Source organism: Panicum virgatum, chromosome 5N (genome assembly GCF_016808335.1).
Source record: "Panicum virgatum strain AP13 chromosome 5N, P.virgatum_v5, whole genome shotgun sequence".
Lineage (NCBI taxonomy): Eukaryota > Viridiplantae > Streptophyta > Magnoliopsida > Poales > Poaceae > Panicum > Panicum virgatum.
This window is the reverse complement of record NC_053149.1, coordinates 66,977,040-67,041,704: the sequence shown is the minus strand read 5'-3', so window position 1 is coordinate 67,041,704 and position 64,665 is coordinate 66,977,040. Positions and strand designations below refer to the sequence as shown.

Sequence of the window (64,665 nt, the reverse complement as noted above, 5' to 3'; positions counted from 1 at the left end):
AAACAATGGTTAAGATGGTTGAAATATTCGGTCTTTGCTTCTCTGTTCTGGCTGTTTTCAGCAGGCCGGGCGATAGTGTTTTGTCTATAGTTTGGAGTATACTAGCTTCATGGATTTGAACATTTGTGAGAACCTAGATCATGAAATTTGTGACCACTTGGTTATTCAACTCATAGCCAAGAAGAGTCATATACAAGGGTGAAAATTTCAGCAATATCCCGTAGGATACAGATTGGACAAAGAGATTTCAATTGTACCGGAAGCAAGTTTAGAGTTTCGTCACTCTAAATTGAGGGGTCCAATTTTTTTTTTTTTTGAAATTTTACTAGGGCATTCCTAATATCATTGTGCACAACTTTTATAGTCAAGGCTAGGTCTAATTAAAACTTTATGATGGTCTTTTCCTTAAAAGTTTTCCTCACTGGATGTCCAAGAAATTCAGCAAATAGAGGGCTAGTCTTTTCTTCACCAAGGACAATATACTTGGTCAAAAATTCTCAAAATTTTACAGAAGATGCCCAAGGTAGTGTGGAACATTTCATCTAGTCAACACTAAGGCCAGTTCAGAACCTAACAAGGTGACATGCTCAAGGTTTGGAAGTGATGTCAAACCAGAAAACAGCTTGTCCAGAGAGTGAGTAAATTGACCATATCTCCCAAACCATTAGGCAAAGATAATTCAAAATTTTACAGTGAGTTCTATATTAAGTTACCTAAAACTTTTGTGTTGAACTATTTTTCAGATAAGCATCTTAAGGTGGTCGAAAAATTCAGTTTAGGCAGACTGTTCCAACTTGACAGATTTGCATAGGGTTACTATAAATTCGAAAACACTATGGTAGAGAACTTCAAAAATTCTCATATTTTTACAGAAGCTTGGAATTTTGCGTAGATACATTTCATCTTACAGAACAAACTCATTTTGAGGTAATTTTCATATTTTCAAAATTCGAGGAAACCAGAATTTTAGATTTTTACAGATTACCTAGATGATCCTTAATGATGGATTTGTAACCTTTTTGATTGGGATTTCTTTTAAACATTTCTTTGCTAAAGGTTTAGGGATGAATGCAGAACATATTCGTCCTCACCAAGGAAAATAATTGCCAAGTAACCTTGGTCTTACGCAAATGACTTTGGTGGCATACATATTACGTCTCTCGCTATATAGCTACTCGATATAGATATCTAGCTTAGGATTCGATTTCGAGTTAGCGTACCTGCAGAAGATTGACAGTATATAAAATGAACCTTTCGTGCCAGCACTCACGAAAGCGTTCCCATCCATTACCGATCACTATAGAACCGGCATCCATACAATTACCGCCATATGGACAACGTTAAGCATACGTCATCGAAATAACGTATTGACTGTGTACCGTCTTTGACGGGGAATTGAATTCCAATTTCGAACCATTACTCCCCATATAATCAACCGAAGTTGGTATATGGGCAGCAGCTCAAGTAGGCCACTGCTTGAGCTCCAGCGTTCGGCTCGCATCACCGACGGGAAGGTCAGACTCCCTCAGCTGACTGAGTAAGCATACCTCCGCGGCGACGTGTAGTTGCAGAATTTAAATTACAGAATTTAAATACTAAAAAGTAATGTGCTGGAAGTTAGCCATACAAAATAAGCCACCTGATTATACCCATAAGATTCCCTAGGGCTTTACGTCCTAGACTTGTCCTTGGAGATCCTAAACTCTTTCAAAAACTTTAGTAGTTTTGAAGTCAAGTTTTAAGTTGTTGTTGTGAGAACCGAGGTTGCCATCTCTGGTAGGCTGTCTGCGAGCTCTGATGCCAGCTGTGGCGGAACCACCCAAACTAACTGGGCCCGGGTGCACTGATCTTTGTTGCTAGGCAACTCTGACCCAAATCGGCACGCACCGGTAGTTCCTCGAGTGAAGCCTCGATTAAAGCCACGCTATTCCAGGATCAGCAGACAACACTCACACGAAGGTGAGCCCAGAGATTACAACACAGAACACTTCATACATCTCAGAGTGATTGCAGCGGAAAAGAAATTTATTACAAACCATGATCAGAGTAGCGAAAGTACTACAGAGTTCCTTCTACTCAAATTATTCAAGTCTCATTGTTCAGCGGAAGCAGTAAAAGATAACTAACGAAATAACATGACGCATCGATAAAGCCCGTACGAAAGCGTCACTCAGCGGGAGGGTGGTCAGCACCAGCTGAAGGACCATCCCACTCAAAAGACCAGCCCGGATGCAAGGTACACGGCCAAGCAAGACTTGCAAACAGGTCTTCGAAGTTAGTACCTGAAAAACAGTGCCACAAGCAAGGCTGAGTATACTAATACTCAGCAAGACTGACCCGTCTCCGGATATATCATAGTCCGATAACTAGACATGCAAGGCTTTTTGGTTGGTGGGGTTTGTTTTGCCAAAAATGCCACTAAATGTTGATCCTTATTTTCAGATTTTATTTAGCCATCTTCCAGTTGGATTAACCATTCTAAGTTTGCATCCAACTCTACACAAACATGGTAGAGCAATCATTTAATCAACCAGCAGTATTATCATCATCATGTTCCACTTGTTACTCTGTGTGACCGAAAACATTAAGCAGTCTCATGCCGTGAGAGGCGGACGATTCTGAATCGGATTTCAACCTGGCCAGGGGAACCTAGACCACACGTATGGGAACCAAGTCACCCACACAACATTTCCCCTTTCTTTCCAGTCCGTGGATCCGGCACACCCTCCCCGACTACAGAGCCCGACGTCTCTGCACCCGTACGTCCGGACAAAAATAAAACCTACTTCTACCAAGAGGGTGCGAGATCGTTCCACTCGCTGGTCCAATCAGGTACTTCAGCTTACCGATTACCATATTTCTCGGTATGTGGCTAGTACTTTCAAACGCTTAATGAAATGAGCCACACACCGCGACCTTAACCATTTTTGACTATACCAGCGGGGTATCACAACTACACAACCCCGCCCGTTGTCCTTATATTTCAGCAGGAAATAAAGTCAGTAAAATTCCTATATGCTCGCGAGAGGCAGGAAACCCCTCGACTTCTACCGTACCTAATTAGCAGGGCAACTAGTCGAGAAAAAGATCCGGATAACAAACATAGGTACCTAGGGATAATGCACCTAAGGTTTTCGATCAACTCCTAGAAAACGTAAATGCACAATAAAATAATAAAAAAAATTATTACAACATATACAAATAGTGAGATGAAGATAATGTGTAAAATAATGGGATTATGCACCGGGGCTTGCCTTCTTGGGCACTGTTCAAAGGTAGCCTTGGGCTCTTCCGAACATTAGTTCGGGTCTTGATTCAAGTCAGTATAATTAAGAGAGACACCCTCCAGAGTGGTATTATTCGCGGCACCAACTCGTAATCTCCGTCCGCGAGATTAACCGTTTCTATATGCAATGCAAGATTATGAGTTACTCATGGATAATGATTTCTTTCCTTTACGATAAAGTTGAAATCAGCAAAAGTTACTTTAATGACGATTTCAACATTTCAGTTTCATGGGCAGTCATTTATAGAGTAGTAAACATAACTACATTTCTTCATGAATGAGTGGGGGTTTTGGTTTTCATTTTCAATTTCAACACATAGCATGCTTTCATTATTTCATAACAACAAAACTACTAATGAGCTAGTGATGAAACACTAAAGTAACTCAGATCCAAACTTGAACATTCATGGTATAAATTTCAGCATCTACCATAGAGCAAAAACTATAACTATTCATGCAAATGGATTACTCTAGTTGCTTCACCTTTTTGTACAGAATGTTTGACATAGGTTTTGGTGCTACAAATTTTATGGGAGCATCTACAAAGCATATACTCAGCACTAAAATTTTTCCAGATTTTATACACTTATACAGCAGAGGTGACAAAATGAACAAATTTAGCAAACCATTAACTAAGATTACTTCCACAGAGAGTCATACTAGGAATATGGTTCTCAAATTTTTACCAGAGCCTAAAAATGGACTAAGCATGCTTCAGTAAAATTTTCAGGCATTATTTTTAGAAGATGAATTACTCATGCATTAAACTAGATATGAACATGCATATTCATTTGGACTTTAACATGACTAGTACTGCATATGAAACTTTTACCATAGCTACTTATCATTATAACTAGTAACATGTCCAAAGTTGAAGGCCAAAAATGACATATTTCTTCCAGAACAAAAATAGCAAAACTAAACATGATATCTCAAGCATGGATTATAACTGTAATACTATTCAGTAAATGGTGCTCAAACTTTGTAGGAATGTTTATATGACTAAACCAAGGTTTCAGAAATAAACCTAGATTTTTCTAAGCACAGAAACTATATATCACAAATAAAGCCTACTTATCAAGCATTAACTCAAATATATAGTTAATTAGTTCAATAATTTCTCAAACTTGCACAACAGTAATTATTTAGTAACATTCATACACAGAAAAAGTTTCATACATAGATCACTAACATTTCTACCAGAATTAATATATGAGCAATACTAGTAGATTTAGGAATCTTGATCATTTGAGCAAGCAAACAACTTCAAAAAGAGCCCATATTTTTACCAGGTTCTTCTAACAGTACTAAGTTCAACCTATCCAAAAATCAAGCATAGTTGCTGAACCAAACTCCTAGAACATTTAAGTGCCATTTACTTTAATCTTTTTCATAGATTAAAATGTGAGCAAAATATGAACATGTGACTGTAACAAAAGTTGTAGTTCTTGTTCTAAGGATTCCATAACAGTTGAGTTTGCATTTTTACGATTTTTCTACGATTTTCTAGGAATTTTTGAAGTTTGCTGTTTGGAGGTTCATGTATATTTTGCAGTTGGACCCCTGAAAGTTTTGGTTCTTCTCAAACAAGGTCCCTGGCGGAAGTTCACAGAACAGGGGAGGTTTGGCGCGGCGTTTCCCGGCGAGGGGATGGCCGGCGGCGAGGGCCAGGTGGGGGAGGAGTGAGAGGAGGTTGTTCTCTACCGATTTGAGGGTCTTGGTGGCGACGAGGATGACCGGAGGGGAGGGCTCCGCGGTGGGGGCGGCCGGCGGTGCTTCTGCTCCGGCGCGGCGGCGCTCTGCTGGCCGTAGGGCTGGGCGGCCGGGTCGTAGAGCTTCGGTAGAGGTCTGGGAGGGTGGTGGCGTTGCCGGTTTAGGCAATGTGTGGCTGGGGCGGCCGGTCCGCGACGAGCTCAGCTCGCCGGCACAAATGGCCGCGGTGGATGGGGTCTGGTGCGCGAGGGAGCTTGAGGTCGTTTTATAGGTGGTGAAGGAGAGGGAGGGTGCTCCTGGGAGTGCAGTGCGCCATCCAGGGGAGGTTGAACTGGGACGCAGTGGCCTGGGGGATGCCTGGCTCAGGAGCTCGGCGATGGCCGTCGCCGTGGCGAGCGCACAGATGGCGGGGGCGCGTGGCGAGCTCAGATGGTGCCAAGAGGGGGTGGTTTTGGGAAGACCAGGGGCGCACGAGGTGGTTTGGGCCTGGGGCTCGGCACCTGTCCGCCCAGGTGGCCGGCGCCGGCGTACGGCGTCGCCAGTGGACAGGGTGCAGGGAGGCGGGAGGTTGAAGAAACGGTCAGTGGCAATCTCGTAAATAAACCGAAGTTCCAAAACTCAGTTCTGTAATCTCAATTTTTCTCCATCTTCTTGGCCTCAAATGAAAAAGTGTTGAATACCACTTTTGCTCAGTTTTTCGATATCTACAACTTTCGTGTTATGCACTTTTTCATTTGAGCAATGGTTTGAGAGTTATTTAATTATTTCAAAAACTTCTATTTAAAGTACTTATCATTTCATGTAAATTTTGGCACTTTTACTCCTAGGCTTCAACTAGGTTTTTGTTGAACATGACATGGTGAATATGTAGATTCATTTTCCTATGCATAAGTGCATTGGTTTGAAAGTTATTTTTAACTTCCTTATTTCTAGAAATTGAACTCTTGTTTATTTAATTTGTTTGAATTAGTAGCTCTTCACAAATCCAAGAATGGTTCCAAGAATCATTTCATGTGATGGTTTTCCAGTTTGAATTTGATTTGCATAGAAAGTTTATAGATCATTATGAAAGGTGTATTTTATTACCTTATTACCACACATGTCAAGTCAAGTTTAAAAGGGTACCAATTATTGTTTTTCAAACACATTGCACTCAAACACATGCACACATACATTCACACACAAGTTTGCAAGAAGACATAGGGTTCTTATTTAAGTTTTCTTAGCTCATTTGTGTGTGGAGTTATGTTAATTGCCTGGCTTTGGTTAAACTGACACCAGAGGTGTCACAGCTTGGTCCTCAGAAAAGCTGTCAGCTTGTCATTCATGGTCTGCTCTCGTGGCCGCTTGTTGACGAGGGCATGGGCCAGTGTCTCCAGTATGAGAGTCTGGTTGTGTATTATCTGTGCCAGGTCCCCGAGGGGTGGTGGTGGTGGCAGTGGGACTTCTCCTTGATTTCCTCCTCCGTTCTGGCTCACTTCCTGTTCTTCCTGAAGAGGGTTCTGTCCATTAGGCTGTCCTCCCGCGCCAGCGGCTATAGGGGTCTGGTTGCGGGAGGCCCTCGTACCGCTTCGGGAAGCCATCTGTAGATTGGGTAGAGTTTTTGTGAGATCGGGATTAGGATTAAGTGATGTTTATGTTGTTTAATTCGTATTTTTGAAAAGGCGGAATCTACCTTCCGCCGGAAGGCACGCAAACTAACAACAAGCACACAAACATAGCAAACAACAAGCACAAACAACTTTATTACTGCAAGGGAGGGTACAATACGGGGACAAGACTAAAATGCGTACTACACGTCCGGGTACAGGATCACACTTAAGGGTACAACTTAAGCCGAAGGGGCTGGGGTGGCTTCGGGGCAAGCTACTCGCGGGGCGAGCCTTCTTCGGAGTGTGCTTCGAGCAGTCCTTGCTCGCCATTATCTGGGTTCTCGTTTTCCAAGGGTTGTCTAGCAGCTTCCCCTTCAACGGCGGCAGTAGGCCCTTCAGGGTTCTCAGGCGGGGCTTGTGGGGTTCTCAAGAGTGGTCCCCATCCTATAACGGGCGTCCCGAGTAGAACATGGTCTTCCCTAATTGTTGGGACTGGCGTTCCACTTCTGGTCCATTCTTGCATATGCCGGTCCCGGGCCTGCCTGAGGCTCTCCTGGGAAACCGCTTCGCTGCTGACCGCGGCTGTGGCTCTTGCCTCGGCTTGGGCTGCCCAGATCTGTTGCAGTCTTACCGCGAGCTCTGCTTGCTCGGCGAGACGGGTCTGCTCCCTTAGGATGCTGGCTTGCTCATCAAAGAGCTGATCCAAGGAAGTTAGGTAGGTAGCCACTTGGTACAGGGGGTCTTCTTCATGGCGGCGCCCTTCCAGGCTTCTCATACGAGCTTCCCAAACTGGGGTTCTGATGGCCGGAGGAAAGAATCTCATCGGAGTGGGGTGAGGTGTCCTTCAAAAATCCGGCACAGATAACGGAGTGCCTTCCTGATGGCTAAGGGATAGGTGTCTTGGTGCCTAAACCCCGTGGTGGTCACTCGCCATGGCTGGATGTCAGGGTAGCGATCACTTCTGGCGATGACCAAGATCACCCTACAGTGGAGGGTACCATGGTGCTCGTACTCTCTGTTGTAGTACCTTGGGCGTTCTGTAACGCCGAGGCTTTCTAGGGCATTGATCAAGAGGCTGGGGAAGCCAGGTGCAGCTTGGCAATTGCCCTGGGTCCATCCTTCCTCAGCCATCTGAAACAAAGATAGGGTGAACAAGCTTGCACAAATACTTGGGTACAAAGGGGATAGATGGTACTTATTATTACAACATGATGGGGTACAGATTCCATTGATACACTATTATTAGGATAGAGGCTCTAGCTTAGGTGTGCTACTCTCCTCTCATGGGGACTCTTCCTCGATCCGGATAGGACGTTTCTTTGGTGGAAGACACTTCTCCATCACACCGTCTTCGGTCTGAGTACCCCTATCCCAATGGATTTCTTCGGGTTCCTCCTCTATCCACCCACCTACTCCTCTGTGAGCCTCATGTTCTTGCCATTGGACTTGGAGAGCGGCTAGGGAATACTCGGCTCGTACATCTCTTGTCCGTTGTTCCTCTATTTCTTGGATTGCCTTTTCTACCCTGTGGATTTGGTGCTTCAGTTGTGCCGCCTGTTCGTGGTAGAGCTCATCCAGGCCGGTGAGGTAGATGGATAGGTGGGAGACCGTATCTTCTAAGTCTTCTTCTTCTCTCCCGAGTCCTCTTATTCGGGCAATCCATGAGCGTACTCTTTCTCCAGTAGGCGGGAAAAATCCCATAGGAGTCCGCTGAACATGATGCTTGTAGACCACGCGCAGACGTCGCAGGGCTTTTCGGGTGGCCTTTCGGTAGGTGTCAGGGAAGCGAAAGCCAGTGGTGGAGATGAACCAGGGGTCCACGTCAGGGTAGCGGGTGTTTTTTCCCACGAAGATCATCATGTCGCACCGAAGAGTGCCCCTATAGTCGTACTCCCGGTAGACGTACTCTGGTGGGTCCACAACTCCAACGCATTCCAGACTGAGTAGCAATAACTTAGGAAGGTCGGGCTCTGCGTAGCAGATTCCGCCACTCCATCCATTGTCAGCCATCTGGAACAGGGCAAGAGTCAATGGTGAGTGTATGAGTGGAAAAAAGATTAAGCAAGGAAAATCCTAATGTGGAAAGGCTCGAAAAAGGGGTCTCGATTCTAGGGTCGCGTCCTACGGCCAACATATGGCTCTGATACCTCCTGAAACGTCCCCTCATAAGAGAAGACTTAAATGTGATACAATATCAGTCCCAGGAGGCTGATAACACATTTATTACATCAGATGGTACATCACCGTACAACTCTACGCGGTAATGGGCAGTGAAGCGCCACTATCACGACATTAACTACGAAGAGGTCATCAGAGTCTTGCGCTATACGAAGCTTCCTGTGGGTGACCCTAACCACAGGCAAGGTTGGGTGTAGGACGGAACCCCTATTCAACGTCTTCGGGAACGAAGTCTGGATCTTCCTCTGTAAAAATTAAGAATGGGGTGAGTACAAACGTACTCAGCAAGTCCAACCACACCCACGTAGGGGGTGTAAACAGAATTATAATGCACCGGGTAAATCAAAGATAAGATTAGGGTTTAATTTGCGGAAAGCTAATTTTTATGCAGGGGTTTATTTGAAAGAAAGAGGTTTTCAACAGCAATTATCTTGTACTGAGTAACACGTGGGGTTGATCCACATAGGATCCAAGTTTTAAATTTGCTACCGGACTCCTCATCTGCCGTAGCACACGGCACAACTGTCGGACACTTTTCCAAAACAATTCACGCCAACTCTTCCATTCCCAGAAGAAACACTAGTTGTGTGACCAAACCGTAACTCGCCCAGTACCGTAGGCACGGCTATTCGAATAGATTTTTAACTCTGCAGAGGTGTGCAACTTTACCCACAAGCAGGGTACCACAGCACGATCACCTTAGTATCGGTGCAGATCCCAACAAAGCTATTACCCACCTTAGCTAGTCCTGACTAGCCAATACGGGATCCACCAAGTGGCCATTGACCTATCACTGAGGCTTAACCAGGGCATAAGTCACACATAGCTTATCCCTTCTCCTTGATCACCCGTTGCTCCCAGCTCTCCTGATGGCTATCAGACTAACTAGTGGGATTTATGCTAAGTCGTTGCCCATACAACGGTCGAGTGGTTTGCAAGATAGTGGAGTTAGGCAATATGACACACCAACTCGGTCCTTAATTGTGACAAGATGGATATCTCCCTTCCTCGCTCAACCACACAGGTACGAGCACACCATTTGGCAATTCACACAGAAGTGCCATCCATCCCGTCTAAACTCATCTTTCAAAAATTCCATATTTTCCCTTCCCACACACACATTTTATTTTAATAAAACAAGTTGTACCGTGTTTAAGGTCCTAAGCGTTCTAGCAGCGATTAACGTCCAAACAAATCACATTCAGATATTAATCTAGGTGATCAAGGAATGATTATAACAGATCAAGGGGTGGCTATCCAATCATGTTTTTAGCAGTTGAAACATATGCAGTTGTGGAAAACAGGCCAATAGGTTGTGTTTATAAAAACTGGGACAAAACATGCATCAAAGGGCGGGATTGAACTTGCCGTTCTCAAAGCCTTCCGGGAAGTCCTGATCGAGGTACTGTCCTTCGGGTTCGGGGTCGCGGAACTGGTCCTCGTTCACTTGCTCACAGTACTGCTCGTCGACGGGTTCTCCCTCGTTCACACCGTGATCTACGACGCACACAAGCAAGCACACAATCAAGAAAAAGAAATAAAGGTTTTATCGCTGAGCTCGAATCGGAAACAATTAAGATATGGAGATAGGAGTAATATTTTTGGGTGGTTTTCTAATGGCATGGCCAAAATTAAGTTAGGAATGATGTGGTAAAGTTTCAAGTCGAACGGAGATTGTTTGGCGCATGAAATGATAGGTTACAGGGCGGTTGAGTAGTTAAACCAGGATCAAGGGCCTGTTTGTAAATATTTTTGAGAGGGAAAGGGCTTGGTTGTAATTTCTGGAATTATCTGGGGTATACTAGAAAGGGCAAGGGATTATTTATAAATGTTTTCATAAGGTGGGAGGGTTGATTTCGAATAAAAATAAAAGAGAGGGTTTCTTTTGCAAAAGATCAATAAAGTGGAAGTGTTCTTCAATAATTAGAAAAAATGGCAGGGCGCAGGGCATGGCGGCAGCCGGGGTAAGGGGGAAAAGGGAGAGAGGGCCCCGGGGAGTCGATTCCCCTAACCAATTTCAGAGGAGGGGGCCCGCAAGGAGGGGTGCGACGGCCATGGTCGTGGCGGGCAGGCGGCCGGCTCTGGCCGGTGCGGCGGCGATGCTGCAGAGCCTGGCGGCGGCCGGGGCTAGGGGAAAAGGGAGAGGGAACCTCGGGGATTCTATCCCTCTCACTACCTCGGGCTGAAGCGGCTTGTGGGGGCGGTTCGACGGCGGTGGGCGGACAGCGGGCGATGGTGCTGTGGCGGCAGTGCAACGAGCTAGGGAAGGCGGCTAGCGGTGACGGTGAGAGTTGTGGAGGTGGTGAGCGGCGTTGAGGTCCCTTTTATAGGCGGGGAGAGGCGGTGGAGCGGTTGCTGCATTAGTGGCAGCCGGCGAGCTCAGCGGAGCGTCTTTAATGGCGTGGGGGCGGGCTGTTGTGCTTGCCAGTGTCGCGGAGCGGTGGCATGGGCTGCAAGGTCAGCACAGGGTGATAAGATGGCTCGGGCAGCGGCGAGCGGCGTGCTGAGCTCTTGTAGACGCGTGGAGTGCGTGGGAGTGGTGTGCGGCACAGGAGCGGCCGGCGGCGGAGGCGGGGTGACGTACTCAGCTCTGTTCCCGGCGGCGCGAAAGCACGAGCATTGAGGACGTCGGCGAGCACATGGAGGAGGCGCTGGCGCGGCTGAGCGACGCCGAGCACTGCTCGCGAGCAGTGCGGCTCGGGCGGCGAGGCGGCGGTGTCGTGCCGGGCGGCGCGGTGAGCGGCTCGGCCGCGTGATGCGCTTGCGCACACGTGGGCGGGGCGTGTGTCATGGCAGCGAGGGGGCTCGGCGTGTGCAGCGGCGTCGGGCCAGGCGAGCAGAGGCGCGCGCACGCGCACGTGGACGGGAGCGGGGGAGCGGCCGGTGACGGGCCGAGCGGCGCTCGGGAGCGCGCGGCAGAAGAGAGGGAGAAGGAAGGGAGAGGGAGAGAGAGGGAGGAAAGAAAAAAAGAATAAAAAGAAAAGGGAAAAGAAAAGAAAAAGAAAAAGAAAGGGAAAGAGAGAGAAAGAAAAAGAGAGGTGAGAGAGATTAGCGGCGGAAATTTCGGCGGCGACCACGGCGTCGGTCGGGAACGCGCGGCGGTCGCGAGCGCGTGCCGCAGCTTCGGTGGGAAGCGGCGCACGTGGAATGAGGGGAATAGAGAGATGGAATGGGGATTGAATTCGGGTGTCGGGATAGAGATCTGATGGGAAAGGTTTCGGGAAATTAGGGCTCAGGGTTTTAGGAATGATTTGAGCTTAACGATGGAAAGAATTTTGAAAACTATTTTTAGCGCGTGATTTATTTTGGTAAATTTTCTGGATGTCACACCTGTCGACACCTAGCCTCCGACCGATTTGAGGTCATGACAGGGAACGGCGGCTTCACGATTTACAAATCGCAAAGCCGCTCGGGGGCCTCTGACGGGTCTAGGAACCCGGGGTCCCCAACCGGCCCGCTTAAGCGAATTCTAGAAAAATGTCAAATAGACGCTCCGCCTCGCCCGACTCCCGCGGGCTTCGTCTCCTCATGGCCGATACCCGACTGAAGGAATAGGCTTCTCATGCAAGAAACAGACTGACAGGACCACATGGGCAAGTCTTGAAGGAGAAGGCATCACCCCAGGTCAAAGCTATTGTGCTAGCCAACAACTCTCCCATGGGAGCAATGATGGCTACTGATACCACTACATAGGGACTCTACTACTCTACTTGGATGCATGTCCCTACGAGTGGACAAGGCAGGAGTCCATTAGCTCCACGCCACCAACACAATGTCATGATGACCATACTGCAGACACAATCTTGCCTAGTTGAAGCGACAGGGCGTCCCTCGGGTGGCCCCCGACTGAGAAGCCCCATCCGGAAGAGTATGCAGCGCCACTTTTCTTGGGAAACACATTAGCTTCTTCTATAAGGAGCCTCCCTTGGTCTATAAAAGGGAGGACACTCCACATAGGAAGGGGAAGGCTTAGTCTCCACACTCTAGTTTTCTAGCTTTCTAGTTCTACTCTTTCAGCTGTAACTCCCCATCTCCTTCTCCCTCATGAGCACCTAGCTCGAGCAATACAAGCAGAGAACCACCCCCCATTCTGGACGTAGGGTATTTCAAGCCCGAACCAGTCTAAATCCTCGAGTCATTGTGTGCTAGGCCATATCTGATCGGATGCACGACAAACGAGCAATCGAGTAGTTTTGTAGTCGCCTATTTTTCGAAGCGACACTTTTCTTACCATATATAGTTTAATCTAACGGGTTTGTGAATGAAAAGGTTTTCAATTGGATTTGCGGCATGATATATGGTCAAACTATCCTAATCTGCGGTTACAGTTATAGTTTCCCTACAAGATTCGAGCCCAAGTTTCTGGGTGTAGGTAGAATTTTTGGCTGCATATGTGCAGTTGAGCGTTGAACCAGAATGGCTGCCGACAACGAGAGGTGAGGGCGTTCGACGCAGGAGGCCCACGCCAAGTGGTAGCGTATCTTGGGGTGTTAAATGGTCTTAATTTTAGCCTAGATAATCTAAGGGCCGGGCTCTAAAAGGGTCAAACTCTAATCTTATTCAATTTTGAGCTAAAAAATTAAAGACCAAGTTGGATTCTAAAGAGAGTATTAGAGCCGCTGCCCATTACCACCCCTGTGTATCCCTTTGCCTGACAAATGCAACAATTAGGCAGCGACTGAGGGCATTTCTCACTACGACTCTTGGTCCCTAGCTGGTGGTTAAGTGGGTGTGATGTTCGTGGGGTCAGTGTGGCTTATGTTTTGTGGACCATCACCTTGGACCCATGGACCAGGGCACCTCATTTCATTGGTCCACCAAACTGGGTGTAGGGAGAGTAGGGGTGTTTGCAGGCCGTGTGGAGGCCACTAGGCCAGCTAGCCATAGTACGACTGGTCGTCGATGGACTAAACCTTCTTCTTCTTCTCGGTTCCTCGTAGGTTTCCCCACCCCGTCCTTTCTCTCTTCCCTCTCTCCCGCTCCGCTTATGGCCGACAACGTCATCGAGGCCGCTGCCCGAGCGATCCGCATTCTTGGGGTGGGGGCCCTGGCTAGCAGTGTCGCGGAGCTTGCGAGGCTCGCCGGCATCGACGGCGTGCCCCGCAACGGCCTGAGGGTCGCGTTGTCCCAGGCGGACAACGCGAGAAGGTCGCAGGGCGTTCTCCACATCCTCAAGGAGGCCACCGCGTTGGAGGGTAGGCTTGGAGTAGATCTGGACTCCTTCCGAAGCCGCGTGTCGGACTTGGCGCGCGCATGCGGCGAGCTTATGGAGACTGCAGACGACACCGAGGAGGTGCAGCGCACTGCAGCGGGGCTGGAGGAGGAGCGGGCTGCGGGTCCATGGTGGTGGTGGTGGAGAGGCAGGATTCAGCGCCACCACCACCGCGAGGTGAACTTGGAGACTGTGATTCTCGCCACGGAGGATCCGCCTCCACCCCCTCAGGTACGGCAAAATTGGGCTCTATTTGCTGGTGTGGGGATTGTGGGTACGACAAATTTGAGCTTTATATGCTAATGTGGGAATTGCGGGTTTACCCTCATTCAATTCGGGCAGGCAACACATGAGAGGGGTGACGCCACGATCATTGCCAAGTTGTTACGCAAGAGTTGAGGAAGCAGGCAACAAGGTGTTTGCTCTGGCCGGCAACATCCGTGAGTTGATCGTGCTCTCGGCGTGCCCCGCCTTGACCTCGACCATGCCAGGGATGCACTGGAGGGGGCGGAGAATCTGAGGGCCGCTGTCGCCATGCTCGGCGCCGTGGCAACGCAACTGGAGAGGAACGCCACCGTGCAGCTCCGCGCTCTCTGCGCTCCCGTGCCGCAGCTGGCGGGCGCGTGCCGGGGGGCACGGGGAAGAAGCTGATGCAATGCAGAAGGTGCAGCGCACCACGGATGACATATCACAGCAAAGAGCGAACGCTGCTGGTGGCACTATTGAGAACGAGCAGCTGGCGGCGCTTGGTCCCGGTCAGGTATGCCTTGCTTGATTCTGCAGAATTGCCTCATTATGGGCAGAGCATTTGTTTAATAACAACTAAGCTGAGGATCTACACCTAAGACACACCAACTCACTTTAGAGTCAGTTAGTTTTTTCAATTTCTAGCTACTTAGTGTATAAGGTCCTTTCAACGGCAGAGTCACTTTCTCACTTTCGGGTGGCAGAGCCTACCAACAGATGAAGCTGACTTCCGGAAAGCACAACCTTCTTATGATGAAGTCCAGACCCTTTATGATCCCGGGTGGCAGAGCCACTCTATGATAGATCACAACTTATACACTAAGTACTTAGAAACTGAGAAACTAACACTAACAAAAGACTTACTTTATTACAACACAATAGTATTACACAAGAATACGTAACACACCCTCTCTTTGTGTCTATTCTAGCACTCACCCTTATTATCTACCATGCTCTTAGATAGATGGCATAGCAAGGAGGGGTCCTCTGTTTATAGGCCAAGGGGATCATAGGGTGGTGACATGTAGGGGTGGGCATTCGGTTCCTCGGTTTTCGAAGAAATTCGGTTCCTAGAAAATAGGAACCGATCGGTTCCAAGAAATTTCAGGAACCGAGTATTTCGGTTCTCGGTTATTTCGGTTCGGTTTCGGTTCTAACCGAACTAACCGAATTTTTTTATCGAAAGCTAAGATAACAAGAAAAATATACATGTTCTATAGCAAATTTAGACAATACTTCCTCTACTTTAGAGAATAATAATTGAGAAGAGAACAATAACAATATAGTAAGAGAAATACATGGCAATTGAAGTATGATACATCACATGTAAACTAAATATACTCTTACGAAATGCAAAGTTTATGTAATTCGGTTCTTTCGGTTAATTCGGTTACCCGAGGGTAGGAACCAAATTTTTTTTTTGGTTATTTCGGTTCTTCAATATCTGGAACCGAACAAGGAACCGAATTTTTCGGTTCCGGTTCTTTCGGTTTCGGTTCCGGTTCTTTCGGTTCGGTTCTTCGGTTTCGGTTAAATTTGCCCACCCCTAGTGACATGTGTTCCTCTCCTAGAGAATTCCTAAATATTACAAGGTTTTCTAATTTATTTATTACTAGCTAAATGGGATTTGGCTAGTGTAATTTGGAGAATCTCTTGGAGATGAAGTGGAGGAGGGGATGGATGGAGAAGCTGTCGGATTTTCCATCCTTTGGATAGCTAAATGACTAGCTAAATGGAATTTGGCTAGCATAATTTGGAAGCAGCTAGGAGCAAAATACATCACAAATGTGTACTTTTTTTAAAATAAGATCACAAATGTATACCTACATTCACGTAGAGCTAGTGTGTCTTTTGTAGGTGGTGTTGGAGCAATGGAGCGAGCCTACCTTGGAGGCTTTGACACTTCTCTTTCTTGAATTCCTGCGGATCGCTTGGATCCCTCCGTGACTATTCCTGGACCCTAAAGGTCTTCCCTGATCGGAAAGAGATGGGAAGATGAGAGTTGAGAGTTGAGAGGAGAGAGGAGAGAGAGCTCCAGGAAGTGGCGTGGAGGGGGAGAGATGAAGCAACAATTCGATTCCGAAATAGGCTGACAACTGAAATCGGGAGTATAAAGTCACATCAAGAGTCCCATTAGCGAGGCTGGTAGATGTTTGACATACTGAGTACTGAATTTAGCAGGCGCGCTTCAAATATATGCACGCTTTGAACTTGTTCGTTATATCTCCATCAAAATAAAATGGGGAAAAACCTTTGCTCTAAAAAAAGTTAGATCAAGAGGCTCTCAAATTAGTTTTCTACTGTTGTTTCACTGCAGATTGTTCGAGCGGCGGCGCGGTACGACTTCTTCCCGGCGCTAGGCGAACGAGCGTGATCATCACTGCAACATCTCTGCACTGCATCGAGCGGGACGACTATAACAACAAAGCACCATGTCGCTTTCGGGTGCTTCCGGCTCTGCCGCTGGGTATGCTAATCTTATTCTCAAAATTGCAATCTTTGTGATTAGCATAAACACTATGATTGACATGCTTTATTTGAGAGTTTTCACATGTCATGCTTTGCTGGTTAGCACTAGTTTCATGTTCATGATGACTTTGATGATGAATTCCTTTGATAAGCACATATATAATATCATGATCATGCATTTCTTGTTTGCGTCATATTTATGGAATAAATTAAATATGAAATTGCCTAGATTTCTAACAATCCAAAAACGTGATTTTAGGCAATTTTCATCTGTTGGCTTTGCGGGTTTGTTGAAACCACCGCCGTTTGAGGGCACTCACTACAAGAGATGGCGCCAAAAAACTATTCTGTGGTTGACCTCTATGTGTTGCTTTTATGTGGTGACTGAGATGCCTGCTACTGTTCCAACCGTTGATGAGCAACGTCAGTTCGATCATGATGACACCAATTGTAAGGCTAGCTTGCTGAGCGTCATTGGAGATTCTCTCATTGATGCATATATACAGCTTCCGACTGGTAAGGCTATTTGGGATGCACTTGAGGCCCGTTATGGTATTTCTGACACCGGTTCTGAGCTGTACGTCATGGAGCAGTTCCATGACTATCGGATGGTTGAGAACCGTCCAGTGGTCGAACAGGCTCATGAGATACAGGCACTGGTGAAGGAACTTGAGCTGTTCGGGTGTGCACTCCCTGATAAGTTTGTGGCAGGTTGCATGATTGCAAAGCTGCCACAATCATGGACTGACTTTGAAACGTCTCTCAAATATAATAGGCAAGAGTTTAGCACTGCTGAGCTTGTTGGGACTCTTGATGTTGAGGACAAGACTAGAACAAAAGATGTTAAAGGCAAGAAAGTCGTTGAGGGGAGTTCTAGCGCACATGTGGTGCAAAAGAGTCGTCCCAAACCACATAAAAAGAAATTTCAGCAAGAGCTTAAGCAGAAGCCCTCCACTTCTTTCAAAAAGGGGAAAAAGATGACCAAGGAAAAGATGAAATGTTTCACCTGTGGCAAGACAGGGCACTTTGCGAGAGAGTGTCCGGAGGCTAAGTGGAAGTCTCCTGCACAGAAATCAGTTAACACCGTTGAGATTGAAGCAGCTACTTCTGGGTATGGTAAATTTTTACCTTCTGCATTTTCAGTTTGTTATTCAACTGATTGGTGGGTTGATACCGGTGCAAATATTCATGTATGTGCTGACTTTTCCTTGTTTTCTTTTTACCAGGCCGGGCGGGCTACCTCCTTGCTGATGGGGAATGGAGCGCGTGCAGCTGTTCATGATGTTGGTACGGTCGATCTAAAACTTACTTCGGAAAAGACCGTGCAGCTCAAGAACGTGCATCATGTCCCCTCAATAAAGAAGAACTTGATTAGTGGCTCCTTACTCTGTCGTGATGGTTATAAGCTAGTATTTGAATCCAATAAATGTGTTATTTCTAAGTATGGAACTTTTGTTGGAAAATGCTATGAGAGCGGAGGCTTGTTCCGCATGTTTTTGATTGATACTTGCTTTAAGTCTGTGAACAATGTGGTTAATAATGTTGAGACTAATATTTGGCATTTGAGATTATGTCATGTTAACGTTGGCTGCATGTCCCGCTTAGCTAGTTTGAATTTAATTCCTAAATTTGATGTGGTCAAAAATTCAAAGTGCCATGTGTGTGTTGAAGCAAAACAACCTCGCAAGCCTCACAAGGCTGCTGCGGCGAGAGAGTTGGCACCACTTGAATTAATTCATTCAGATATTTGTGAGATGAATGGAATATTGACCAAAGGTGGCAAGAAATTTTTCATGACGCTTATAGATGATTGCACTAGATTTTGCTACGTGTATCTATTGAAAACAAAGGATGAAGCGTTGTATTATTTTAAAATCAATAAGGCTGAGGTAGAAAACCAACTTGAAAAGAAAATTAAACGGGTGTGTTCTCATCGCGGAGGAGAGTATTTTTCAAATGAATTTTCTGAGTTTTGCGCGGAGCATGGAATTATTCATGAGAGGACACTGCCATACTCACCACAATCCAATGGGATTGCTGAGAGAAAGAATCGTACTCTAACTGATTTGGTTAACGCCATGTTAGAAACTGCGGGACTACCTAAGGAATGGTGGGGTGAGGCGATTTTGACAGCGTGTCATGTCCTGAATAGGGTGCCCACAAAGAACAAAGAAATTACACCATTCGAAGAATGGGAGAAAAAGAGATTAAATATCTCTTATCTACGAACATGGGGTTGTATGCCAAAGGTGAATGTGCCAATTAACAAGAAGCAAAAGTTTGGACCCAAAACTGTTGATTGTGTTTTTCTTGGTTATGCTATACACAGCGTGGGTTATAGATTTTTAATAATAAGTTCCAAAATACCGGATATGATTGAAGGTACTATCATGGAATCTAGAGACGTAATATTTTTTTGAAAATGAATTTCCCATGAAAAATACACCTAGCACTTCTAGTCATGATTCTATTTTTTTTAGGATGTCCATGAACCGATAAATAATGATGATTTTGAAACTCATGTGGAAACTCCTGTGTAGGATTATAATACAGTCACTCGAAAGAGCAAGAGACAAAGGGTTGCAAAATCCTTTGGTGAGGACTTTATTATATACCTCGCGGAACACACTCCTACAACCATTGCTGAGGCATATTTATCCATTGACGCTGACTTATGGAAGAAAGCAGTGCAAAGTGAGATGGATTCTATTATGTCTAATGAGACTTGGGAAGTGGTTGATCGTCCTTATGGATGTAAACCTGTGGGGTGTAAAAGGGTGTTCAAAAAGAAAATGAGACCTGATGGTACTGTTGAGAAGTACAAGGCAAGGCTGGTGGCTAAGGGCTATACACAAAAGGAAGGAGAAGATTACTTTGATACTTACTCACTAGTTGCCCGACTGACGACCATACGTGTGCTAATATCCTTAGCTGCCTCACACGGTCTTCTCATTCATCAGATGGATGTTAAGATAGCTTTCTTAAATAGAGAGCTTGAGGAAGAGATTTATATGGATCAGCCTGATGGATTTGTGGCAAAAGGTCAAGAGGGTAAGGTTTGTAATCTGCTAAAATCCTTGAATGGCCTAAAGCAAGCCCATAAGCAGTGGCATGAGAAATTTGATAAAACTTTAACATCAGCCGACTTTGTGGTGAATGAAGCTGATAAATGTGTGTATTATCGGTTCGGTAGAGGTAATGGTGTCATTTTGTGCTTATATGTGGATGATATTTTAATATTCGGGAATAATATTAAAGTCATCAAAGAAGTGAAAAATTTTCTATCTAACAATTTTGAGATGAAAGACTTGGGTGAGTCTAATGTTATTCTTAACATTAAGTTATTGAGAGAAGAAGGAAATAGTGGGGTTACTCTTGTGCAGTCACACTATGTGGAAAAGGTGTTAAATCATTTTGGATACGATGACTGTGCACCAACTCCAACTCCTTATGACCCAAGCGTGATTATGAGAAAAAATCAGAAAATTGCAAGAGACCAATTGAGATATTCACAAATAATTGGTTCTCTCATGTATTTGGCTAGTGCAACCAGACCTGATATCTCGTTTGCTGTGAGCAAACTAAGCCAGTTTGTGTCAAATCCAGGAGATATTCACTGGGTTGCTCTTGAGAGAGTACTACGCTATCTAAAAGGCACAATGAGTTATGGCATTCACTTTACTGGGTATCCAAGGGTACTAGAAGGTTACTGTGATGCTAATTGGATTTTTGATGTTGATGAGTTGTATGCCACAAGTGGATATGCGTTCCTGCTTGGAGGTGGCGTTGTTTTCTAGAAGTCTTGCAAGTAGACTATCTTAACGAAGTCTACAATGAAAGCAGAATTGACGGCATTGGATACGGCGGGCGCTGAAGCCGAGTGGCTACGGGAACTCCTTATGGATTTGCCGATTGTAGAGAATCTATACCGGCTATATCCATGAACTGTGGCAGTCAAACTGTAATATCAAAGGTAAACAGTTCTAAGGACAATGTGAAGTCTACAAGGCATGTGAAAAGGCGCCTGAAGACTGTCAGAAAGTTGAGAAACTCCGGAGTAATATCATTGGACTATGTCCATACATCTAATAATCTGGCAGATAAGTTTACTAAGGGTCTATCACGCAATGTGATAGAAGGTGCATCAAGTTGGGCTTGAGACCCACTTGAAGCCATTCCATAGTGGTAACCTGTCCTTTGTGATCGGAGATCCCGTGAACTAGGATGGCGAAACAAACTAGTGGATGGCTGAGGGAGAGACTCCTTAGAATAAAGTCTAGCTCATTTGAGATGCACCGTATCTCCAATACTGTTAGGGAGGTTGATTAAACTCTTAATGTGATCCGAGTGGCTTGGTAAAGCAGGGATGTTGTCCTATAGGACATCCTAAAAGGAACACACCTATATGAGTTGGACTGCTAGTCACAGTCTATGAGATCGGGTAATCTCTAGAGACTCATGAAAGGCACGGGAATACGACTTATATGCTCCAAATAGAGGGGATGCAGTTTGCAGCCTAGTATCGGTTAAGGGCTTGAGTGAAACTTGTTCGCACAAAACTGTCAATTCAAGGCATAGTCCATTGTTCAGTTGTGACAAGTATAGCTCATGCTCTAGGTGGATGTTCAACTCTAACCAGGTCTCCATCGAAACACCGATATATCTAAACAACGGTGGAACTGAACATGTGTCTTGAAATTTGGTGGGAATTGTTAGAATTAATGGGCCAAATGCCTATTAAAAATGATCAATAAATGCCAAGGCACATGATTTTGGGGTAGTTACAATTGTAACAGTACCGCATTGGAAGTTGAGAAGGGTGTTGTCATTTTGGATAACAATTTGATGACTATTAACTGACCCGTGGTTAGTGACTAGTAACGGATATTTCAATGGCTGAGAGTTACTAGTTTTCATGGCATTAAGCTAGGCAGCCAAAGGTCCTTCACGATGTCTTTCATGGTGCCTTTCATGGCATTAAGCTGGACAGCCAAAGGCCTTTCACGGTGCCTTTTGATGGCATTAACTTGAGCAGCCAAAGGTGCCTGGGGCCTATAGAGAGGCATCCTTTCTCTGTCTTCCAGAAGTACAACACACAAAGCTCCAGCTCCACCGTTGTGCTGTGTTCCTGCTGCCCCATTCCAGTTCTTGCGCACACGAGCACCAGAAGAGTAGGCCTCCGAAACACTACTGTTCATGAGTTCGCCTGCTCGGGTGAGGACGGCAATCACATTTTTGGGGAGTGTCGGCGGCGGCACGGCTACTCGCTTCTATTCCTGTTCTCGGTGGCGACGTCAACTCCTTCCTGTTCGGGCGACGGCGAGGTACGACTTCTTCCTGGCGCTAGGCGAACGAGCGTGATCGTCACTGCAATATCTCTGTACTGCATCGAGCGGGACGACTACAACAACAAAGCACCATGTCGCTTTCGGGTGCTTCCGGCTCTGCCGCTGGGTATGCTAATCTTATTCTCCAAATTGCAATCTTTGTGATTAGCATAAACACTGTGATTGACATGCTTTATTTGAGAGTTTTCACATGTCATGCTTTGCTGGTTAGCACTAGTTTCATGTTCATGATGACTTTGATGATGAATTTCTTTGATAAGCACATATATGATATCATGATCATGCATTTCTTGTTTGCGTCATATTTATGGAATAAATTAAACATAAAATTGCCTAGATTTCTAACATATACTACCTTGCAAAACTAACACTAACATTCACACGGTCGATATTTATTTGCCGAGAATAATCCCATATTTTACGGACCGTTTTCGCACAACTTGAGCTTTGAGATCCGTATCAAGATTTGCATTCAAACCCAAATTAATAACAAATTGCATAACCAAGTACTTTCAGTATGACAAATGCTAGCTCCAGCTTTGGATTTCTGAAACTAGGAATGACGCTTCCAAAAATTGTCAAGAGTTCATTTTCAAAAAAAAATTGTCAAGAGTTGGAGATGCAGCCCTACATACACGTCTCCTCGTCGCAATCGGCTAGAGCGGTTATGTATCCTGTTCCCATTATAGCGAAAGCTAATACAACATGCACTGCAATCTTGAAGGGGTCTTGCAAGATAGGATCCTGGTACACGAACCGTGACACGAGTAGGGAGATTGAGTATCCCGACGCCCAGAACAGTCGTGAAGGTCTGCACAACAAAACAGATCTAAAAGTTACTGCTTGCATTGCATCATAGGAAGAATCCACGGATTCAAGAACTGAGTGCGTACCCAATAATGGCGATCACCGTCTAGCTAGCTAGGCTTGATTATTAGTCGATCTGATCTAGAGAGTGGGAGAGCTGTATGTATGTACCATGATGGCGATCTTGACGAATTTCCGGGTAGCGTCGCTCACCCCCTGCCTGACGATCCTTTGTTTCGGCGGTGGCGGGGCCGGGGCGTACAGTCCTTCCTCCACCCTGCGGAAATAAAAGAAAATACATATCTCATACGTGGAAGATTGTTGAGTGAGAGCAATGCATACTTGAGAAGCTTCATTAAGATTGGAGAGCGTACATGAGTGATGAGTTTTCATTGAGATTGGAGAGCATACATGCGCCATAGTTGCTATACTTCATGACGAAGTGTGGAATATTCTAAAAGCATAATATTTTACATGGTATTACTTGTTTAGAAATATGGATAAGCATGAGGAAATTTCTAGAAGTAGATATTTATAAAAAAAAAGAGTAAATTACACTCCAGGTCCCCAAACTTGTACCGAAGTTCCACATATGTCCTTAAACTCTCAAATCGTCCATCTGGGTCCCTAAACTCTGTTAAGTGGTTCATCGGAGGTCCCAAATACGTCACGTGAGCTTCCCACGCTGATGTGGCATGCCACATGGAGCCACGCTGGACAATATTTACAAAAAAACCCCTACATTGATTATCTTCTGCTATTTGACTTTCTCTCTCTCCTCTTCACTAATCTCTCTCTCCCTATGATCTCGTGGTGGCTGAGTTGCCGCCACCGGCCACACGCCCTCTTTACACCCCAATCCCTCCCTCCCTCCCTCTCTCTCTCTCTCTCCCTCTCTCTCTTTGGCCTGTGTGATGGCGGCCGCCGGGGAGGCGTGGTGGCGGCGGCCTGCGCGAGATGCGAGCAGGGCAGCGGCAGCCTTGGGGTGGAGGCCCGCACGGAAGCGGTGGAGGCCATGGCGCGACGGTGGTGGAGGCCCTGGCGTGGCGGCGGAGGCTACCGGCGTCCTCATCCCTCGTCCTCCCTCGCACTCCGGCGCCCAGATCCGGCGTCGGGGACCTCGAGCTTGGTCTGACGCCCCTCCTTCCTCCCTCTCTAGCGTCCCTCCTCCATCCTCCCTCGCGGCTATGGTGGCGGCCGAACCTGCGCTGCCCTTTCTTCCTCCGCCGCGCCTCCATCCCATGCGTAAGAGGTGCTGATCGGATGGCAGCGGCTCGCCCTTGGACTGGGCAGAGGGGCGGCGGCGCGTCGCGCTGACCAGATGTCTCCTGCTCGCCCTCCTCCATTAAGACCTCGGCCTACCCCCAACCCCCTGCTTTCTTCCTCCGCCACCATTACCGAAGCAACCACCTCCATTGCCATCGCTGGCCATCGTCGATTCTTCGCCTCCGGTAAGCCCCCTTCTTAATTCCTCGCTCCCACGGCTCCTCCTGCCTTTGCTGCTGCGGCGCGAGCAAGCTGCGGTCGGGCAACTCCAATGGCGGCCGGCAGTGGTGCGGTGATTCCTGGACTGGGAGCGAGCGAAACAAGTGGGAAGGGGGCTGGGGTGGTGGAGGATGCCAGAGGAATCGGGCGGGGAAGGCCGGTGGTCGCCGGATTTGGCTCGGCGTTGTTCGAGCTGAAGAGGAGGAAGGATGAGACTGAGGGAGGTGCTTGGGGAGAAAAAGGACTCAAAAGTTAAAGATGAACAATATTTTAGGGGGTTTTTGTAAATATTTTCCACTTTGGCGCCACGTGGTATGTCACGTCGACTTCGGATGCTCACGTGGAACGTTTGAGACCTCGCATGGAACACTTAACACAGTTTAGGGACCTAGATGAACGATTTGAGAGTTTGAGGACCTAGATGAAACTGTGGGACAAGTTTGGGAACCTAGGGTGCAATTTACTCTATAAAGAAAAAGTGGCAACTCGTCACATGATAATGTCGTACTGCCATAAATAACTATAAATAGTGGTGGACCGGACGGGTGCGAGCGGGCGGCCTGTTGCCAAGTTTGAAAAAACACACGACACATACCGCAATATGAGCATCTACATTAAGTGAAAGCCTTGCTTCTCCCCGTTTTTAATGATTGCCACGATTTCGAGTAACATTTGTCAAGTGTGAAACAAAAGGAAATACATACGTATCTCATACGTGGAAGATTGTTGAGTGTGAGCACTGCTGCATACTTGAGATGCTAAATTTAAGAATGGAGAGCATACATGAGCATTAGTTGCCATGCTCCATGCTAAAGTGTGGAATATTCCAAAAACAACCATGATATTTTACATGGTAGAACTTATTTAAAAAATGGAAAAATATGAGGAAAATTCTAGAAGTAGATACTTATAAAGAAAAGTATGGAAGTTGTCACGTGGCAATACCACAATAACCATAAACACTTATAAATAGAGGCCTCCCTTTGAAATACGATGTCTTTAAATTGCCACATTGTTCTTTTACTAACACTATATACATTTTTTAGAAAACTAAAAAAATTATACTTGTGACATTTTAGTTTTATTAGACTAGTCCCAAATTGATTAGCAAACCTTTGTGTGAATATTGCAATTGTTATATATGTTGGTCTTCTTGGTTGAGTATGATTTATATAGTTTTTGTACCAAAGTGATATGTGGTTCCAAATGAATAGTTATTTAGGTGGTCAAAGAAATTTCTTAGTTGTGAATCATTTTTCTCTAAATGATTTTCTGTTAATGTATATCCATAATATACTCCATCAAAATTGAATGTTATAAAAATTTGGTGTGTCGCGTGTCTCGAGCATTTGGAGACTGCAGAGGACACATAGGAGTTGTAGCACACCATGGCTGGGCTGGAGGAGTAAGGGGGAGCGGGCTGCGGGTCCTTGGTGGTGGTTGCATCTTCTGGGGAGAGGGAGGATTCAACGCCACTTCCAAAGCGATGGCGGCTTGTAGACAGTGCTTCTCGGCAACACACGAAGACGGAGCGACAATCTCTGCCAAGTTGCTACGCCAGGAGTTGAAGAAGCAAGCCTGCAACAAGCTCTTTTGTGACTTGTTAATAAGAGGGATTAAACCCAAGTTTGAGAAGAGAGGCGATGACCTAGTAGCCCAGGCCAAAAACATCGTCATCGCCGTGGATGTCGCTGGCGTACCCTTCAATGAGCTGGTGCTGGCCATCAACGCGTTCGAGAAGGCGGGAATCTCGGCGAGGCTCAACTTCGTCACCGACCTCGGCACCGTGGCCACCGCGATGGAGCGGGTAGAAAACAACACAGTCAATGCTCTCCGCGACCGCGCGCAGAGTTGGCACGCTAGTGCTACGATCTCAAGGAAGCAGCAGATGAAATGGCCGCGGTGCAGCGCGTCGCGGCTGAGCATAGGGACCATCGCGTTGCTGGCACGGCGGCGGCTTCTGTTCCTAGTGATAAGCCCGGTCGCGGTCAGGTAGGAGTGTGACCAATTCTTTGACAGTTTGCGTGCATGTTTCGAGTGTTTAGCTCGATAGTGGTGTTCCTCTGAAGTCTGATCCCCTTACCTGCCAATTGGATGCTGTAGAGGGATGACAAGAGGTCCAATATGGCGGGTGTGGCCTATTAGGTTCCCTTACTCTGATCCCGTACCTTGGACCGGACAAAATTGCAGCGAAAGTGAAGGCACTCTCACCCGATGATAAATGGTGGCTCACAATTCTCCTTTGCGGATTTCTGGACACTTGTTGCCCTCAGCGTGCCATGCTGCGCGTACGCACAATCCATGTGTGAGCTAGTGTACGCACATTTCAGTTCTCGGTTGGGGATTGTAGATTTGTAGGTATGCTTCTGACCTTTTTGTTGGCCATCTCATATCTCTGGCTCTTTCTTACTATATGTCCATCCATCGCAGGCATGAATGTCATGGGCATACTATTCATATACTTTGTTGTTGACACTTATGCGCAAGCCATTCTTTACACCTTGCTGAGCATTGCCTGTGTGTTTCACGCTATTTCATTTGCAGTGGTACTACATCTAATCCTCCCTTATCACTGATATATGACTCTTTTCCTCTACTTGCTGGTTGTCTTAACCTCTGGTGTGCTTTTGATAATGCAGTATCTTTTATCACCTTAACTTTTGAGGCAACACAAAATTAGTTTCAGTGGTTTCTTCTGTTAGCTAGGGATGTACAGTTCTGTTGTTGATTCTTACCGTGAAGGATGATAGGCTATGCTTGATACTGCAGAACACGGTGAGATGTGTCTGCAACTACTTTCTGATGTAGATGTAGAGAGGCTTTAGAAGATGATTGATCGATATATACATATAAGTTATGTCTGGGAATGGTCCACTCTTTTCTGTCCAGTATGTTTGGTTGGTGTTGTCTCCTTCAGATTTGGCTATGGTCGATATGTGGATTTCTCATATGTCTCATCATGTTATCAGGGTGACGCAACGAACCCTGACCCTGCCTCCTTTCTTTAGCTTGCATTTCTAATAGCTCTTCTGGAGCTGGTCTATTCAGGATTTCAGGATAAGTACACAATTGTCCCTTGTTTGTACCAGTAGGTCAATCTTTTTTTATCTCATCTGTGCTTCGGATTCCTAGGTCATGGAGAATGCCGGCTGGCCTGTTTTGTTATCGACGAAACATGGTTCCGTTCTCATGATTGTGCAGGAGGTTGTGGTTATAAAACAACATCTGTTTATGGGGGATGATAGGTTGCTCATTATAATACTTTCTAACCATTCCAAACAACCAAGTAACTGGTACAGACTGCATCACTGCAATTCAAAAAACTTGCACTACATGGCTACATGGCACATCATCTCATGCCCATCCCACCCAGGGTGCTGAATTGCAGCCTAGTGGTACAACCACTATGACCCCAGCACATAATGCAACTAGAAAATGGAATGAAGTTGTTCCAAGGAGCACACAACAGTTCTCAAAAGCTACCTTCGGCTTGTCCAGCAACATAAAATCGAACAAATCGGATGTGTAACAGGATCCATTTGAAGGTTGGTGATTCTTGAAAGAATTATAGGTGCTATTATTCCTATTCCAGAAGGTCAATCAGTTAAAAGCCACCCTATTCAATAGCGCTGAGCTTGAGCAGAGCCAACTATGCATGTTTTCCAATGTGAATATTTATCTGCAAGCCTACAACAAAAGAAAAACTGCCTTCGCTATTTAATCATTTAGACTTCTAACTTCTTACAGTAAAAGACACATACATTATCAGATCAGGAATGGGAACTGACACGGCATAAAATAGCTACAGCCAACAACAAAACAGATCGTCATGGGAATTTCAACATCATATACAAAGCAATAGATAAAAATAATATGTGGATAAACAGGGAACGATGAACAGTTCAGAGCCACTCTTGACGCACTAAAAAAACTCGACCTATGGGGGAAAGACCACCCCATGGCATTTACACGAAAGAAAGAAGATCTTTCTCACACAAGCCAAGACCCCCCCCCCTAACCCCCGCCACATCCGTACAAAATGCCCGTATCTCGTTTTTTGCTGCGAAAACCAGGGTTCAAGCCCTGGTCAGCTGGCAGGTCCACCCCTGCCCAACCACTGAGCAACACTTAGTTCGCACACCGGTGAGAGACGCGGGTGCGATTCCTAGGAGTCGAACCCGCGCCGGCAGCGTGGCTACTGCCTCCGCTAGCCACCCGAGCTCATTCGGCACTCCTCTTGACGCCCTAGAAGTGGAAGAGATACATTTATACGCAAAAAATTCACTAAGAATCCTACTCTCAGCAATGTTGACCTTGTCTTTTTCTTTTGTACAAAGGAATAGGAACTGGCACACCCAAGCTGCCCCCTGCAGGCAATTACAACTTCAGCATCAGGTCATTGCCCCTCACTGCTTACGTATAGGCAGTTTATTCAGCAGATAAGGTCAAGGTGTTACATATCAAGCTATCCCGGGTAGATAAAGGGTGTGTTTAGTTCACTTTGCATTTTACGTTTTTGCAAAGAAATCTTTAACATTTGAAGTACTAAATGTAGACTAATCGCAAAACTAATTACAGATCTCGTTTGTAAACTACGAGACGAATCTAATGAGCCTAATTAATCCATCATTAGAGCATGTTTACTGTAGTATTAATGTAGCAATTTAGTGTCTAATCACACCCTAATTAGGCTCATTAGATTCGTCTCGCGATTTACAGTTCATTTGTGTAATGCGATTTATTTTTCGACTACATGTAGTACACCATGCAAGCGATTTACAAAAATTTTACGTTTTCACTTTTTGGATCTAAACACGGCCTAAGAGATCCAATCTGATTCTTGCCCACAACGTTTCAGGCTTTTGGCCGTGTTTAGATCTTTACACCCAAAACGCAATTTTTTTGTAAATCGTTTGCATAGTGTACTAAATGTAGTCGAAAAATAAATCGCATTACAAAAATGGACTGTAAATCGCGAGACGAATCTAATAAGCCTAATTAGTACGTGATTAGACACTAATTTACTACAGTCTCGTAGTTTACAGACGAGATCTGTAATTAGTTTTGCGATTAGTCTACATTCAGTACTTCAAATGTTGAAGATTTTCTTGAAAAACACAAAATGCAAAGTGAACTAAACACACCCTTAAACTCAAGTGTGACATTGCCTCCGAAATTATACTGCGCATGGGAGTTTGGACGGCAATGTGCATGATGTCACGCGGCCACGCAAAGGTAAATGCTTCGCAAGCAGAAGCCATATGGTGTTTGCTGCAGAAACTGAGCAGGTTAGCATTGAATCTCCTTCACGGACGTACTGAGATCGGAGCAGACAACACAAACGAGGCGGATCGATGCATTGGCATCACCGGCGGAAGAACAACCCTGCCTTTTTTCTTTGTCTCTGAACGACATCCTTTCCCGTCTCGACACTGGAGAGCATGCCACAGTAGGATGGTGTATGGTGCCGTTGCAGCAGGCGATCCCCACCGGCGGCGGCGCTCTCCAATGCTCCACGGACTTGCCGCGCACCAGTCACTCGACGACTTGCTCGCAGTCTCAGGAACAGACCAGAGGTCACCAGGATCAATGTACACCGTCGGCGGCAGCCACTGCGTTGTCCGACTGACACGCGACGCTGGCGTTGCCATCGACCACGACCAGACCGGCGCGGAGAAGCCGGACGCCAAGTCGGACCAGGGACTCGTCACGCCCGGCGCCAAGCGCATGGCGGTGCGCTAGCTTCAGCCTCAACCAGTCCGGTCTTCTTCAGCCTCAAACATGCCCTCAGAATCGAGAATCACGCAGGCAGAGGCAGGTTGACCGTTCCATGAGATTGTGCAGGAACCAGTACCTTGTGAATTGTGATGTTTGTGATTGTATTTTGAAGAGAGAATGAGGACTTCAAGTTGCAGAGTAAATGCGTCTCAGCAAATATCCCAGAGCTGAACATTGGGGGTAAACAAGTTTGGAACACTTGTGGATCCTGAACATTCAGATGCAGACGTCTTTCCCCTGCATTTCCGATTGGATGCAAGACGGCTGCCACATTGCTGTTCATGCTGTCACGGATCGAGAACCTGCAGAGTGAGAGACATCGTGACTAAACCCCATCTTCCGAAGGACTGAAGAAATACGTACGAATAATTTAGTGGAGAGCAGAGCAGGTCGCCTCAAGGGTGGTGTGACATCGTGAGTGTTGGATGCGAGAGCAGAGCAGGTCCGCTTGGAGGACGCTCCGAAAGTCGCCGTGCGGCAGCGAGCGCACGACGGCTAGTGCGGCAGCACAGAAGTCGCGGCGTCCGAGTCAACGTCGCAATAGAAGCCAGTAGCCTCCTCGTCGTGTCTGTGGAGGCGCTCGCCGGCACCGCAGGCAAGCACGCCACGAAAGTCAGAACATATTGGACCGCGCCGGCAATGGCGCCGCCGTACCGCTCGACCTCTCTTGTCCGGCAATGGCGCCACTAGACTCTTAACTCGTTGCGCGACGCGCGGCTCATCGGAGGCTCGGAGCTCCGCGCGGTGCCGAGGAGAACGGCAGCCGAGCGAGGAAGAAGGCGATGGGCCCTCAATGTCATAGTGTCTTGCAATATCAAAAGCAATCGGTGACCGCACATGCACGATCGAACGGCCAGGAGTGACCCAGGGGGTGGACGGTATTTGAAATACCGTCCACCCGGTCGGTATTTTGTCTACCATCCCCCAACGGGGTCAGGCGCCTGCCGCCGCCGGCCACCAGGCCGGGATTGTGGACCAGAATCCTCGCCGCCACGGCCTCGAATGCGAGCTTAGAAGCGCGTTCCAGGCCCCGTCCACCGTGCTGGAGCCCAGGCCGGCGCGGCTCGTCGGCGCCGCCATGACCTCCACCGCGAGCTGCCGCAGCAATGTCGACCGCGAGCTCCTCTGACGTTCCCGCACTTCCGCTGCACAGGCCCACGGTCGCGCGCTCACCATCATCGCAGGATTCGGATGAAAAGCCTCTAGTTATTCCATGTTCATCGGAGACTTCGATTATGCAACTTATACACCCTTGATTTGCCGGCGCAATTGGCGCCTCGACATCGGGGCGCATGCCGAGTAGGCTGGTGTGGTGCCGTTGCAGCAGACAATTCCACCGGCGGCGCCCTCCAACTCTCCACGGAGTTGCTGACGGAGATCACCGTCGCCGGAGGCGTAGCATCCAACCACCGTGGTGCGGGAGGAGACCCAGGCCTTACAGCCCGCTGCAGGATGCCATGCCTGGCCGGCCGTCGGCTAGCGCTGACATCGTTAGTGTTGGATTTGGATGGGACTATGGGAGAGCAGAGCAGATCGCTTGGAGGACGCTCCGAAAGTCGCCGTGCGGCAGCGAGCGCACGCCGGCTAGCTGCGGCAGCACAGAAGTTGTGGCGTCCGAGTCAACGTCGCGATCGAAGCCAGCTAGCAGCCTCCTCGTCGTGGCTCTGGAGGCGCTCGCTAGCACCGCAGGCACGCACGCCGCGGAAGTCAGAACGCCTTGGAACGCGCCGGCAATGGCGCCGCCGTACCGCTCGCCCTCTCTTGTCCGGCGGGATAAGCATCGCACCTGCCTAAGACGAAGCTCTCGGAACCATCTGAGGTGATTCCTGCGGCTACTAGACTCTTAACTCATCGCGCGACGCGCGGCTCATCGGAGGCTCGGAGCTCCGCGCGTTGTCGAGGAGAACGGCAGCCGAGCGAGGAAGAAGGCGATGGGCCCTCGCTATCTGTCTTGCAATATCAAAAGGCAATCGGTGACCGCACATGTACGATCGAACGGCCACGAGTGGCCCAGGGGTGGACGGTATTTGAAATACCGTCCATCCGGTCGGTATTTCGTCTACCGTCCCCCCACGGGGTCAGGCGCCCACCACCTTGCCGGAATTTGTGGACCAGGAACTCGCCGCCACGGCCTCGAACGCGAGCTCAAAACCTGCCATGGACGCGTTCTAGGATCCGGCCACCGTGTTGGTGCCCAGGCTGGCGTGGCTCGTCTGCGCCGCCGTGACCTCAGCCGTGAGCTGCCACAGTGCCACGGCAATGTCGACCGCGAGCTCCTCTGACGTTCCCGCATTTCTGCTGCACAGGCCGACGGTCGCGCGCTCATCATCATCGCAGGATTCGAATGAAAACGCCCCTAGTTATTCTGTGTTCGTCGGCGACTTCGATTATGCAACTTATACTCCCTTGATTTGCCGGCGCAATTGGCCTCGGCTTGTGCAAGCGGCGCTGCTCACCAATGCCGCGCTGGCGGCGCCTCTCGCCGCGCTCGGCCGTGATGTGGGGACATGGCGCTACAACAGCGTGCTCATCTTGCCAAGACCTCCGCCGCCCTTTGTGCTGCCATGTACAAGTCGGCGGCTCCTGCAAACTGCGCGCACGGAGTGGCAAAGTAGCACAGCACGGTGCTGATGGCATGGAGCGGACGCGGCCTGAAGCCTGGACTGGGCACGTACGGGGGACCTTGTCTTGCTACTTGGCCGTTGACTAGGCCAGGGTACGAACACTACACCACGATCCTCTCAATGCTGTACCATCTAGAAATTCACCGAGTGTCTAGGATAGCTATTTTGTTTCAGCAATCGACAGCCTGTTCGGTTGCACTGATTTGATCTGGGCTGATTCACTGTATCTACAGTAAATCAGTAGCTAAAGTAACCGTCCAGTATGTCGCCGTACAGTAACCAGATACTACAGTGCCTGTTGCTACAGTGCGCGCCCACTCTCAAGATCAGCTGCTACAACGAATAATCCAGCCAAACCACCCATCCGAACAGGGCGTGAAAGGCCGATTTCTGAACCGTCCATTCACATGCTTCTGATTTGCATAATCATGTGCAACAGTATACCTTGGATGCATCTTGAAGAAATACCATGACCTATGCTGTAAATTAACAAAGTGATAGCTATATATTATACCACTATTTTATATTTCATTGAGAAATATTACATACATTTTGTAGCATCCTCCTTTGGACTGCTTTGAACTGATACTATATTGATAACACCATATAAATACTGCCCAGCTGGGTACCATGCATAATCATTTTCTTGATCACGATTACTATAGTTAAACACCAGAAAGAGTGGGTAATTGGACTGAAAGATGAGGGTTAATGTATTCGCTAAATGCTACATATTTTGCTTCTTGAAAGCTTCAATTTGTTAAAAAAATTTTATAATAAACTGATTTATTTTATTTGATCATGATGTGAACCCATACCAACACACGGGCATAGTCCTATATATAATATAAGAGTTTTAAGATTGGAGTAGTAATCAACTACTTTCATACTATAATTGGTATTCCTACTCTGATTCATTCAGTCCAAGGGAGTGGCACAAATTTGACATATCCTTATACTGATTCGCTGACATGGTATGCTAATCCGTGTTTGCATGTAGGCACCACATCTCTATGACTACACAATACATAATTTTGCTGCTAGATAACACCTTGTTATTTAATTATATTATATCCTCAAAACTGGATTATTGGAGCTCGAGGGAAGCATGCTTTCAGTTGAGGGATAGACATGCTAAGATGCAGGTAGAGTTCTTGGTATTACAACCTATGTAATTCGAAATGTAACATCCACTTCTGTCATCCCCCTTTTTCTTTTGGTATTGTCATCTTGGGCAATTTCTGATGATCCTCTTTAGTTGTCAAGTTTGAACATAACTACATACTCCCTCCATTCTAAAATGCAGGACATTGTAGCTTTTTGCCAACAAAATAAAGAAATGGGAAAAAGACATATGTACCCCTCATTAGTTCTCTGATTGGTTAATTAATTGCAAGATTATCAGTCAGCTATTGGTTGCTGCATCAAAACCTAGATCTTCATTCCTTTTATTACTTCCTAGCCCACTGGAATTAATGATTGGGAGAGAGATTGGGCCCAAAGAACTTTAGGAACATTTAGGTACAAATTTTAAATTCTCCAATGCTTTACATTTCAGAAAGGAGGGAGTAGTTCAACTAAGTATAGAGAGGGAACAATCAGTAATTCACTTGATGAAGCTTTTGCAAAATATAAAATTCTTGGAAAACTTGAAGACTCAGGTTCAGTTTTGCTTAAAATTCAAAATGTGTAAGAGTTATCTTAATTTTCTCTATTTTGTGGAATACCAATAAAATTTATTTTAAATGTTTATGTGTCGTGGTGTGCAAACCCACAGCCGAGTGGCGTAGTGCACCCGCCAAAACCCAGAGGGTGAGTACTCGGGGGTAGCTAGGATTAGCCCAATCTAGATGCAAGAACACGATGAACACAGCAGGTTTAGAGTGGTTCGGGCCGCCGGAGCGTAATACCCTACGTCCACTGTGTGTTGTATTGCTTATACTCTCAAGAGGTTGAGAACGTGATTGTTCGGAGTGAATCCGAGCTTTTGTTGTGAGGGTGTCCAGAGAGTCTCCCCCAGTGTGCAGCGAGCGCCTTTCTTTTATATCTCAAGGAAGGCGCGTACATGGCCGTTGAGTCCCCGACAGGTGGGCCCAACGATGTTGTATAAAATAACATATTGTACAGACATTATGGTGTTGCAGGCGACGGAGATCTCATTCCTGGATTTCCTTGCCCTGCCCGTGGGAGTCTTCCGTCCGGCATAGCCATGCCCTGTCTTGTCGAAACGGCGCCAGGGCGTAGCTTGCGGCGTAGCCTGCCACGTAGCTGAACGGGCCGTGTAGCTTGTGACATAGGCGGTATGATGAAAGGGTGTCATGCCGTCATATCCATTTAATGTGGCAGACGGGCTCTGTGCGGATGCGGCACATGCGGCTGCACTGTGTACCTCGATAATATGCGGTCTACAGTGAGGCCTGACAAAAGCTGCCCCGCATGCCGCGGCGGCAGAGCACGCCTCAACCACCCGCATTGAATGCGGTGGGTGGGCGAGTCTTCCAGCGGAAGACTCGCGCCCGCCCCTGCGCCTGCGCCTGCGGGACACGTGGCGCCCCCGGACCCCGCCCCGGCGGTATATTGGTTCTACCCGTGTGGGAGGTCCGGACGGACGCGGGAGGTCCCGGACCCCTATGGGGGTCCGAGCCCTCAGCTGTTGGCGTGGAGCTTCCCCTCCTCACGGACACGTGGCGTCACCGGACCCGTCCCAGAGCGGGGAACGGGTCCGGGGCCGTTGGCCCGGTGAGGTAAGAGCCTGACCCCTTGGGGCCCGGCTGCTCCGCCCCTTAGGGCGTAGTTATGGATGACTACGCGAGTCCTGCCTTGCTGCAGTAGGAGTGGGTATCCCTGCTACAGGATACCGACATTATGTTTTGTGGATTTTTTATGTGTACAATATCCTATTTGTACGGTAGGAAATTCTAATAGATTGAGACTACTACAGCTTATGTATTCATACTTGCATTCTTACTTTGTAAACCGTGTAACTGCGAGAATAAAACGTGCATTTGTATCACTTAGATTGATTAAGACAAACATGTTAGGCTTTTTTTGCATAACGCTAATCTCAATATAAATGTTACGGGAGTGTCATCAACATTAAATTTTCTGACATGACAGAAGAGAGAGAAAGATAAGTATCATGAAATGTAAGAGGAGTGTCATGGTGATGATACTCTTCTGGCTTGATTACCTAGTTCACAGTCTTAGTAATTATGCTATGACACTCCCCATTAAAACTGACCAGTGAGGTTGCTACTTATTTTACCCGTTGCAATGCAGGGTACGAATCTAGCGAAAAATAAAAACAGCACATTCCCCACGGTTCAACCTACCAGCTCGCGGGCGTAGCATGCTTGGGGGGCCCTTGGGCTGCTCAGCATTGTTGGAGGAAGGAGAATGAGGAGGCCGTCTCGACGTGTTCCCGCCAAACTTGCAGCTACTAACGGGAGGGAAAAGAATTTAACTATTTAAGACTGTGAAAAGTTTCAAGACTATTTCTTCGGCTGTAAATTATAATTTATTTAAATTCTTTGCCCAAGTTTGATTTTATTTTTTGAATAAAATGAGTGGTTAAATTTAAGGTAAAAATCAAACGAATATGATCAAATTTAGGGTAAAAAAATTAAAAAAAATATAATTTAGAATGGAAAAGTATATTAAAGTGGCATAAAAATAAATATTTTAGAAATAAGCTAAAGAGGCTAAGTGGTAAGCACAAACAAGTGCATTCACGCAGAAACGTTGTCAGCTCAGTGTCACTAACAACGCTGAAAGTGTCATTAACACAACGCTATCCGCGGCCACGTGCAAGGGCGGGCGGGGTGGCGGGCGGCTGTGGGTCCCCATGACACGAGGCGGATGCAGAGGCGGGGTGATCCAACAGCCGAGATGGCTGCGCAGGCGAACGCATTTTGATCCAACGGTTCCTCTCGTTCCACAACTACGCCCGGTTCTCGCACGGTTTCTCGCGACATCTCTTTTCTCCGCAGCACACCGTCCCGCACGGTCACTCAGCTGTCACCACTCACAGCTCGAAGAGGAATTTGCGCATTTTGCGTTTCAACCCAACAAGTATCGCATACGACACACAACGCCCTCAGAGCGTGCAGCACGAGGGCTCATAATGGATTATTTAGAAATGTAGGGGTAGGAGAACGAAACGTGTTGCACTTGTCTATGGGCTGCAGCCTGCAAGCTCTCGTCCCACACCCGAGTCCTGCTGCGAGCGCGAGCGAGTCCACACGCTGCCAAGTCCCAAAAAAGGCCCCATTTTTTTCTCTCCCAATTCAACCTCAGTTTCGAACACCTCGATTCCTCGCGCGCCGTCGCCCGAGTCCTCAGATCCCGCCTCCCCAGCCCCAATTCCATGCGGTTCTAGGGTTCCCACCCTGGACTCGCGTGGAGAGGAGATCCATCCCCACCAGGCTCGAGTTCCTCTTTTGCTGGTAAGAAACCCTAGCTTGTTTGGGTGTGAGCTGCTTGTTTTCTGCTGCAAAAATCTCTTCTTTGCTGATGGAAACTCTAAAATCTGAATCTTTCTTCCGCCACCTTCCATCCAATTTGTGGTAGACAGGTAGAGTACTGACAACGGTTGGGTTTTCGAAATTTCTAGGGTTCAGCGTAAGGAGGGGAGGCGGAGATGTTCTACTCGCAGTTCATCTTGGCCAAGAAGGGCCCTCTCGGGACAATATGGATTGCCGCGCACTTGGAGCGGAAGCTGCGAAAGAACCAGGTCGCGGACACGGACATCGGCGTCTCAGTAGGTGGGTGGCCATGCCTGCTGTTCCCACGAGTTGCTTTCATCTAGGGTTTGCACTCTGCTGTTAACTCTGCACGCTATGACCTGACCTGTAGTGTGGTAAAGTCCTCCTTTGCTGATGCTTGTTAGTGATGTTGCTCCACAGAAAAAAAAATTGCTACCTTTAGCTCCTCAGAACGAAAATTGCTAACTTTAGCGCATTTATGGGTTTTCAGTATCCGTCCTTTCACTTATAGCTTCTGTGCTACTACCTCCAGCCAAGAAAACGCTTAGACAACGAGAAGAAAAAAAAACAAGCTGCGGAGCCTGTCTGAAACGTCATGCTTACATGGCTGGAGTTATTGGTAGTTTTTTTAGCCCTTTTGTGTTTAGGGCTAAGCAGCTTCTAGTTGCTGCTATCGGAGGCATAGAAAATATTTTTTGAGCTGTCAATGAGCTGTCTGTTTGTTTTGTTTAATTTCTGCTGCTTCATCAAAATTGTGGTAGCAAATCATTGCTCGGTAGATTTGGCAAGATATTTACCTTGGTGCATTTAACGGTTTCCTTCAGCAGTATTATGGCCTGATATACTGTGGTTTTATTGCCCGCTAGGGTTAAATACTTAAATAGCACCGACGACTTTTTTGCCGAGTTATGATGATTGTTGCTGCTATCTAGGATACTAAAGAGCCGAAAGGATGTCTGCTTTCACAATATTTTAATTCCAAAACTTTACTAGCTCTTTGCGTTACAACAGAAAATTGACCTAAAACTGAAATTTAAAGCTCTATTGGGAGCAATGTTCCACAAGGCGCTGTTCCGCGCTCGCTTACGTGCGCTTATGCGCTGGGCGGCAGGGTACTGCCTCGCCTAGGGGTGTAGGCGGTACCCTAGGCGGCGCCAACTCGTCAGGGGCGAAAGGATTGCCGGAATTCCATCCCTGGTGGTCGCCGCGCAGATCCGCCAGGTGGGAGTCAGGAGGAGGGGGCGCCGGTAGAGGAGGCTGAGGTAGGGCGGGTGGCTGCGGTGGAGGAGGCTGAGGCAGAGCGGGTGGCGGCGGCGGCGGTGGAGGCAGGGGTGGGCGATGTTGTCCTAGCCAACGGAAGAGGAAGCAGGGGTGGGGGCGGGGGGCGGCGGCGGCCTCTGCAGCAGAGGAGACGGGTGGAGGAGGAGGTAGGGGTGGGAAGGCACGAATAGATAAGGTGGAGGCTAGAGATAGAGGTGGGGCTGAGTTTCGGGTTGGGCTGCTTGCTTGCTTCGATGGGCTTTCTATCTAATTTTAGGCCTGCTATTCTCTGATTTTCCTTTTATTTTAGATATAATTGATGTATATGGCAAGAAATATCTATATATACAGCACCGCCTAGAAAAACACCTAGGCTCTAGGCGGTGGGTCACCGCCTAGCGCCTTGTGCAACATTGATTGGGAGTAGTTTTCAGGTAAAGCTTATTAGAACAATACAGAATACTAGCATCTGCTGTTGTGTTTATGACATGTGGTAACTAGTCATTCTTGATAGACTACTGTCTGACCTTTGTTTTTAATTTTCCTTTATATATGGCTGTCAGTTTGTCTCTTCCATACTTGGGGGGAGAGGGAGCTTTTAGTTCTTAATGCTATTATAATTCATACGTAGTCAGGCAGCTTGAATCTTGGTTACTCTGAATTTAGAGATACACAGATCTACTCCCTCCGTTCCGAAATGTAGGTCGTTTTGGCTTTTCTAGATTCATAATGTTTGCTATGCATCTAGATATAACATATGTCTAGGTACATAGCAAAATATATGAATCTAGAAAAGTCAAAACGACCTACATTTTGGAACGGAGGGAGTATACAGTAGTGTAGCATCTGATGTAATGCTACCTGATGCTATATGGGTGCGTTGCTTACAGTTTGATTCATTTCCGAACATCAGGTGCTTACCAGAAGCAGCACCTGATGCGTGCAGTACACGAAGGCCCTGTGATGTAGTGTTGTGACCTTTTGCAGAAGCACTAAGCACAATTCATTGAGCTATGATTTAGTATTGGCAAAATAATTCTTTTTAGTGGCTGGAGAGATATATCCTTTGAGATCTGTGCATGCAGGAAAAAAATTATTCGTTATTTGCCCCATATTCTGGTTGAGTTGCCTGTTTAAAGTAGGGTGTTATAATAATTTGGGGCTGACCTGAGATTTATAGTGGCATTATTTTGTTTACTATATGCCATATTGTGCTGTATATTTTATAGACCATGCTTTAATTGACATCGCTACCGCCTACTCGTTCATGCTTTCTAGGAAACACAAAACATGTATTACAGAAAGCAAAGCACACTCAAGTTTCTTCTGTAGAAGATTTAAGAGAATTTTAATTTACATCACCTCACCCATCATAAATTAGGTGAGTACGGACAATTGCTAGTCCAAGGTTGAATGCCAGAGAATCATTAGTTGCTAGTTAATCCTGATGTGTCATTTATGACATTTGTTGAAATTGATGGTATTTTCTTTTATGAGGAATGAACAAATATGTCCATCTAACTGTGTGCTCCTCAGGCCAGAAAAACTTTGTTTGGTTATTTGCTCTGTTATATTCTGGTATACCTGGCCAGTTGGGCTAGGGTGATAATGAGTTTTACTCAGCCAATACAATACTTTCCAATTTCCAGTTATATGTGCCATATATTATTTTGGGTTGTATGACCTATTTTGCTTATTGTATAAATTGATCTCCTTAGCTATATCATCCATACTTTATTGGGACATGTGCAACCATCTAATTAGTGAAAGCAAACAACACAAGTTCCGTACCTAGAAAATTTGCAGACATTGTAGCCTATATCACCTCATGTACCATAATTAGGTAATTATTCACGAGTGTGAAGTTCGATACCATGAATCACATATTGAGGAACTGATTGCCTGATAATCCAAACCGCAACGATTTATTTGGATCGCTTTATGAATGTATAGCCCTTTAGCTGTTTTGGTCTTATTTTTTGTGATTATGATTACTTGATTAATTTTCTCACTTCTTTTCTTATTACACTTTAGAATGCTTATGACCTCATGCAATCACTTTTGAGTTTTGATTGTGTCAACCGGTGCATTAGGCCTATCCATGTTTTTCTTGAAAGAACTGTATGTACAACATGAACTTGGATGCGCCTGCTCTTACGATACTTTTGGGCAACAATCCAGCCCTCCAAATTGATAATTCCTGGTTAGCACGAGGGTTTGATTCATATACTATAGTATTTCTTGTTGACAAATCAGTGTATGGAGTGGGCCCACAGTGCTAGCAGAGAAATGGACATCCATTGCAATTCTAGGAAATGGAAATGAAGATGCCACAGTTTGAATTAATATTTATAGATAATCGACAGTCTAATATGTTGTATGCCACCATACTGGAAAGGGTTTCTTTACTGCATACTCAATATTGGAACACATGGTACTTCACACTTCTTTCTTTAAGGAGCCTGTAGAGCTTATTTTTCCAAACAAGGCTGCCAGCTTTGATGGGTTAATCTTCTAGCCAGGACATCTGATACATCAGTTTGTAGAATTTAATGCTAGTATTGGTGTGTTTGGCCTAAAAACTCGGCACTGTACATTTATTTTAATTCTGTTTTGAAAATTGACGGCTACTATGCCTGCAGATTCGATCATATTCCCTGACGTCCCAATTGCACTTCGGTTATCAAGTCATCTTATGTTAGGCGTGGTTAGAATCTATTCACGGAAAGTCAACTACCTCTTCCACGACTGCAGTGAAGCTTTGCTGAAGATAAAGCAAGCTTTCAGGTCCACTGCTGTTGATCTACCACCTGAGGAGTCAACTGCTCCTTATCATTCTATAACACTGCCTGAGACATTTCATCTTGATGATTTTGAATTGCCAGAAGCTGCGTTTCAAGGGTAAAGCCACAACTTCGGTTTTGATCAGTTCAGTATTTAAGAATGCTTTTGTCAGTTTTCTGAACACTTCCCACTATGATCCAGAGACACTGATCATCATGTGAGCACAAAAGAACAGATCACTTTGCAAGACAACCCAGAGAAAACAGGGTATTCAACATCCCAGTTTGGCCTAGATGGTTGGTCCTGTCTCTGTCCACATTTTGTCTTGCTTCACTTTAATCATAGCATTTTAATTATGTAAAGTATCAAATGTGCAGAAAGATTTGGTGATGGCAGTTCTTCGCATATTGGCTTGGACTTGGAGGAGGTATATATTTTTCTTCTCTCCATTTTTTGTTCTTTAGAGTTTTTGACCATGTTAAGCTCCAAACACATGATGGTACTCTGGCCCAATGAAGTGTAGGTTTTGGTTTTTTGTCTGTTGCATATTAGAATAGATGAAAAGGTCCCATCTGTCTTGATACTGCCATTGATATCTTATGTTTTAATAATAAAAGAGCAGCTTGACTCTGATACCAGCATTAAAACTTCATCTTTAAGAGCTTATATTTTGTTGTCGTCAGGAATTATTGCTGAACAAGGATCACTCAATTCATCTTGAGTCTGATGATGGGTAAAACTTCCTCCTTTTGAATACTATCTTTATTACAATCTCGTTTGGTTTATGATGTTTTTTTGGTCAGGTTGTAACACTCTGATATGCCTTTTTCACATCCTAAGTTTTGATGTTTGTGGTTCGCCTAAAACAACTCTTTTTTTTTTCTCGAACACGTCTGAAAACAACTAACTTTCTTTATGCTGCTACACTAGGATTGTAAACTTTAATGGTATTGTCAGAAACCAGTTATCTATTTGTATAGTTACCTGTATTTTGAAGTACTTGTTCTCATGACATTTCAAATTTGGCGATGTTGCATAATTGTCCTAATCATATTTCGCTCGAGGTACACGGCTTATATCTTTCTTTGTTTGCATCTGCCCAGCATTATCATTCAAGCTCGACCATCGGTTCCTTCTACCGATATGGACATTGATGATAACCAAAGTAAAGACGAAACAGCTGAAAGATACAACATGGATGGTGGGCCTTCTAGTCAAGGAAAGCTAAGTCCACTGAATGATGACCTAGGAGGAAACAGTATTCCTAACTGGACTGGTTACAATGTACAGACACCAGACTTGAATGATATGCTATTGCATAATGAAGGTATTGCTGGACCATCAGCTTCATACTATCAACCTAGTCCCTTCCCGGGTGATGAACCTGCATCACCAGAGTTTATTAGTGCTCAGGCCCCAGCTACACCTGGTTTAATGGGAGAGACGGTTCCTTCCAGAGTTCATGAAAGTCCTGTTCTGAGTCCACAGAGAAAAGCTTCACCGTCAAGCAATGATGAAACTGCAAAGGCAGACACTCCTGCTGCTCCAAGCAATGATGTTGTGGGTTCTGAGGTGAATGAACTTGGATTGGCGAAGCCTGCGCAAGTTGAGTCTTCTGTTGTTGTGCAGGATGATGATGCATTGATGCAACAACACATAAGTGAGGATTTGCCGTCCCAGGGTCAAACATCAAACTTGGAAGCTGCTGGTGATAAGCTGATCAGTCCTGACGTAGCTGCATCTGGTGAAACTGTGACTGTTAATGCAACTGTTGTAGATGTACCTTTGGCTGTAAATGATTCTGAGCTATGTGTTGATGATTCTACTGAGCCATCTGTGCTGGAGAACCCAACACAGATTAATGAGCAATTGGTTGATGCGCAAGGTAATCAGTTGACATCATTTTGTTGTTTTTTTTATTTTCCCCATGCCATGGTCACTAGCAGAGTTGGAGATCATGTAATTGTTCTACCAGTTCTGTTTAGGGGGCAGTGTGCATATAACTAATGCAAGTTTACTAAGTGCAGATTTTCAACATGAAGTCCAGGCAGTGCAACAAGAAGTGGCATCTAATGATAGACCAAATGAACTAACATCAGAATTTGCTGAGCCTGAGAAAATGCTGTCAGCTCCAGATGCTGAATTCAATCCTGCAAATGACTTGGGGCAGATAACTGCAGAAAAAGGAACAACTGAATCTGATGGAAGTAACAAAATAGGCAGTCTGACTAGCAGAAAAAGACACCTGGAAGATAGCTTACCAGCTCTAGAGAGTGAGACTACTGAAAGGTTGTCTAGTCGACCACGTGGTAAAAGAACAACCGACTTTGTTCCTGATGATGATGATTTACTGGCATCTATTTTAGGTACGAATGACATCCATTGCATTTCCGTTACCTGGATTTTCTGCATTTACCTAATCACTTGACCTTGCATTAGTTGGTAGAAGGACCCCTGGATTGACGCTTGGTTCAACACCACTACCGCCAAGGGCATCATCTTTGAAACGCCCGAGGTTGGTATCGAAGGCGGGTACACTCAAGAGAAAAGTGCAGATAGATGACGCCATGGTTCTACATGCTGAGTATGTATATGCTTTATGGCCATCAAATGAGCTTGTTGTGAACAAAGTGACTTCTTATTTTTTGTTATTGCCTCTTTATCCCAACCAGATATGAAATCCCTATCTCCTTAGTCCCTGGACTTGGTTCTTTTCATATGTGGTCATAATACCAACCTAAAACATTTCACAATCAAAACATGTGGCCTTGTGCAGAACTGCCGTCCATCTTTAACTTCGTCATGTTTTTTTCCATTATTACATGTTTATTCTTGTGCTGTTTTTTGTACTGTCACAACAAATCTTATTTGTAGAAGTTGTTGCTTGCTCATGCTAGAGAAGAGTATGTGCAGTTTGCTTGAAATTTTTGGTCTTGGGTATTTCCTGGTCCTACATTCTACTGTTTGGTTGTGTTTTCTGAATGGGCCTGCTGAATGTGTCTCCACGAACCCAATTATAGATTGTTTTCTAAATTAACTTGTAATATGGCCTGACTGCTGGCTCTCTTTCATTTTCCAGTACTATACGACAACAACTGATCAATACTGAGGATATACGGCGCATTCGTAAGAAGGCTCCATGTACTCGTTCTGAAATATGGATGATTGAGAATGGTTCTCTGGAAGATGATATATTCCACGAGCCCATCTTTTCCTGTAAGTTTCTTGGGATGTCTTCGATTTTCTGTTTCCTTTTCTGTATGGCATGATAAATTGAAGTAGTCGAAAAGGAAGGTCTGACAATGATTGCTACTTAGTTCTGATCTCTAAAACTATACCTTTGTTTTTTTTTATTTCTACTAGGCCTATCTGAGGAGCTAAACAACTTACACAATCGGACATATGAGACTATTGTACACCCTGCTGTTCAGAGCATGGAACTACAAGGTCAACTAGATATATCTGAAACTATTGCAGAAGATAGCAACATTGTTGGGACCTCTGGTGCTGCTACTATTGATGACCAATTTCACATACCAGATAGAATTCATTCAGATGCCGTGCCGCCAAATGCAAATGACACAGATGGCGCAACAGCTTCTTTTGGTTTGCAAGTGCCTCCTGACAACCAGGTTAACGGTGTATCTAATGATTTTGTTAGTGACACTGTGTTTCAAGGGTTAACTGAACCTTTAATTGATAATGAGAAAGAAGTGGCAGTTGCAGACAGGGAGCATGCTCAAGTTGATACACTGGATAATGACCGTCTTCAAGATGTTCCATGTGATCTGCAGAGGAGTACTGATGCACAAGGTTCGACTCCAGATGTGGTTCTAGATAGCTCTGGCAAAGCTTATGCTCAAGCAGCGGATGGCATGACACAGGAGTTTAATCATTTTGTTCATAGTGATGCTAATCTTTTTGAGAACAATGAGGTGCCGACTTCTGAGATTACTGGGGTGGAATGTAATCAAGATGCCTCTGGTTTTCTTCAACCAACAGAGGATGAAATTGCAGTGTCTGCTATGGGAGATAATTCTGGCTTCCAAGAAAACAACATGGGTTCTCTTATGGATTTGGATATGGTGAATGACTATGGACTAAAAGAGTGCAACGTGAGTCCATTTAGATATATTCAAACTTTCTACATGCTTTGAGAATCTTTTTATTGCTTACTACGACATGCTTTTCCTGGCCTTCTGGTTCCAATATCTTGCTCTAGAAGTACTTGCACGTTTTTGTTTAGTTTTTTTTTTGTCTGGTGCCTTTTTTTGTTTAGTTACATCAAGACTACATAGTGACTGATTTCCTCTTTGGTTTACAGGATTTTGGAAGTGCAATTCATGGTGTTGATACAGGTAATTTTTCGGTTCTGATTAAAGCATAGTGTGGTTCTATGCCTTGCATGAAGATTTCAATCTCTACCTTATTGTAATACAGGAAATATTTCCCAACCATGCCTGTGCTTTGGCAGACCTAGTAAAGCTTTTCTTATTGTTTGACCTTAATTTGTTCCAGATTTTCTGAACTATGATGATGATGGGGACTTTGATGATGCAAATAATGATGAGCAAAATCCTGATGAATTCGAGTCTCTTGACAACAGTGGTTGGTCATCTCGAACTAGGTACAGTTGCGCTAATTGTTATTTCCTTTGGACTTCAATGTCTTGTTCAACATTTTGATGGTTTGAGGTTTGTACATGGCTGTGCAGGGGTGTTGCAAGATATCTGAAGACTTTATTCGATGAAGAATCTGGTCTTGGGAGAAAGAGTGTCGCCGTTGACCACCTTGTACGTGGAAAGACTCGGAAGGAAGCCTCAAGAATGTTCTTCGAGACCTTGGTATACCCCCCCCCCCCCCCCCTTCCCTCCCTCTATTTTTTCAGTATTATTTCACAGCTACCTGCTTAGCTTCCCCTGTGGTCGAGGATTGATTTGCTGTCGTGTTTCATTGACAGGTCCTGACGACAAAGGACTACATCAGCGTGGATCAACCAAACCCCTTCGATTTTGTGAACATAAAGCCGGGACCAAAGCTCCTGAAGTCAGAATTCTAGATCATCAGTCAGCTTAGCCTGGTGCGATACATACATCTTACCATATCCATCACACCAAAAACAGCATTGCAGATGCACCCACCCAGCCTTGTGACCCCCCCCCCCCCCCCCCCCGAATCCATTTTTGTTTGTTGTTAAGTTTATCCTCACCTCTGTAGCATTCTCCCGCGCTGATCCGTTGTTGCTAGGGTTTCAGTAGGATCGTTGCCGTGCTGTACCGTTGGCTATTCATTGTACATATGGCTTTAGCGGCTCCTGTAAAGTCTGCCCTGTAATCTGATAGCGTCGGCCCCCTCCTAAGTTATTGCATATTGTTTTCGCTTGGTTAAGCCGTAGGAACTGTATTCCTTACAACCTGAGATGATGATGATGTACTGTTGATTATGTCTGTATTGATACCCAATCCATGTTTCACAGTTAATTTTGCAAGTGGTTGTTCCAGTGAATCATCTTTTTTCTGCCGGATCTGGAGCACATTGAAGGGCTCGGATGTCGTGCTGTTCTGTTCAGTGCAACCATTACAATCGACCAGAAAGCAAGTTGTGGTTTCTCATTTGGTAAAGAAGGGCTTGTGTTTGTGTTGTATAGCGGCTTTCGATCCGTAACTGTCATAATAAAAGTGGCAGGTAGCAGTGCATGTTTTCATTACAACCAGACGGGTACGGGCCAGAAAACAAATCGAGCAACAAGAAAGATATAGAGAAGAGAATTGAAGAGGATGACGGGTAACAAGATCATGTCACGATGGACGGCGATGTCTTGGCAAGCGAAAAGGAGGCGAGGAAATGATCAAGGGAGCGGAGCGCCAGGAAGTCGTTGCTGGAATTATTCGACCATCACCGTGCTCTCCCGTCTCGGACCAACTTATAGCAACAGCCATTGTCGACAGCATTTCGTGAGGAGCTCTGAAGAAAGTCGCGTCTTTTCGGACGATGCGCTGTGGTTGCTCGTGCATCTGTTCTACTGACGGCTACATAGTACACAGAAACCACTCTGCTGCACAGTGTGCAGTACAGCTGAGTGACAAGCCATCAGCTCCATGAATCGGATAGCTCTGAATTCTGAACCTTCACCCAGTGTCGGTGGCGTTGATTTTCACTGTACGGGTACTGCAAAGTCTTCCTCGCTCCGCTGTTCACTACCAGTATTATTATCTCTTCTAATCAGGTACTTTTTGCAGTTCTGGAAGCAACCAGCGACATTCTGAGCAGAGAATGGTCCAACCAAAATACTACTGTAGATCTCTCAGGAAAAAAATACTAGTGCAAGCAAGCTAGTGCAGGTGCTTGCACGAATCTGGATGCCCCCTTTCCCCCTTTGATTCGCAAGAATGAGCTACTGTACTTGGACATACTAGTAAACGATCAGATTCAGAAAAAGCTGAAAGTGTGAGGTTGGTGTGCGTACCCTGCATGCTATTATTATTATTTTTTCTTTTCGGCGCATAATGCTCACATCACATGGCATGTGACGCTGTACTGCCTTGTTGCCGGGTGGACGCTGCTGTCTGCTGCTGCTGCATATGCTAAGCTTGCACTGTCTGTCTTCATCAATTCCTCAATCATGCGTGCCCACGGCTTCTCCCAATGATTGGAGAAGCCCGCATGAAATCCGCAGCATGGGATGCAGTAGAATGGTGAGTGGGTACCCCCCCCCCCCCCCCCCCAACTCGATCTGAAGCAGTCGAGCACGCGAGATCTTCGTCAGGCTGCTGGTACTCTGGTAGCCTTCTCATGCCCTAGATCAACAACAGGGTTAACAGCTTTTTAAGCTCATCCCCATTTGGACGAAAAACTTGTAGACAGTTTGGTGACTGACAGAGATCACTCAGGCCATGCATGGAATGTCGCCGAAATAAAGAGCCTCCCCGTGCTGGTCCTTACTACCCTTTCGAAAAGCGAGCTGATCTAGCTAGTTCCCTTTTGTCACACGAGCTTGTGTTATCTATCAGTCAGTGACGGGTGATGGCCTGACGGGCTATCAGCGCGGCATTTCAGTGAGGAGCCGTGGCCCTGAAAACGACCGAGAAACAAGAGTTAGGCGCGCATCAAGCAGGTACGAATGGTAGCGCATGCTAATATAGAATCAGCAGCGGTTAACCAGCACCTAATGGAAACAAACGGATCGGACAGGAACGCTGCTTGTGCTGCTGAAGCTTTTTTGCTCACGAAGCAAGGGGAAGGAAAGAAGCTGCAGAGCCTGGAGCTGGAGCTGGCCCGAGTAGGCGTAGCCCCCGAGCCCTGGAGGTGGAGGTGGAGGTGGTTTCGGTTCGGCAGTCGACATCACGCTCCAAGTCTCCAGTGCATCATCCACTGACCACTAGAGCAAAAGGAGAGAATCCTTTGTGGTGACTGCCTGACTGGTGAGGCGAAGGGGGGCCACTCTGCAGCGCCAAAAAGGCTGGTTGGATGGGTCTGCGAAAGCTGGCCCAGAACCAGAAAGCGGCGAGATAGATTCTGTTGTCTGCACACGCGCAGCAGCAGCATTCTGCTGTCCTCATTACTGATCACGGTGCTGATCGAACAATTGTTGCTCCGTGCCTGCCTAGCGATCAGGGGCTCAGGGCTCGCCCGCTGGTTCGGTTTCTCGCTGGGTTCTCCAACGAGACAGGGGTTGTTTGGTTTCACGCCTAAGGCGCCGCAGTCTAACCTTAGGAATGCCAAATATTTTTAGGTAGGTGTTTGGTGCTCTCCTAACATTAGGCTGTCACATTTTTTAGATGCAAATACAGGAGTCTGTCACACAAAAATTCACCGCAGGTGCGGCACAAAAATTCGCCGCAGGTGCGGCACTCGATTCGGACGCCACACATGTGGCAAACTGCTAACCTTAGGCGTGGTGCCTTAGATAAGAAACCAAACAGGCCCAAAAGTTGAAGATGCACGCAACAGGAGTCAAAGATAAACGTCCTTTCCCCTAGTAGTTTATCAAAGGGAGAGAGAGTATCCTTTCCCTCTCGTCGCCGCCGCGAATCAGGTCCGCCGTCGAACCCAGAGCCTCGGCTTGTACTTGTACCTGCTGGGCTACGCTTCCGCGCGCACTCCCATGACGCACGCTCCCGCACGCCACGGAGCCGACAGCGGAGAGCGGTCGAAGCAGTCGAGAACGAGGTCGGCGAAGAGATCACAGGGCAGGGCGGGGCAGGGGAAATCGAACCGGACGGAGCAGAGAGCAGGCTGCCAGGCTCAGGCCGCGCGCCGCGTCTTGAGCGGCCAGATCGGATCGGACGGAGACCGGACGGAGAGCGACGGTGACCAGCCGACGCGTGGATCGGCCGGCGCGTTCCTGGGCGGGCTTACCCACCTTGGCATTGGCAACGCGCCGTGGTCCGTGAGGGCGGCGGCGGAGGACGCGAAATCGGAGAGAAAAAATTTACGAGCTCGGGGCATGCACTACGAGCGTTTAATTTTCCCGTGGGGACGTGGCCGGCGTCCTGCTCTCACGGCTCATCTCATCGGCGGCACTCACGTACATACGTCGTCTCTGATCTGCGACTGCGAGCCACAACCAACCACTGGGGAGTGGCGGATCTAGCGGTGAGGCGGGCAGGGCTCGAGCCCCCCTACTGTCGTGATTTTTATGGAGCCTCTTCTACAAATTTGAGCATGAAGAAGAAAGAGAGGAGCTAGAGGAGGAAGAAGAGGAAGCAGCCCTTCGTGCTGATCATTCCTGCGTTCGCTACTGCTGGGGTTTTCATCTTTTCAATTCAACGTGCGTGGTTGCCGGTGGTTGATCGTACCACAGCACTGCTGCTACCTATACTGTACTCGTGGAGATGGTTACGTGCTGCCGCTGCTCGATCGACCAGACACGGGTACGGCGGGGCTACGGAGTCGACAGGTTGGACAACTACGATATGGCAGTATATTGTATATAGTATGGTACATACGCGCGCGTACACATCAGCCGTCAGATCGCGTCGTTGGCGTACACAAGGATCTTTTACATTGATCTCCGTCCTTAGCGTTTACTCCAACTTTTTAACCAGGACGACTCTAGCTCCACGACGCCCCGCGAGGCGAGGAGGTCAGTCTGGCCCCCGCGCCCATGCCATGCCGGCGGGCAGGCAACGCCACATTCCTGCTGCGTCGGTCCCACGTGCCCTCCCGTCATCCACTACTCCGGGAAAGGCATGCATTCCCTTTGTGGCCTGCACTGCACTGCAGGGTGGGGGCCAGCAGCGAGAAGCAGAAGGCCGCTACGCAAAAGCTGGCCCAGAAAGCTTGCCCGGCAGGCAGCAGATTCTGCTGTCAGCGGTAGTGGGCGTGTCTCGTCGTCGTCGTCGACTGTCGTCAATTCGTCATAATAGTAGCCCAGCTGCAGAGCAGCAGCACCAGCAGCAGTGCAGCACTGACCTCCCTCCTCGTTTGAGTACGTGCCGTGTCGATGCACACGTGGGATCATCTGTTGGACTCGAAGCGGAAGCGGAAGACGGAAGACGAAGACGACGTGCGCGTGCGCGGGCAGGGCCGCGGCCGCGGCGACGGCGGCGACGGCGTCGGGGGGCGAGGCGTCGCGCGGCCGCCACAGTAGGCACGGGCACACGCGCACGGCCACGGTCCCCTCATCCCCGTGGTGCGGTCTTCGTCTCCGGCCGCCTCGCGCGAGGGAGGGGGAGGGAGCAGGGGCACGCCAGAGGCCGTCCAGGGAGGGGAGAAGAGGGATGCGGCGCTCGCCGGCCACGAGGGAGGAGGGGCGCCGCGCCATCGGCGGCCGCGCGCCGGAGCTGAGCTCGCCGGTCGCGAGGAAGGAGGCAGGGCGGCGGGCGGCGAGCTCCCTGGGAAGAGGAGCAGAGGCGACGGATAGAGGAGAGAGAAAAGAATGAAAGGGAAGGTGCGGGGTAAAAAAGAAAGAGATAAAAAAACTGACAGGTGGGGTCCGTGGTTGGTAGTTGGTATAGAAAGGGATGTAGAGGATGAAAAAGTGCGGAGAAATTGGTGGTAGAGGAGAAAATTTTACTGACTAGGACGGGAAATTTTTTTAGAGGAGAGATATAGGCTGTGTTTAGATACACCAAAACCCCCACAAAAACATCACTTTCCATCACATTTCCATCACATCTCCATCACATCGAAACATTAAATGTAGCAAATGACCCATGCATGGAGTACTAAATGTAGGTAAATAAAAAAAACTAATTGCATAGTTTTGATGTACGTTGCGAGACGAATCTTTTGAGCCTAGTTAGGTCATGGTAGGATAATATCTACCACAAACAAACGAAAAGTGCTACAGTGCGCTGCGGTGCTTTTTCCCTGGCGCTACAGTGAATTTCAAGGGAACTAAACACACCCATAGAGAAAGAAGTGCAGATAGCTTGACTCTAACTCTCTGTTCAGACCTGCACTTCTATCCACACTGCACCTCGGCAGCAGTGTGACCACCGAAGCTGTTGAAGCACACGACGCAGGCCGAGATGAATCGATCAAAGGGGAGCTCACGGAAAGCCAAGCCCTCGGGAAGAGTTCCCAGTGGCCGCAGGTGTCCTGAGATCGATGGCCATGCTGCTGACCGTGTTCGGCGCGGAGGACGGGCGCTGCGCCTGCGCGCGACATGCGTCTCCCGCCCCGCACTCTGGGTTGGTCGATCGGAGGAGCTGAGCTGACACGCCCGGTCGCCGCACCGTCGTCGTCTCGGCGCCGTTGGCGTGGGGCGAGAGGGGGCGCAGCGTGAAAAAAAAGGCCGGTGGTGAAAATTACCAGGAGACGCCTGCGGACGGCGGCCACTTTTTGCTGCTGCGTACGGGTACGCCCTCACGTGGGGGCCGTGTTTGGTTTTGCCTGAAAAACGCAAATTTTTTTTGCATCTTCGATTATTAATTTGGAATATTAAATAAAATCTAATTATAAAACAACCTCCACTATCCTCGTGTAAATCGCAAGACGAATCCAATGAGATTTTTTATCGCGTGATTAGAGGATGATTACTGTAGTATCACTGTAGCAAATCATCAATTAATTAACGTCATTAGATTCGTCACGAAAAGTTACATCATTTCTAAAAAAAATTTGTAAATAGATTTTATTTAGTACTCCATGCGGATATTTGTTTTTTTTGTGTAAAATTGATTTAACGTGTAACCAAACACGCCCCATGACGATCGGCTGCGCTCACGGCTCCGGCAGACGGTCTGGCGTTCTTTGGACTAGGACTCTGCACGGCCGCGTGCCAGCAACCTCGGCACCATGGCTGCTCCGTGCTCCTCACCGGCTACCACCACCGTGCGTGCCATCCGCTGGCGCTGGATGGTTGGGCGCGTGCCGGCCCACAGGCGAGAGTGCAATTGGCCGCGAGGGTCAAATATATTGAGTTGTATGTATCAATTAATTGTCTAATTCAACCTAAAAATTTAGGCTGATGCGAAGAGTTGATCAATTCACTTATACTTTTTTAAGCAAAAATTCAGCACCCCTCCCCCGTTTTAGAGGCTCTCTCACGTGGAAATTAGAAGTTGGCTCCAATTATTTTATTTAAACACACCCGTTAGGATTTAAACTTAAAACCTCTGACTCTGATACTATAGTGAGTTACATGCACCAACCAACTAAACCCCAAAAGATAAACTTTAACCAAATGAACACATCCATAACAAATTGGAAAGCCACCGGGTTTCCAAGTCGTCGTCGTCGTCGTCAGTCTTGAGTCCTCGCCGTCTGACACAATCAGCACGGCATTCTAGTAGTAGTTTACCAATCGTTCTCAATTAAAGGTGGAGGGATGGGAGGGGAGCGATTAGTTAATCCGCCGACCCACCCGCTATCCACTAATGTAATGAATCTGCTTGCTCATGAAGACGTACGTGAGTCAAGGTCATCGAGCCCAGACACAAACAAAAGGTTAGGGCCTGTTTAGTTAGCGAAATTTTTTAGGTTTGGATACTGTAGCATTTTCATTATTATTTGATAATTAATATCCAATCATGGACTAATTATGCTTAAAATATTCGTCTCATCATTTACAGTTGAACTGTATAATTATTTTTGTTTTAACTGTATTTAATGCTTCGTGAATGTGTCCAAAGATTCGATGTGGTGGGTACCGTAAGAAATTTTTTGGAAACTAAACAGCGCCTATTACGTAGGTTAAATCAACCGGGACCAGTTTCCTCTCATGCACGCACAGCGGATGCAGGCAATGCAACGCGTCTCACTGGCTCACTGGCACTGCTCCGGGGCACTGCTGACTGTGAGCCGACATGGGCGGCAGGCAGGCATACACATGTCGCAGCCGAGCCTCTCGCAATCGCAAGGGAGATGCATGGAACGTCCTGGGGATCAGATGCTGGCCCTGTAGCTTCAGCGCAAATACCCATGCCCCATCGAGGGCATCGATCGATCTATACAGCTCCACAACGGGCAAAACTGTAGCAGGAGAGTTACCACGCCGCTTTCCGGGCCCACGTGTCGGCGACAGGAGAGCACGCGGCAGAGCGAGTCCCCAACGGTCGTTACTCCTCTTAATAAAACGTTAAATAAAGCAGCAACAAATTAAAGATGCCGATCGAGCTAGCAGCCCAGGGCGACAGTACATCATCCATCACGCTTGATTATTCCCATTCCCATTATTACTTATTCCTGTCTAATCCTAGTTCTAATCTACCTTGTCCCATTATTCATTCGACACCGGATCATCAGCCGTGCCTGCTGGCTGCTGCATCAGCAGCTCGATCACCCTCACCCTCACCCTCTCCCTCGTCTTCGTCATCACTCATCAGCTGCCGCGGATGGCTCGACGGCGCCGGGAACCACGTAACAGCTGGTGGTCGATCGATAGGCACACACTTAATTATGAACGACTTGACGTGCACAATGAGCGTACGTTGGTGCGCACAGTCCCATGCGAGCGTACGCGTCGGCCGCTCACGTACGTGCCGGGCTCCCCGCAGTGTCTGCCTGTCAGGCAAACCGCGGGCCCAAAGGGGGCAAGGACCAAGCGACTCACGGCCTCACGGGCTCCAGGCGGTCAAACTCGCCGGCTTCGTTCGCCCGGCAATGCTACTTTGGGGGTTTCACGAGCAATCGAGCATGCCTCCTTGCGAGAATTTGTGTTCACAGAATCACAGCACACGGCCCGATCAGGCAGCTACTGCCACGGCTTCTTGGCAAACCTTTTTGGGCGATGACGCTCGCGAGAGCCGGCGGCGACAAGGGAGGCTAGCAGGTAGCAGCAACGCGATTCACTTGGACCAACTGCAACAACCCAGCAGCGCTTTGTGGCCAGAGGGGATGCCTCTGCATGATGCTGTTTGTGACGCAAACGAATTTGCTAACTCGGGACCTAAGCAAGGTTGCGCTAACTAACTCCGCAGAAACCAACAATTGCGATCTTCCAACATAATCCCTCTCCTCCTTGCACTTTATAAGGTATGGTCCGTTTTCGAAATAATACTTTGAATATTTATTTATCATATATTATGTAACTTGTAGTTATAAATTTATAATCATGGCAAAGTATACTTGGTTACGAATTCAATCATAAAAATTTGCATTATAAGAGTAAAAAATTACTAGTTAAATCTTACTATTACTAATTGGAGGCTCCTTTGAAGTCTCCACATGAAGCCAACTAGGATCCTAGGTGGACACTCTAAAAAATAAAAAAATTATATAAATTCTCACAAAAATCAGAAACATCTAGCCATCAATCTAACAACTCTAATTATAATAGCCATCAGATCTGTTATCTTTTCTTATAAATTATCCACCTCTGTCATTATGAAAATAGACTAAAGTAATCCCCTAAACATGTATCTAAATTACCCATCTATGCAATTATAAAAAATGTAAAGTAACCCCCATAATCTTCCTGTAAAATACCCACCTATGCCATTATAATACAAATAGCCCCCTAAATTTGCATATAAATTATTCAATTATATCATTATTAGAAGTTAAATTACTCCTAAATCTGAATTTAAATTATATAATTATAATAAAATATTAAAGTATCAATATAAAAATCTAAATTACGTTTTCTATCATTACTAATATTATTGTTTATATAAAAATACTACTCACGATGTGTCACAATGTATCTATGTATGATGGAAGAGATAAGACTACCAATTCACAAACAAATAGTTCAACTAAATATATATATATCGAATACATGTGGAGGTGGGATGCAAAATGAAATCTATTGTAACTAAATAATGATAAATATATATTCTAGAGTATGTGTTAGAATATTTAATTGATGAATACATAATTATAATTATTGATCTCATTCTTATATTAATTTTAGTTAGCCCGTGCGGGAGCACGGGTTGATAGGCTAGTTATTAGTTAAAGATTGCAAAATTTGAATCTAAATATGTGTGTGCGCTTTTTATAAGTGGGAGGAAGTAAAAGAAACGAGCTAGCATACATGTCCAGATTTGGTGCCTTTAAATGCATATATCCAGCAATATACGTTGCTCATCTCCATTGCTATTATCACCTTGGTTTTCTCTATCCTCATCCCACGTAACGTCTTATATCAGCATCCAATATACTCCCTCTGTTCCATAAAAAATACAAATTTGCGTTTGGAAAAAGTTCTATAAAGAGTGCAATCCTAGATATTTGATCTCAGCTATCTATCTAATTAAGGGGTCAGATTTAATTTGCATGCTAAAACTAACTCCATATGGCGAACCAATGAGGGCACACGTCTTTTCACATCACCACTACTCTATATAGAGGAAATTGCACTTTTTCATAGAATGGAGGGACTACCTACCAATAGCATTGTTATCTCATTGCAGTCTGGAGAGGACAAATTATAATTGCTCTAAGTTGACTAGATATTTGACACTTCCATCACCCGTGAGAATACATTAGAGCGCCTCTTTGTCTGCACGTAACGAACAAAAGTGGATGAGATGTTATCACATGATTTTAGCCTTTTAGGAGCACATATTGAGTTCAGTTCCTGAAAATAAAAGAAAAGCTTTAGATTAGTCTCCTCAAGTATCTTCAAAGTCCAAATAACCCCCTAAACTAACTGATTTAGTAGCTTGGTGTATAAGATTTCTATAGCAAAAGTAGACAGATCTATACGGCGCCCCTTTTCTCTACACAAAGTGCGAATGCATGTATACAGCCACCGAGGTGCCTCCATATAAAACTCGTGCTTGTTCTTCCACACCTCCCCTTTGCTCTCTTGCACTCCTCAACAACCACCTTCCATTACTTTATCCGAGCAGGCGAAAATGGTCAAAGAATGAGAACAAACCAAACAAAGCTTCAACCACCAGCAGCCCTCTCGCCCAGCTCACAAAACTAGACCAGCACTAGTGACCAACCCCCCACGCTTTATATATGGACTCTACCAAAAAAAAAATCTTGTAATCAAAAGCCAAATAAGAGGAGCACAGCAAGAGAGGGAAAGGGAAAGGGAGAGGGAGAGTGCGAGGGAGGAGGGCACATCCAAAATACTCCACCTCCATGTAAGAGCTGTACCCACTACAACACCTCACCTCCCCTTCTCTCTCTCTCTCTCTCTCTCTCATCTCCAAGATCTGTCGATCACACGCACCACGCCATACACAAGCGGCAGCTTTTGCTCTTGCTTCCTCTGCTACCTGCTTCTTCCAGTTCAATCGCAATGCCATCTCCCCGCCAATTCTTGCAGCTGCTGCTACCCATCTTGCTCGCCACTTGCTGCGTCGATGGCGCCAACGGCCCAGACGCCCTCGCCACCGCCAGGAGGCAGCTCCACCAGCCCTTCTTCCCGGATCAGCCCGAGCAGCCGGCCGCGCCACCGCCGTTCTTCCCGACGCTGCCGGTGCCGCCCCCGCCGCAGATGCCGGCGGGGCAGGACCAGCCGACGTACCCTGCCCTGGTGCTGCCCAACACCGGCTCCAGCGGCGCCGCGCCTCCGGCCGGCGCCTCGCACGGGTCCAAGAAGGCGTCCAAGCTCGTCCCGGCCATACTGCTGCCGCTGCTCACCGTGGCCGTGCTCGGGCTGTCCATCGCCTTCTTCTTCTCGCACCGCCGGAGCAATGCGGCGCGCGGGGGAGGCGGCGGGTGTGTCGGTGGCGGGGAACCCAAGTTCCTGCACCCGGAGAGGACGAGCCTCTTCTCGCGCGACGAGTTCGGAGGCGGCAGCGGGGCCGCGCCTGCGGCCGCTACGTCGGCCGAGTTCCTCTACGTGGGGACCTTGGCGAGCAGAGCGGACGAGAAGAGCAGCGACACGACGTCGTCCGGCGACGAGGAGTCCCGGAGCTCCGGCGGATCGCCAGAGCTCCGCCCGCTGCCGCCTCTGGCGAGGCAATGCGCGCCGGCGCCGTCGAGGAGCCCCGGCGGGGCCTCCCCGTCGTCCGGGGACGAAGAGTTCTACTCGCCGCGAGGCTCATCGACAAAGACCTCGAGCTCGCGCAGGACTCTGGCAACGGCAGTTCAGGCGGCACTCGAAGCGCGCGACCGCTCCAGGACCCCGTCCCCTGGGTCGGTCCTGAGCACGCCGTCGTACCCGTCGTCGCCTGGTGCGACGCTGTCCCCCGCGCCTGCCTCGCCGCCTGCCTTCTCCAGCCCAGGCGAGTCCGGCCGCCGCTCTGTCAAGTCAAGATCGGACAGCGCGCGCGTCGTCATCCTCCCACCGGTTCCTCCGACTCCGCCACCACCACCTCCCTTCGCACCGACACTACCACCACCGCCTCCTCCTCGCCGGAAGCCACCGTCCCCATCACCACCGTGCTCTCCACTAAACGACAAACCAGCTCTCAGATCCAGCACCGACGCCATCTCAAGGAACCCATTCGCCCAGCCAGCACCCCCACCGACAAGCACTCACCCGCCAGCTCGGCCTGCAGGCCCACCACCACCTCCTCCTCCGCCGCCGCCGCCGGTGGGCTACTGGGAGAGCCGTGTACGGAAGCCCGACACGTCCAAAGAAACCCGCTCGCCGGCGCTGTCGCCGCCACCCCAATCTGCCAATTTCAGGGGCGTCCCTGCACCCACCGACGCGTTCCCGAGCCGGCTGCCGGAGAGCTCGGACCAGGGCGACAAGTCCGAGGACACAACGCCACGGCCGAAGCTGAAGCCGTTGCACTGGGACAAGGTCCGAGCCAGCTCCGACCGTGTTATGGTGTGGGATCAGCTGAAGTCCAGCTCATTCCAGTGAGTAACTCTGCCAGAAAATTCTCATCTTTTTTCCAGATGCATCAGCTGTTCTTGGTCGGTGTCCTGACCAGTCTCGCTGAATTCTTGCAGGGTTAACGAGGAGATGATCGAGACGTTGTTCATTTGCAACCCAGCGAACGCGCCGGCGAAGGAGGCGGCGAGGAGGCCGGTGCTGCCGACGCCCAAGGCCGAGAACAAGGTGCTGGATCCGAAGAAGGCGCAGAACATTGCCATCTTGCTGCGCGCGCTGAATGTGACCAAGGAGGAGGTCTGCGACGCGCTCTGCGAAGGTGAACAAGATCCTATCTGACACCAGTTCTTAAAATTCACCCATTTTTATTCGCTGCATACATGCTGGTGTTCACAGACTTTTCGATCGCGTAGCTCGTTAGCTGTGAGCTGGTGTTCACTGACTGCAGCCATACTTGTCCGTATCCGTATAGTATGGTTGGCCTTTTAATAAGTTTCTCTGAAAGAATTGAATGCCAGCATATAGCCGTTGCAATGCAAGTCGTTGCCGAAATGGCTGGCCAATTTATGCTGAAAATCACCGGATGCTTCAGGCCTGTTCAGTAGGTACAGGGAGTTATATCTGCGGTGAGCGTGTGAAGAATGTCGGAAATAGTATTACTTTTGTTCTCATCCCTCCTTACTAGTATGTTCTAGTATTTCATAGTTGCTCACAATAGGAACTTCCATTTTTCAGTCGTTTATCATGACTTTTTATGGAAATCAATGTATTCAAGTTGGATAGTTGTAAAACTCAGGTTTTTAGGCCAGAATTGTTTTGCTGGTATTGCAGAAGATAATACTAATTGCTTTTCACTTTCCATTTTGTGGACTTCACTGATGTGCATGCTAATCAATCGTCGTGAGAAAAATGTGCTAACCAAGTTACCATGCCTGTCCTTCAGGCAACACAGAGAACTTCGGAGCAGAATTACTGGAGACCTTGCTAAAGATGGCTCCGACCAAGGAAGAGGAGATTAAACTGAGAGAATTCAAAGAGGAGACTTCTCCGATTAAACTTAATCCCGCTGAGAAGTTCCTCAAGGCAGTCCTTGATGTGCCTTTTGCCTTCAAAAGAGTAGATGCCATGCTTTACATTGCGAACTTTGATTCAGAGGTCAATTACCTAAGGAATTCGTTCGAGACCCTCGAGGTGAGCATTGTACCTTTTGCATTTCTTGTTTCATTGTATTATTGGGACCATCGCATCTCCTCACTATACTATACACATATGTGCTAGATACAACAAGCAAATTTAGCATTGGCTAGTATGTATTCTCACCTAATTCCCTTTCGTTTTTTACAGACTGCTTGCGATGAGCTTAGAAGCAGCAGACTATTTCTGAAGCTGCTTGAAGCTGTTCTGAAGACAGGCAACAGGATGAATGTTGGCACAAACCGTGGCGATGCACACGCGTTCAAGCTTGATACTCTGCTCAAATTGGTTGATGTCAAAGGCACCGATGGACACACAACCCTTCTGCACTTCGTCGTGCAGGAGATCATCCGAACAGAGGGCGCCCGCCTCTCTGCCAGCACCCAAACAACTCCAAGAACCCAAGTAAATCCTCTACGAGAAGAACACGAGTGCAAGAAGCTTGGCCTCCAGGTGGTGGCTGGCCTTGCAAACGAGCTCAGCAATGTCAAGAAGGCAGCTGCCATGGATTCCGACGTGCTTAGCAGCTACGTTACCAAACTTGCTGGAGGAATAGAAAAGATCACCGAGGTACTGCGGTTGAACGAAGAGCTGAAGTCAAGGGACGATGCATGGCAGTTCCATGATAGAATGCAGAAGTTCTTGAAGAAGGCAGATGACGAGATCATCAGGGTTCAGGCTCAGGAGAGCGTGGCGCTGTCGCTTGTGAAGGAAATCACCGAGTACTTCCATGGCGACTCTGCGAAAGAGGAGGCTCATCCTTTCAGAATCTTCATGGTCGTCAGGGACTTCCTCTCGGTTCTTGATCAGGTCTGCAAGGAAGTTGGCAGGATCAATGATCGCACAATCGCCAGCTCGGTGCGTCATTTCCCGGTGCCGGTTAACCCAATGATGCCGCAATTGTTCCCCCGGATTCATGCGTTGAGAGCTGGATTCTCCGACGATGAGAGTTCAGCTGCTTCAGTTTCATCGCCATGATCACTGGTAGTCTGCCAATATAATTTTTCGCGGACCATCAGTAGAACGTCGCCGGAGGGCAGAGGGATACAAATGGCAGCGAGGTGTCCATTTTTTTTAAATTTTTGTACCTGTAGATTATAGAATGTACAAGATTTTTGCAAATATTTATTTCTATATATAAGAAGGGATAAAATCTAGATCAGAAGAGGAAAATATAAGCAGTTGATACATGTATGCGGCCATCGCTCTTCAGTTCAGTCTGTAGTCTGTACATACCTTGAAGCAGCTGATCAGATAATAGATTTATCCATCTCAGAACAAGACGCAGTAACAATTTCAGAAAAAAGAAGAAATCTTCAGAATTGTAAGGTTGATGGACTCTGCTGTACTTGAAAAGGAAACAAAATCCATTAAAATCTGGCAGTGCCAAGGAAGAAAACATCAGTCTGTGTTTGTCATCATATTCTTTTCGAAATCATTCTTGTCACCATCTTTGCAATTGCACAAATGGTCCATACCCGGATACCCCAGGCATACACCTCAAGGCCAATTTTATCCGCAGTAGTGCAGTAGAAGAATCTTTCCTGTCACAGGAGCACCCTGTAATATCAGACACTGTTAAGTGTTAACAACTTCCCCATGTGGTAAAACCAGCCTGGATGAATGGAGTAAAGCTGCAGCAGGCTTCCAGTTGGGACATCTGGACTTCTGGAGAACCAAGTCCCTGCAGCAGCAGCGATCAAAATCAAAAGTTTCCATGGCCGTGTGAGCATGGGAAGAAGAGAGGGAGGGAGCAACGACGAAGCGGGCTGTGGTTTGGGTGGGCGCCATCGCTGGGTCCCCATCCCATGTGAGCGTGACAACCATGCGGTGGTTCGGGTCTTGGATGCACGCCCACACAACGTTGCGGCCGGGGGCCGGCGTGGCGTCGCTGCCCTCTCCTACCAAACTCTTTTCCCTCGCTCCCATCCTGCAAGATCGCGGCGCCTCACATGCGGTCTCTTGTCCCCGTCCCCCGGAGGCTGTGTGCACCGTACGGGAATACGGGATGGATGCTTAGGTGACGCTAATGGCCGGCCTCAATCATTGACCCTCCAAGGCCAACCAGGAGACATATCTGGTGCAATCACGGGACTGGTGAAATCACCGTGCAATCCGACTAAAAAGGTCTTCAAAAAATTCTGAAAAAAATCATGAATGTACATCTCGGTCTACCCCATCTACATATAAATTTCCACGATCAAATTCATCTTACACTTGCAGTTACAAAAAAGACAAATTTTCTGACAATCAGTAACGTTCAAATGCAGCCCAAATTTGTCTTTTTTGTAACTGCTAGAGTAAGATGAATTTGACCATGAAATTTTATATGTAGATGGGGTAGACCGAGATGTACATTCATGATTTTTTTCAGAATTTTTTAAAGACCTTTTTAGTCGGATTGCACGGTGATTTCACCAGTTCCGTGATTGCACCAGATATGTCTCCGGCCAACCAGAGCTGTTTTCTTTTGGGGTTTCCTTGGCCTCTGGGGCTGGCCTGCAAAACACATGGACCGTTTTGGTTGCTAGCATTTGCTAATGCAAGTGGCATGTACGATTAAGAAGCATGATCATTATGCTATTTTTAAAAGGGGGGGGGGAGGGGAATTGTAATGATATATACTAGGTTTATGGTGGTAGTTGGAGTTGGACATGGAAGGTAGAGAGAGGAGAGGACCCGGCCATGGCGATGACAGAATCACAAAAAGTGGTAGCAAGATTCTAAATCTGGCCTGGGATGAGAGCACAAAGCTAGTGAAAGATGGGGGGGGGGGGGGGGGGGCGCATGAATACATGGATGATAGGTGCTGCGAAATACTAGCACCATGATTTGTGAATGACCAGCGCCAGCAGATTGCAGGGAGGAGCCGCAGCTAGCTCCAAGGGCACCTGAACCACTCACTACCCAATCCCAATCCTGCAATTGCAATCACGCCAAACCTTTCGCTCCTCACCATTCTGTTCCATCATAGTCTCGTGAGCTGCACATGCAAACTACCCCAGGCTCAATGATACTACCTCCCCCATGTCCATCATCAGGGTAACTGTACCTTTCAAGTTCTCTCAAGGCGTTTTCAGACTTCCAGTCACTAAGCAACGAATTAACTCTCTAACAAACTTTATCCTTCTTAATTAGAAATTCAGAACATGCCCCGCAAAGAACTGAATAAGATATGCCAGCAGGTACAAATAATGGTACACGAGCATAAATGAAGCCTGTGGCGTGCATAAAACTTTTGCCGTTTCAGCCCTAGCACACAGCACAGGCGAGACGAAAGAGCCAGACACCGATTCATCCTTGAAGCCGAATCCAATGCCTGATCTGGCCGCTTTGGGCTTGCCTTTGACAGGTACAGAAAGCATGCCAGATTCGCTCGACTTTGGGAAATACCTGGCGTTTTCCATGGAGGCAGGTCATTACTACGCCCTAATCATCATGGTTACTACTATTCCGACCCGGAAATCCCACAGGTTTCTCCGCTCCATCAGCGGCCTAGAGACTCTAGGCGGTAGGCACTGAGTACGCACACTGTCACGTGAGGGCGAACCGGCCGGCTTTTCGCGCCGTGCCCTTGCTTTTCTGCAAAGATCCCCGTGGCTTTAGCCAACGTTCGGCCGTGTTGAAGTTGCAAAGTGAGCCTTGTTTACGTTATCGTTAAAGAAAGGGCCTGGGCAGCTTGGTACTAGACTAGTAGTACTCTAGATCGGTACACATTCATTCATCAGAGGATAAATTCCGCGTGTCTGGAAACAATCCAGGCAATGCAACAGCAGATCTGAGCCTGAGCGAGCAGGGCAACTAGCACGTAGGGGGTGGTAAAAAGCTTAAAATTTGACTTACATACTCTAAGGGATGAACCCTAAAAAGATCGAACTCTAATCTTATATACAATTTTGAGTTGAAAATATATAAGAGCCAAGTTGAATTGTGAAGATACCACTAAAATCATGATCCGTTACCACCCCTACTAGCACGTCCCCGCTTTAACACGTTTGTTCGAATCCAAGGGTTTGCACTGGGAAGCTGTGTCTTTGGAGGACCAAATCTTGAGTAGCGTCACACAATCGGCAACATGAAGCAAGTAGGGGAAAGGGACCAATACCTGACCGTAGTAGGGTTTGCTTGCAGCTGCCGGGGCACCCAGGGAAGAAAGGCAAAGAGCCAAAGGCGGAGCACAGAACCAATCAGTAGGACTAGGACGTCTTCCGTTCTCTTGAGGTCTGAAGAACACCCCTCAACGGCCTGATTCCTGTCCCAGCGCTGCATCAACGTCCGGAGCCCGGGACGCAACGGCACCATGGCAGCAAAGCGTGTAACGAGCCAACCACCTGAAAGCGAGCAGAAACACCAGTGCCCAGCGTCCTGGTGCACAGAATAAAGAGGGATCACGCGAACCCTACAGCTGCGATAGGGCCCCGGAGCAGAAAAGAAACTGGGCTGGTAGGTTCCATTGCCCCCCTTTCACCAGACCTGGTTTCTGTACGAGTTTTGTAACACCATGCCTCGCGGACAGTCCGTTTGGGGCGGCGGATGGTCCGCGACGGCTCTATTTCACCTGCTCCGTGACCGAGGATCGTCGGTCGCCGCCACGTGCCGCCCGTCGAGCCTATCCCCGGCCACCCCGTACGCCGCATTGAAGGCGCGCACCTTCCCTCCACCACCCCGCGCCCATTCTCTCTCTCTCTCTCTCTCTCTCTCTCGGTTCGCTCTCCCTCTCCCTCCCGACACCATGGACGACGCTTGAGCGACTCCAGCTCGCCGGCCGAATCCACGAGCTTCCCTCCATGGATTTCAAATCCACCGCACCCAAAGCTCAACCACCTCCCTAGCTTCCTCCTGAACCCCTCAAACCACAGCCACAACCCCCACCTTGCCGGGAATCCTGGATTCCCCGGCCGCCAGTTCGAGATTCGCCCAAACTCGACCTCGCCGTGGAACTCCATCGCCCGGCCACCATTTCTTTCGTCCAAGAGCTCGAATCGACTGTAAGTAATCCGTTAATGCTCGTGCTCCCCTCGTTCCTCCACGTTCAAGTTGTTTCCACGCACGTTCTCGGCAAAGTCGTTGT

At 47.3% G+C, this 64,665-nt stretch overlaps 2 protein-coding genes across 2 annotated transcripts; both read left to right on the top strand.

The window, feature by feature from the left end:
* Positions 1-36,904: 36,904 nt before the first annotated feature.
* LOC120676726 (sister chromatid cohesion 1 protein 4-like) lies at positions 36,905-46,771 on the top strand. The gene is made up of 15 exons (XM_039958053.1): positions 36,905-37,183; positions 37,351-37,501; positions 41,125-41,383; positions 41,468-41,562; positions 41,644-41,693; positions 41,950-41,999; positions 42,370-43,151; positions 43,294-43,632; positions 43,706-43,850; positions 44,346-44,482; positions 44,630-45,381; positions 45,591-45,624; positions 45,785-45,893; positions 45,981-46,110; positions 46,227-46,771. The coding sequence occupies exons 2-15, from the start codon at positions 37,378-37,380 to the stop codon at positions 46,323-46,325; spliced, it is 3,105 nt and encodes a 1,034-aa protein (XP_039813987.1). The 5' UTR covers positions 36,905-37,183; positions 37,351-37,377; the 3' UTR covers positions 46,326-46,771.
* A 9,903-nt stretch (positions 46,772-56,674) lies between these two features.
* On the top strand, positions 56,675-60,864 carry LOC120676843 (formin-like protein 1). Its single transcript, XM_039958172.1, has 4 exons — positions 56,675-58,426; positions 58,520-58,719; positions 59,344-59,591; positions 59,745-60,864. Exons 1-4 carry the CDS (start codon positions 56,913-56,915, stop codon positions 60,570-60,572), a joined length of 2,790 nt encoding a protein of 929 aa, XP_039814106.1. The 5' UTR covers positions 56,675-56,912; the 3' UTR covers positions 60,573-60,864.
* The last annotated feature ends 3,801 nt before the right edge of the window (positions 60,865-64,665 follow it).

What these genes read in the sequence shown, in the direction of transcription:
- LOC120676726 (XM_039958053.1), top strand. Translation starts at nt 37,378, where the DNA reads ATGTTCTACTCGCAGTTCATCTTGGCCAAGAAGGGCCCTCTCGGGACA. An exon ending in CATCTTGAGTCTGATGATGG is followed by an intron (nt 42,000 to 42,369) that starts GTAAAACTTCCT and finishes GCATCTGCCCAG; the next exon opens with CATTATCATTCAAGCTCGAC. An exon ending in AATTCATGGTGTTGATACAG is followed by an intron (nt 45,625 to 45,784) that starts GTAATTTTTCGG and finishes AATTTGTTCCAG; the next exon opens with ATTTTCTGAACTATGATGAT.
- LOC120676843 (XM_039958172.1), top strand. Translation starts at nt 56,913, where the DNA reads ATGCCATCTCCCCGCCAATTCTTGCAGCTGCTGCTACCCATCTTGCTC. An exon ending in CTGCGACGCGCTCTGCGAAG is followed by an intron (nt 58,720 to 59,343) that starts GTGAACAAGATC and finishes CCTGTCCTTCAG; the next exon opens with GCAACACAGAGAACTTCGGA. An exon ending in ATTCGTTCGAGACCCTCGAG is followed by an intron (nt 59,592 to 59,744) that starts GTGAGCATTGTA and finishes CGTTTTTTACAG; the next exon opens with ACTGCTTGCGATGAGCTTAG.